Source organism: Tachyglossus aculeatus, chromosome 2, assembly GCF_015852505.1.
Source record: "Tachyglossus aculeatus isolate mTacAcu1 chromosome 2, mTacAcu1.pri, whole genome shotgun sequence".
Classification (NCBI taxonomy): Eukaryota; Metazoa; Chordata; class Mammalia; order Monotremata; family Tachyglossidae; genus Tachyglossus; species Tachyglossus aculeatus.
This window is the reverse complement of record NC_052067.1, coordinates 15,366,418-15,438,506: the sequence shown is the minus strand read 5'-3', so window position 1 is coordinate 15,438,506 and position 72,089 is coordinate 15,366,418. Positions and strand designations below refer to the sequence as shown.

The 72,089-nt window shown below is 43.6% G+C and overlaps 1 protein-coding gene across 1 annotated transcript; it reads right to left on the bottom strand.

The window, feature by feature from the left end:
- Window positions 1-26,004: 26,004 nt before the first annotated feature.
- Window positions 26,005-52,619, bottom strand: NPY (neuropeptide Y). The gene is made up of 4 exons (XM_038741176.1): window positions 52,521-52,619; window positions 46,950-47,137; window positions 37,511-37,591; window positions 26,005-26,217 (listed from the first exon to the last, which is right to left on the bottom strand). The coding sequence occupies exons 2-4, from the start codon at window positions 47,135-47,137 to the stop codon at window positions 26,193-26,195; spliced, it is 294 nt and encodes a 97-aa protein (XP_038597104.1). The 5' UTR covers window positions 52,521-52,619; the 3' UTR covers window positions 26,005-26,192.
- Between the last annotated feature and the right edge of the window lie 19,470 nt (window positions 52,620-72,089).

The following is a 72,089-nucleotide window of genomic DNA, read 5'->3' as shown; positions in this document are numbered from 1 at the left end:
TAGTGATGGAACAGACCTGACATTTGCTTTGAAATGTATCGGAGTAACTCGCAAGTGAGGAAATCAATTCCAGATCTGCTGCTACCAGATCCAGGATGTCACCCACTGGCATACTTCCATGGCACATATTTCCAGGAGCCGATGAGCTGAGTTTAAGAAACAAACAGTCCTCTTTCTGGGAAGACACAATTGCGTGGTGCCACTATGGAGGCCAATTCTTAGATTCAACTTCAGGTGAGTGTTTTAGCGTTCTGTGCAGGAAGAGGGGAGGATGTTTACACATGAAGTTTCTGATCCATACTGAAGAAGAAATGAATATTTTCTGGAGAAGCAGTAAGGTCTAGGGAAAAGAGTACAGGATTGGGATTCAGAAGACATGGGTTCTAATCCTGGCTCTGCCACTTGCCAGCTGTGGGAACTTGGGCAAGTCATTTAACATCTTTTAGACTGTGAGCCCACTGTTGGGTAGGGACTGTCTCTATATGTTGCCAACTTGTACTTCCCAAGAGCTAAGTACAGTGCTCTGCACACAGTAAGCGCTCAATAAATACGATTGATTGATTCTTTGAACCTCAGTTTCCTCATATGTAAAGTGGCAATTCAATACCTGTTCTCCCTCCCCTTTAGACTGTGATCTCAATGTGAAATAGTACTTGTGTCCAGCTTGATTATCTTGTATTTACCTCAAGACTTATATATAGTGTTTGGCACATGGTTGGCACTTAAATACAACCAATTATTATTGTTCTCCATGCTTATTCTGCTCTGAGTCTTATTTTCATTTCTAGATTTCAACTGATTTGGAACTTGGCCTGCTGCTGATTCACAACTTTTCTCAAAGTGTCAGAAGAGATTGGGCTTAAAGCATTCGCGCAGAGATTTGTCACATGGTAAAGGACAGATCCAGTTATAAATTGGTTCTTTTATTTTTCATGCCCTTAAAACTTACATTTGTCCTTTATGTGACTGATGATTAATAGAAGACTAGGATGTTAAAAAAGATTAGTTCTTAAACGTGCATTACTTATCCTTTCTAGATCATCTTGGCCTCCTGCATGATCCTGAAATGATCACAATGCTGAATTCTGGGCACCCCAACTGTTTCCATAGCAGCAAACTATCACCACCTATACAAGATTATATGACTTCACTAGGGGTTTTCACAAGAGAGAATCTGGGCGATGGGGGAGACAAGTTTTCATTCAAATACTTTCAACGATAATACTGAAAATTACTCTATAAACTGATTTTGTATAACTGTTCCTTTTTCCTCAGTTGACAGTTTATTCATATTTTGGTAAGTCATGTAGGGATTTTCTATTGATTTCAGTTAAACACTTTCTGGCTCCTTTGTTCTTTACTGTTTATCCTGGTAATCAGAAATATGTCATTTAATCAGCTTGATGTTCTTCATTTTTCATTAATTTCTTTCGTTATCTAAGATGGAAATATTGCATAATTACTGGCACTTCTGATTGGAATTAGGAAGGCTATGGTCTCACAACTTTCTGAAATATCGATGATTAAGACTAGATTATGTCCAAGAATACCAGGGATAGAAGTTCTAATATGGTTAAGTGGCTCTTCACATCCACATTCTCCATTGTCTAATAATAATGATGGCATTTATTAAGCACTTACTATGTGCAAAGCACTGTCCTAAGCACTGGGGAGGTTACAACGTGATCAGGGTGTCCCACGGGGGGCTCACAGCCTTAATCCCCATTGTACAGATGAGGGAACTGAGGCACAGAGAAGTTAAGTGACTTGCCCAAAGTCACACAGCTAAGTAACAGAGCCAGGATTTGAACCCATGACCTCTGACTCCAAAGCTCAAGCTCTTTCCACTGAGCCATGCTGCTTCTATAGGAGTCAATAAATGCTCACTTATGATTGGGCTTTTTGTATTGATATGATACCAACTCTTTTATTTTGTACTCTCCCAAGCGCTTAGAACAGTCCTCTGAACACAGTAAGTGCTCAATCAATACCATTGATCGGCTGATATCATCCATGAAAATAGCCCAAACCATCTAATCATTTCCACAATAACTATGGTTAGCTGTCAGTTTCTGAACTCAATAACTTTCAGTTAGAAGCAAAACGTTCTTACAAACTTTTGCACCATCAGTCCACTCTCACTACTTTATTATTACTTCTCTCCCATCTCCATTTATATTTTTTCTCTATCTCTATATTGTAGACAAAGAGTAAAGACGGAGACAAAAGGGGTAGAGAAGCAAATTCATAGTCATAAATTTAACAACTTTCCAGCCTCAGAGTTATTATGGATGAATGTTACAAATGTGTTATTACTTTATTTATTTATTTTACTTGTACATATTTATTCTATTTATTTTATTTTGTTAATATGTTTTGTTTTGTTGTCTGTCTCCCCCTTCTAGACTGTGAGCCCGCTGTTGGGTAGGGACTGTCTCTATATGTTGCAAACTTGTACTTCCCAAGCGCTTAGTACAATGCTCTGCACACAGTAAGCGCTCAAAAAATACGATTGAATTGAATTGAATGTCCATAAGGTGATAAAATACTAGGAATTACTAAATGATTTTAATTATTGGTGATCCCAAATTCTGAGTGATGTGGCATTATTTCAGTCAGAAATGTCAAAATATCTACAAATTGTTGAAGTGCTGTACTATACTGTCTTTGTTTAACTCTGGCCCTACTAATTATAAATTCTTTTGAAAAATGAATCACAAAAAGGTGACAGTGTAAGACAGTAATGACATGGTAAGCAACTGTGCTTCATAGAACTACTGTCAGAGCAGAGTGCTATGTCATTCTCCCTTTTTTGAACATTTTTAAATAAATGGTTTTCCTGAAAGGAAATATTTTTTATAGACCCATACTTCACTTCCCTCTTTTGAGTAGACTGGAGTTAATTCTAGAACTTTTCTAAGCAAAAGCTCAGAAACTCAAAAAACTATCTTGACATCTTAATAACTTAATATCTTGATAATTTATGAAGGATGATTTTTAAAGCTGGCTGTCCTCATTGAGAAACTTGTTTTTGCTAAATTTGCTGTCATTTTTAGACAGCATCTAATTTATAACTGATCTTATCAGTCATTTATAGATCATGTAGTTACTTAGTAAATTAAATATTTGGCCAGAATAGGTGGAAGGAAGGAACTGTGTGGCTATGGTACTTCTGGGACATTTATAGATTAGGTTGGTGAATGAAAATGATCAATTTAGAGAAAAGTCCAAAAATGCAATCAAATATATTGAGGGAACTGACATATGCTACTACCAAGGAACTGATGTTCAGTTAATATAAAGACAAATTTCATTCCCTTTAGTGGAAAGGCTAGAGAACCAGAGGACCTGGGTTCTAATCCCAGCTCTACCACTGGTCTGCTGTGTGACCTTGGACAAGTCACTTAACTCCTCTTTGCCTCAGTTACCTCATCTGTAAAATAAGGATTAAGATCATGAGCCCTATATGGGACATGGGCTGTGTCCAACCTGATTATCGTGTACCTACTCCTTAGTGCTTAGTACAGTGCTTGGCATGTAAGAAGTGGTGTGCCACAGGCCTGGGATTCAGAGACTCAAGTTCTAATCCCAGATCTACCACTTGTCTGCTGTGGGACCTTAGGCAAGTCATTTAACTTCTTTGTTCCTCAGTTTCCTCATCTATAAAATAGAGATAAAATACCGGTTCTCCCTCCTGCTTTGATTGTGAGCCCCCTGTGGAAAGGAACTGTGTACAACCAGATTACCTTGATTCTACCCCATCACTTGGAGTAGTACTTGACACATAATAAGTGCTTAATATGTACAATTACTACTGAAGTCATTGAGAAAGTCATCAAGGGGACACTTGAAGTCAATGACTGTGGTCTTGGAGCACACAGGTAAGAAAACATGCAAATAACTGTGAACAGGGACAGTGTCCAATCTGATTAGCTTGTGTCTAACCCAGTGCTTAGTATATAATAAGCAAATACCATAAAAAAAGGATGTCAGCCCTGCTCTATGCCCAGACATCTCTCTAGTCTCCTCGTAGTGTAGTAGTGTCCTTATAATAATAATTATAGTACTTGTTAAGTGCTTACTATGTGCCAAGCACTGTTCTAAGCACTGGAAGCCCTACTGAGAGCTCACCTCCTCCAGGAGGCCTTCCCAGACTGAGCCTTCTCCTTCCTCTCCCCCTCCTCCCCCTCCCCATCCCCCCACCTTACCTCCTTCCCCTCCCTACAGCACCTGTATATATGTTTGTACATATTTATTACTCAATTTATTTTACTTGTACATATTTATTCTATTAATTTTATTTTGTTAATATGTCTTGTTTTGTTGTCTGTCTCCCCCTTCTAGACTGTGAGCCCACTGTTGGGTAGGGACCATCTCCATATGTTGCCAACTTGGACTTCCCAAGCGCTTAGTACAGTGCTCTGCACACAGTAAGCACTCAATAAATATGATTGAATGAATGAATGAATGAATGACAGGGACTGTGTCCAACCTGATGTGTTTGTATCCACCACAGTACTTAGTACAGTGTTTGGCATGTAGTAAGCGCTTAACAAATACTATTTTTATTATCCAACTATGGCCAGTGCAAGCCAGGACATTACAGGCATGGAAAAATGAGTTCTACAAGGCAAAGATAAGGGAGTTGGGATGCTTCAGCCTGGAGAAGAGAAGCCAGTTATCCTTGAAGGCCTTTGCTGGGAGGAAGTTGACCAGTTGATCTCCAAGACTCCAGAGCAGCATGGCCTCATGAATATAGTACTGGCCTTAGAGTCAGAAGGACTTGGGTTCTAATCCTAGCTCTGCCCCCTTGCATTTGTGACCTTGGCAAGTCACTTAACTTCTCTGTATCTCAGTTACCTCATCTGTAAAATAGGAATTAAGGCTATCCCACGGGGGGCATGGGCTGTGTCCAACCTGATGAATTTGTATCTACTCCAGAGCTTAGTACAGTGCCTGGCACATAACAAGCACTTAAATTCCATAAAGAAAACTGAGGCAATGGGGATTTCAGATGATCAGAAGGAAACCCTTCTTGATTCTCAGGGGCATAGGGCACTGGAATGGACTTCTAAGGGTGCCTGTGGGCTTCCCATACCTGGAGCACTGTGGGAGAAACAAGCTCACATGTCCTGGGTGATCAGTCAGTCACCTGCCTCAAGGGAGTGGGCAGGATCCTAGTAAAAATAATAACAACAACTGTGGTACTTGTTAAGCACTTACTATGTGCTAAGCTCTCTTCTAAGCACTGGGATAGATACAGGTTGATCAGGTTGGACACATGGGGCTTGTCCCACATGGGGCTCCCAGTCTTAATCCCCTTTATGTACAGATGAGGTAACAAAGGCCCAGAGAAGTTAAGTGACTTGTCCAAGGTCAAACAGCAGACATACAAGGAGCTGGGTTTAGAACACAGGCCCTTCTGACTCTGACCCGTGCTCTATCCTCTAAGCCACGCTGCTTTGAGGTTTCTTCCGGCAATATGATTCCGGGATGGGTCACACGTCTAAACCCGGCGTTTTTCCATCTGCGTTACTTCCTAGCGGATTAGAGGCATGCCGCTACATCACGTGCCTACTTTGCACAACAGATAATAGTCCCTTTCGTGACTTGTAACGGCACTTCTGCGGCTGAAGTGTGATTATACCTCCTACTGAAGCAGTCACTGAGCTGCTTTGGCTGAATGCCTCCAAAACACCAAACTGCGTTGAATGCAATAGTTTCAAAAGCTTAAACTGGATTGGGGAGTTGAGGGGGGACAGTAGGAGGAGGGAGGGAAGGAGAAGGGGGACTGCTCTTCAAGTAAACAGAACGTTTGATGACCCCCTGAACAAACCATTCGTAGCTTACATCTTCCGTCAGGCAGAGAGAGTAGCTGATACAACCAATCAGGTGACTTAATGAGGCCAAATGACACTAAAAACCCAAAGCCTGATATTTCTTTTCAGGCTTTTACTGAACAAAATTAAAACAAATGGTCTCATCAAGCTCTTTTTGAGTGAGACTGAAAAGGTGAGAAAAAACAAACTGGAAGGAAGCTGCAATTCACTGATTACTGGAGCCAGGAAATAAGAAGGGCGGCTGATGCTACTTGTTATATCTGTAGAAAATATTCTGGGGCAAAGACTATAGATGCGATCTGGGAAAGAAATAATAAAAAAAAACCATGGCCCACCTGAATGGCTTCTATGGTTTTGTTTCTTACCTGCAGAGTTCTTAAAAAAAAAAAAAGTTGTTTTTAAGAGGCACAGATGAACACTTGACCTCAGCTGAAATCAGGGTTGTCTCCAGGTGGAAGAGCATTTTAGCAGCCTCTCATTCATTCATATTTATTGAGTGCTTACTTTGTGCAGAGCGCTGTACTAAGTGCTTGGAAGAGTACACTATAACAATAAAGAGACATTCCCTGCTCTTAGATGGTTGCCCCTGAACCCCGGAACCAGAATGCCCTGTACAGTGTTTGGCATATAGTGGATGCTCACTAAATACTGTTGACGATAAAGATGACAGTGATGGATCAGGCCCTGTCTAGGTTGGACACTAGAAGCAGAATGTCTTGCTCCATCAGGTTGATTACCCACGGCAGTACTGTGAGTCAAGCATGTACCAATCAGAGGTATTTACTGAGCGCTTACTGTTTGCAGAGCACTGTAGTATGTGCTTGGGAAAGTACAATACACAACAGAGTTGGTAGACAGTCCCTGTCCACAAAAAGCAAATAGTCAACAGGGGGAGAAAGGCATTAAAATAAATTACAGATGGGAGAAATAATAGAGCATAAGGATATGCACATAAGTGCTGTGGGGCTGGGGTGAGTATTAAAGCACCTAAGGGGTATACAGTCAAGTGCATAGTGACAGGGAAGGGAGGGTGGACAGGGGAAATAGAGCTCAGTCAGGGAAAAATCAGATATCTTGAAGATAGAATCGTGATCTAATATTCCACCCATAACATGCTCAATCTGTGGAATGATATTCCAGAAGGATATCTTTTTAAAACTGCATTGAAAGTTTCCAAGGAAACTCCCTAAATTTGAGTAGAGATTTATTTCACGATAGCTCAGTTTGATAACACAAAATCAGTAGTACCAAATTGTTTTTTTTTCATGCTCTGCTATTGTTTATTTTAAAAAAGCTCAGTTTTTGAATATTTACATTGTAAAGTTATTTTCCTGATAGTAAACCACTAGCACCTATGAACATATCTGTAATTTCTTTATATTAATGTCTGTCTCCCCACCTCTAGACTTTAAGCTCGTTGTAAGCAGGGAATATGTCGGTTTATTGCTGAACTGTAGTCTTCCAAGTACTTAGTACAGTGGTCTGCACACAGTAAATGCTTAATAAATATGATTGAATGAATGAATGAATGTGAAAGCCAGATAATTTTTTTTTAACTGTATTTGTTAATCGCTTATTATGTGCTGGGCCCTGTAATGAGTTTGGGGGTAGGTACAAGCTAATCAGGTTGGGCACAGTCCATGTCCCACATGAGACTCAATCTCCATTTTACAGATGAAGTAGAGGAGACCCAGAGAAGTTAAGTGAATTACCCAAAGCCACACAGCAAAGAAAGGAGGAGCTGGGATTAAAACCCAGGTCCTTCTGACTCCCAGGTTCTCCTCTATCCACTAAGTAATGCTGCTTCTCCCTTCCATCTCTCTTTCAAAATCCTTTTTCGCTTGTAAGGTCAGAAATGTCACTTTTCAGAAAGAAATGACAATTTGATTAAAAACTGGCCCTAGAAAAAATTGTGCTACAATTTGTGGTCCCTAAAGCACATGAATAGGACCCAGGTGGTAACCTCAGCCTTACATATGTAAATGCAACTGTTTTCTGTGTGCAAATCTAATTCAGACTCGTATCTTGCTAGGTCAATTTTGGTAAATGATCGCCTCCAATGGAAAACTAAGTGCCTTGAGGTAAAAGGAGAGAGTGATTTGACATTATGAGATAAATAAGTGCTACTAAAACATTCTGTTTTTAAATGGTAGTGTACAATCACATTATGTAAATGAAAAATGGTATTTCCTTCAAAGTCTCATATTGTAGAATAAGACAAATGAAATGGAGCAAAGATGTCACATTCAGAAACAGATCAAGGGATTCTTTGTCTTATTCTTTGTCACCCTCAAACATGACAAAGTGTCCAAATGAATTAAAAGTTTTTGCAAAGTGCTTGATTATTCTTCTTGATTTTGAATAGTCATTTAAGCATTTCTACTCAGGAAGCTGTCTAAGATGTATATGTGGTTCTTACTTTATTTTCTGGATATTTACACCCTCCTCAGAAAGAGCATTTCAAAGGTACCAGAGGAAAAAAAAGTGATTCTGCATTTCTATTTACCTCATAGCCAAGCCATCAAAGGCAACACTTTTTTTCCAAGTTTTCAATTCTGATAAAAAACCAAAAGCAGTGCCTTAATTATTGGCTGATATTGGAAAAAAAAGTTGCTGAAAATTAAAGAGGCAGTAGGAAAGTCATCAGATTGGTTTCGGATGGTGCCACGGTGTTGAGGCAGAAAGTTCTGGTAGCATTTGAATATGTTCAGGCAGTCCTTTAGACTATAAGCTCATTGTGGGTAGGGAACAGGTCTACCAACTCTGTTGTATTGTACTCTAAATACTTAGAAAGCATTCTGCGTACTGTAAGCGCTCAATAAATACCACTGAAGAAGGTGACCTTTAGCTTACCAGCTATAGTAGTAAGTAGTAATAATAATAATAATAATGGCATTTGTTAAGCTCTTACTATGTGCAAAGCACTGTTCTAAGCGCTGGAGGGGGATACAAGGTGATCAGGTTGCCCCACGTGGTGCTCACAGTCTTAATCCCCACTTTACAGATGAGGTAACTGAGGCTCAGAGAAGTTGTGACTTGCCCAAAGTCACACAACTGACAAGTGGCTGAGTCAGGATTAGAACCCATGACCTCTGACTCCCAAGCCCATGCTCTTTCCACTGAGCCACGCTGCTTCTCAAAATACAAATTTGTTAAGCGTTACCATGTGCCAAGCACTGTTCTAAGCACTGGGATAGATACAAGGTGATAAGGTTGTCCCATGTGGGGCTCACAGTTTTAATCCCCATTTTCCAGCTGAGGTGACTGAGGCAAGGAGAAGTGAAGTGACTTGCCCAAAGTCACACAGCTGACAAGTGATGGAGGTGGGATAGTAGTAGCCCTAATAGTGTTCATTAAGTACTGACTTCATGCAAAGCACTTTTTTAATGGCATTTGTTAAGCACTTACTATGTACCGAGCACCGTACTAAATGCTGGGGAAGATACAAGCAGCGTGGCTCAGTGGAAAGAGCATGGGCTTTGGAGTCAGAGGTCTTAGGTTCAAATCCCGGCTCTGCCACTTATCTGCTGTGTGACCTTGGGCAAGTCACATAACTCCTCTGTGCCGCAGTTACCTCATCTGTAAAATGGGGATTAAGCCTGTGAGCCCCCCGTGGGACAACCTGATCACCTTGTAACCTCCCCAGTGCTTAGAACAATGCTTTGCACATAGTAAGTGCTTAATAAATGCCATCGTTATTATTACAAGCTAATCAGGGAGGTCACAGTCCAAGTCCCACATAATAATAATAGTATTTGGTGAGCACTTACTATGTGACAGGCACTGTTCTAAGCGCTGAGGCACTGTTCTAAACACTGTGAGCAGTGTTAATCCTCATTTTACAGATGAGGTAACTGAGCACAGAGTTCTCTCAGCTGGCTGTGCTCTATCCACTGGGCCATGCTGGCTCTCAAAGCTCTTTACTCAACGTTGGAAAAAAAATGCAGGGATAAGAATCAGGCACAGTCCCTGCCCACCATGAGGATCATACCTGTAAGTTCTTTATGGGCAGGAAAAGTGTCACTTGAAGTGAAGAGTCAATTAACATGACTACTATTACAATCCAAGAATAAGGGAGTTGCCAGGAGGATAGGCGACTGATACATGAGAAAAGTAGTAAATAATTCTATTCCTATGGCTTGCTTTTCCATAGCAACCCAAAGAAGTAGTCATCTCCACTACTCACAAGCATTTTCTAATTCCAAGTTTCACTTTGCTCTTCTGACGGTTCTCCTGGTACAATTTTTAGTGTTTTCAATGGACAGCTATTTGCCTATCCTGATCCTGGGAAAGGTTACTCAGTCTACAGCACTTGTGAAAGGATCATCTCGTTCTGTTTGCCGTTTCCCTTTTTTCTGACATCAGATTCATGCTCTTGGCTATGAATTTGGGTCCAAATTTGTTTGTGAGTGAATTTGATAGTGACATGATTTTAAGAGGAAAAACGATTATGTCAAAAAGTCGGCAGCATTTCTAGTAGAATGGTTTCTTTCCCTTTGACCCACTTCAAAGGACAGTAAACCCTCAGGAATGCTCTTCAGTGAAATTGTGGAGTTTATCACATTTCCTCTTGCCTTAATAGAATATATGCACGTAAAATGTTTTTCTGTGTGTTGATTTGGTGGGTTTTGTAGAAAAAAAGATTTAAAAGAATCCACTTTTGAATGTGATAAGCTTTCACATCCATTTAAAAGCAACTTATGCTAACTAGCCACGTCTAACCCACTGCAGGCATAGTACTGTATTCCTAAGCATACACTACAATGCCATGGCATTATAAAGGACGACAATTATCCTGGACTTTGAAGTGCATCTGCCTAGCTCTGTATAGCTGGGTCAGACACATACAAACCTTTGCATGTGTGGAAGAGTAAAACGTACTTCTGGCCTAGGCAGATAAGCCAGTCAATTTAGGCAGTTCTAAATGGGATTTACTTTTTAAAATGGAGATTCCATTTAAACTGCAGGAGTGAAAATTTGAAGCTTGTATGTCTAAAGTCGCAGTAATTTCCACTTCTATCATTCATTTCCCAGTTTGGAATTTGAACGACAGCTAATTTAAATCTGAGTTTTATAGTGGCATGGATTCTCCCTTCCTTCATCACGTTTCTCCTCTGGTCATAGGAACTCACCTGGGTCTTAATCACTCCCTGAGGCTGAGGAGATGGACCTCTACCCTATCTTGAAAGGCATGAAGCCTGAATTGTTAAAATCCTTTTTCTGGGCATTAAACAGCTAGAAATTCCAGGAGAAATACATTCTTATGGCTTGATGAGGAGACTATCCAGACCTTAGAACATTGCTTTGCACATTGTAAGTGCTTAATAAATGCTATTATTATTATTATTATTAAGAGGAACCTAAATGGAGAACCTCAATGAGCCACAATACAAAATCATTTGTCCTCTAGTTTGTTAGTCATTCTCTAATACTCCTTTCGCACTTTCACAATGTCAGAGGTAGAAGTTCTCCAGTGTTAAATATACTAGAATATCCTTAAACCTAGTCCAGTAAATTCTCCATCAGTATTTATACAGCCTGATTTCTCCTGATGCAATTTGGACCTCAGGGATCTTTTTCTGTTCTTTTTCTGTTCTGTTCTTACTAATTCTTTAGTCATTTCCAGTACTCTGCTCTAGATTATTCTCAGTTATAGGACAAGTGAAGAATTGCCCACTAGACTGTAAGCTTGCTACTTTGTTATACTGTACTCTCCCAAGAGCTTAGTACAGTGTTCTGAACACAGTTAACAATCAATAAATATCATGGATTGATTGTGAGGACTTCATTGGAAAGCCAATCCTAGGAAGATTCTGACTAGGGAAGACATAATGTGAGTATGATAATGTGCTACTGTTTATGCATCCTAGTTCAATTATTATTATTAAGCACTTACTATGTGCAAAGCACTGTTCTAAGTGCTGGGGAATACAAAGTGATCAGGTTGTCCCACGTGGGGCTCACAGTCTTAATCCCTATTTTACAGATGAGGGAACTGAGGCTCAGAGAAGTTAAGTGACTTGCCCAAGGTCACACAGCAGACATGTGGTGGAGCCGGGATTTAAACTCACGACCTCTGACTCCAAAGCCCGGACTCTTTCCACTGAGCCACGCTGCTTCTCTAACAGGATTAACTAATTAATTAACAGGATATGGATTCAGGGCGAGGAGAAGATAAAAACAATTCTTATAATTTAAGGATATAATTTAATTGGGTTGTATTTATTAAGTTCAGGGTAAAATTAGGTTCAAGGCTAGAATCTTGCCAGTTCTTCCTACACAACAACTTCTAAATCTGCCCCTTCCTCTCCACATAAACTGCTACCACCCCCAACAAGCTCCCGTCATATCACTGCTACACTACTACATCAGCCTCCTTGAGGGTCTCCCTGCCTCCAGTCTCTTCCTGCTCTGATCTATATTACACACCATGGCATATATCACGTTCTTGAAGTATCACTGTCCACATTTCTCCTCAAAGTTATCTGAAGGCTTCCTGTAGCACACATCAAACAAAAACTCCTCACAATTAATCTCAAGCTTCTCCACTAACTCACCCCACTTTACTTATCTGCTCTCTTCACTTCACTCACTCATTTCACCCTCCCAAATCAACCTTCCTCACTCTCGACTCTCTTGCCTCTGCCCTCCTTGCTCACACTGTTCCCCTGGCTTGGAACTCTCTTGCCAAATCTAAGAGACCAGAGTTCTACCCACATATCTCTCCTAAAAAATCCCACCTCCTCCAAAAAGGCTTCCCAATTTCCAGCAGTCTACATCACATTCATTCAAGTGTATTTATTGAGCCCTTACTGTGTGCAGAACATTGTATTAGGCACTTGGGAAAGTACAATGCATCAATAAAGACTTATTCTCTGCCCACAACAAGATTACACTCTAGAGGGATGTATAAACCCATCATCCAACTCTGGCACAAATGAACTTATTTACACCAGTACTGAGCATGCTTGTATATATGGTTATTCAATTGTACATTTGATGATTTACTTTGACTACTCATGCAAATTATTCTTTTGTTTGTCTCCCCTTGTGAGTAGAGAATGACTCACTTCTTAATTCTGTATTTTCCAAGAGCCTAGTACACTGCAATGCAGTAAACAGGTGCTCAGTAAATACTACCACTATTCCTACTGTTGGTATTCTTTGCATCTACTTGGGCTTGAACAAAAGGAAAAAAGCTTAAAGTGGGAAGGATTCACTTGGATATAAGGAAGAACGTATTAGTTCTCAGGATGTCACAACACAGAAATGGATGTCCAAGAAAGATTGTGGAGTCCCTTTCTTGGGTGATGGTTTTTTAAAAAAAAGAATCACCAACCCTCTGTCCTGGATGGTTTAGTCATTCACTGGCCTGGAGATAGTGGAAATCCCTTGTCCTTTCTAACTCTATTCCATTTAAGCCAGTGGAGGGCAACTGCCTGGACTCTCACAGGGGACACTGAGGGCAGACTACATAAAAGCCTAACATGATCTTGGAGGAAAAAAGTCCAGCCACTGGAGCACACAAGATTCCTCGATAACATCATTTCCCCTCTAATAGAAATAGATGCAAGTGAAAGAGCCATCACGATTTAATGACAAAGGTCAGTTCACCCTTCAAATGAAGCTAGCCTTAGTCATACTATAGAAATCCTGAAAACCAAGTCTGCAACAGCTATGAATCATAGCTGGAGCTGTTTGGAAACCACAAGTATAAATGTTTCAGTAAATTGGCTCCTGGATCATGCAGTGCCAATGAACTCTTGTTTCCTAAGTCTAATTCCCATCTCATTGACACGATTTGCTACCACCTCCACCCCCACCCCCGACAATGGGCTGAAACCCAAGAACTTTATTGAAGAAGGGCCTCCATAAAGCTCTCTAAGACCCTTAATTTTCTACCTTATAAGATAGTTCGGAACACCCACCAGCAGAAAACAAATATCATTTTAAGATTGAATTCCAAGCAGAAATAAGCCCTGCATAGAGTAAATTATCCATGAAATTAAATATTTTCACATTAAGAGCACTCAACTATTTGTAACATTAATGTTTGAAGGAAAATATGATTGGGACGCGTCTCTGTTCTCCATTACCATCAACAGGGGATGTCAACTGCCAAAATATCTCTGTTTGTTGAGGTTTTTCTACTACCATGCCATCAGGTTTAGCAGTTCCAAGAGTTTTTCATAAGCCACACCTCATCAAGCGAATACTAAACTATTGGTGCTGTCATACTTACATAGGTTATGAGGAACATTTGTTAAGTATTTCTATAAAATCAGGAATTCGTCTTGGCACAGCAGACAACTCTTGCGGTTGACTGTGCTCAGAGCCCAGAAGTATAGCTAGAGGGGAATGAGGCTTACTTGGGTGGAATCCACTGGTGAGAGCTCAGCACCCCCTCCCATTGGGAAAGGGTTAAGCATGGTTCAAAATGCTCCTCATGGCAGCAACTCCTAAAGGGACCACATTTTGAGGAGCTCAAAGTAGGCCAGGGAGAAAGAAGGTTTCTAGAATGTTTGAGTAATCATATGTTCAGTTGGGTAGGGACCGTCTCTATATGTTGCCAACTTGTACTTCCCAAGCGCTTAGTACAGTGCTCTGCACACAGTAAGCGCTCAATAAATACGATTGAATGAATGAATGAATGGAATGGGTGTTCCGAGGAGTGGCCTAGTGGATAGAACACAGGCTTGGGAGTCAGAAGGACCTGGGTTCTAATTTCAGCTTCACCACATGTCTGTCATGTGACCTTGGGCAAGTCACTTAACTTCTCTGGAGCTCAGTTACCCCATTTGTAAAATGGAGATTAATACTGCGCACTTCATGGGTCCAATCTGAGAAGCAGAGTGGCTCAGTGGAAAGAGCCTGGGCTTTGGAGTCAGAGGTCATAGGTTCGAATCCAGACTCTGCCAATTGTCAGCTGTGTGACTTTGGGCAAGTCACTTAACTTCTCTGGGCCTCAGTTCCCTCATCTGTAAAATGGGGATTAAAACTGTGAGCTCCCTATGGGACAACCTCATGACCTTGTAACCTCCCCAGCGCTTAGAACAGTGCTCTGCACATAGTAAGTGCTTAATAAATGCCATCATTTTTACATTATTATTATTAGCTTGTATCTACTCTGTACTTAATGCAGTTCCCGGCACCTAGTAAGTGCTTAACATTCACTCATTCATTCAATCATATTTAACAGATACTACCAAAAAAAAAAAATGGTGTCCTCAACTGGGTGGCCTGATGACTCATAGTGTTAAACCTCAATACAGAATTCAATGCCAGAAAAGATTACTTCATTTTCCAAAGGTCAAATACTTATTATGTCATATCATATGCTGTCAAGTTGTCGCCAACCCATAGCAACGCAATGGACACATCTCTCCCAGGACACCCCACCTCCATCTTCAATCATTCTGGGAGTGTATAAGCACAATTTATTTTAGCCAGTTTCAAGTATATCGATGAGCCCAAAGACCAGCCTAGCCATTTACAAAAAATCCTGGGCTAGCATCAACTCATACTTCCCTCCCAGACATTCTGCGGAAATCCCTTGGAGATGTTCAACAAGGAGCACAGGGACTTCAGCATATTGCAGGGGCTGTAGCCAAAAGGAGAGGGATAGCAGAGGAAACAACTGTTTCTTCCACTGAGGGAAAAAGACCTGGGTTCTAGTTCCAGCTCTGCCACTTATCTGCTGCATGACCTCGGGTAAATCACAACTTCTCTGTGCCTCAGTTATCTCGTCTGAGAAGCATCTCATCTCATAAATAAGCAGTGTGGCTCAGTGGAAAGAGCACGGGCTCTGGAGTCAGAGGTCATGGGTTCAAATCCCCGCTCCATGAAATGTCAGCTGACTTTGGACAAGTCACTTAACTTCTCTGTGCCTGTTACCTCATCTGTAAAATGGGGATTAAGACTGTGAGCCCCACATGGGACAATCTGATCACCTTGTATCCCCCCAGTGTTTAGAACAGTGCTTTGCACATAGTAAGTGCTTAACAAATACCATTATTATTATCTCATCTGTCAAATGGAGTTTAAGACTGTGAGCTTCATATTGGATATAGGTCATGTCCAACCTACTCACCTTGTATCTGTGGGACAACCTGATCACCTTGTATCCCCCCCAGTGCTTAGAACAGTGCTTTGCACATAGTAAGTGCTTAACAAATACCATTATTATTATCTCATCTGTCAAATGGAGTTTAAGACTGTGAGCTTCATATTGGATATAGATCATGTCCAACCTACTCACCTTGTATCTACCCCAGCACATAGAACACACATGATAAGCACTTAATAGATACCCTCTAAAAAAAAAAAGAGCGAGCCACCATCAGGGAGACCAAAAAGAAGGCAAGTATCAGTTGAGGTGAGGGAGTGTTTCTGCTACCAAAGTTCAGGCCTCTAGTAGGATCTTGGCAAGAAGCCCCTCTCCTACTTTGGCCTCCTCCTCCTTCTCCAGTCCCAGAGGCTTGAGTTCTGAAGAGGCGGTAGTGGTAGCAGCTGTGGGGCAGTTTCTTGTCTCATCTGCTCCAGGTGCTGCTGTTTGCTGCTCACCTCTGCTCAGGTGAGGGTATGCTTCTGAGGAAGGAGAGGAAACGTCAGGAAGCTTTAAGCCCATAGGGCCAGTACTGAAGTTAAAAACCGCTACACACATCAGTGCCTTTAATATCAATTAATCAGTTGAATTTATTGAGCACTTACAGTGTGCAGGACACTGTGCTAAGCACTTGGGGGAGACCAATACAACAGAGTTGGTAGACATTAAATAATATTTGTTAAGCGCTTACTATGTGCCAGGCACTGTGCTAAGCGCTGGGGTAGATTCAAGATAATTGGGTTGGACACAGTCCCTGTCCCACATAGAACTCACAGTCTTAATCCCCATTTGACAGATAAGGTAACTGAAGCCCAGAGAAGTGAAATGACTTGCTCAAGGTCACCCAGCAGACAAGTGGCAGAGCTGGGATTAGAACTCAGGTCCTTCTGGTTCTCAGGCTTGGGCTCTCTCCACTAGGCCCTGCTGCTTCTCTTAGACATTTCCCTGCCCACAACGAGCTCACTGTCTTGAGGTATGACCCTGTGTTGATAATTCCCTACGTATACCACTGGCCTCCCAACTTGTTTGTGATCCTTCAATTAACGGCTGCCTCACCTCTGAGCCTTCTTGCTCCCAGAGTTGACAAGAAAAAGGAGATTCTTTTTCTCATGACTTGCTATTTGAATGGACATTTTTCTGGATTCATGATCTGGCGTCCCAGTGACCTCTGCATGAGCCATTGACTGACAGCAAAGAATCACACACAAAGGTCTTTTGAATGAACTGTTTCTCTGGCCCCTGCACTTTTAGCCCCCCAAACTTCTATGGCTGGTGGGCCTAGGATTTGGATGGAAGCCACCTTGATTTTAGGAGCATTCACAGCTTTGTACCTTTCTCCTCTCTACCTTCCTAGGAGGCAGTACAGTTTGGGATTTTATTCTCATTTTAAAGAGGAAGAAATTAAGGTCCAGAGGGGGTTGGGGGTAACTTGTCCCCAAGGCCCTCAGTGGGGTCACTTCCATCCCATGCTCCATCCACTGGACTCCTCCATCTCTGAGTCCATAGTGCTCTATGTGCAGTGATGGATCCACTGTGCCCCATTCCTACCTGATTCAATTTTGGAGACAGGGACAGCATGGCCTAGTGGAAAGACCAGGGGCCATGGAGTCAGAAGGTCCTGGGCTCTAATCACGGTTCCGCCACGTGTAATGTGCGACCTTCAGCAAGTCATTTCACTTCTCTGTGCCTCAGTTTCCTCATCTATAAAATGGGAATTAAGACTGTGAGCCCTATATAATAATAATGATGGCATTTGTTAAGCACTTACTATGTGCAAATCACTGTTTTAAGCACTGGGGAGGATACAAGATGATCAGGTTGTCCCCCGTGGGGCTCACAGTCTTAATCCCCATTTTACAGATGAGGTAACTGAGTCACAGAAAAATGAAGTGATTTGCCCAAAGTCACACAGCTGACAATTGACAGAGCCAGGATTAGAACCCATGACCTCTAACTCCCAAGCCCAGGCTCTTTCCACTGAGCCACACTGCTTCTCTATATGGGGCAAGGACTGTGTCCACCTCGCTTATTTTGTACCTACCCCAGTGTTTAGTACAGTGCCTAGCACATAGTAAATGCTTAACAAATACCACTACAGGGACAGGTCTTGAATGAGAAGCAGTGATGGATCAACACTTAAAAATCAGAATCATAGAATTTGTACCAAGATCAGTTTTAAAACTAGCATGTACACAAACATGCCTTGCAGAACCAGCTATAGATTCAATTATCCTTTAGCTGTTTTAATTTGGTCCAATAGTTTAATCTTGAAGGACAGGATGAATATGTTGAACACACTTTCCACCAATATAAATTATTCTCATAAAAATGCAAATACATTTGGCAGTTCCCTATGGTTAGAAAAGTACTTGACATGACAAAGACTGTAGATACCGAATTAAAATAAAACAGAAACCAACATCCTCCACTGAACTGCAATGTCTTTGGAGAATTATAACATTTAAACTCAAATTTCTCCCAAACTTAGCAGAGAGAAAATATCAAAGCAGAAGAGTTTAAATGGAGATTTTATTCTTGAATCTGACATCTAGTTTTAAAAGTCTATAACCTGTTTCATAGCTCTAGACTGTAAACCCATTGGGAGCAGGGAATGAGTCTACCAACTGTTATAATATTATCAACAGTTTGCCTGTCTACTTGTTTTATCTGTCTCCCCCTTCTAGACTGTGAGCCCATTGTTGGGTAGGGATTGTCTATCTGTTGCTGAATTGTACTTTCCAAGTGCTTAGTACAGTGCTCTGTACACAGTAAATGCTCAATAAATATGATTGAATGAATGAATGATGTACTCCAGAGCACTGTACAGTGCTCACAAACAAATGCTCAATAAATATGACTGATTGATATTTGTATCCCTGCAGCCCAAAACAGTGACAAAAATAAAATCTGAAGTATATTCTAGTTCCTTCTCAATAAATATGACTGATTGATATTTGTATCCCTGCAGCCCAAAACAATGACAAAAATCAAATCTGAAGTATATTCTAGTTCCTCTTTTCCAACCTTGATTGCTGGGGATTAAGTTCACCGAATCCAGGGGACAAAATGAATTCGAAAGTGCAAGCTAGAAAGGAGAAGGGTCTTATAAGTTTTAAATTAAAAAGGGTTTTTCCTCACACCATAATACCAAAGATTCAGGATTTACTCCAAATTAAAATCAAAACATCAGTGAATGTGCAGTCTCCCCACAACTTTAATGTTGCAGCCTGGAAGTTCACAATCAGATCAAGGTCCATATACCTACCATACACGTGGCAAAAAGATTCTAGTTACAATATTTGGGGTTGAAGAGAGAAATCCATCTGAGGTGACATTAGCCTCGAGTCCAGAGTAAATCAAAATGAATTCTGCACTCACAGGGAACAATATAATCTAAGAGAAACTTGCTCAGTCACCAGGGAAGTGTCTACTTTGGTGGAAAAGTATTTCTGGGGCACCGAATAACATCTTATTCTCAAGAAAGAGTGAATAAGAGTAATTTCTCCTAGTGTTGGTCTTACCCATTTCCTGTTTCCCCCTTGGATCCAGCCTAAGAACCTCCGTTTTGTTGGCTTTTTAAATAATGGTATTTGCTAATGCTTCCTAAGTGCTTCCATTGTACTAAGCACTGGGGTAGATACAAGATAATCAGGTTGGACACAGTCTGTGTCAGTTTCAATCCCCAGAGGTAACTGAAGCCTAGAGAAATTAAGTGACTTTCCCAAGGTTACACAACAGACAGGCGGCAGAGCTGGGATTAGAACTCATGTCCTTCTTACTCTCAGACCAGTGCTCTATTTATATATAGCACAAAATTGCTTTTCCAGCTGCAAAATATAAAGGATAAAGTACATCCCTATTACAAGTGGATGAATGGGAAATGAATATTAGACCAAAAAAGCCCTAATTATGTTGGTGATCAATTGCACCGCATTTATTGCAGCGTGGCTCAGTGGAAAGACCTCTGGCTCTGGAGTCAGAGGTCAGGCGTTCAAATCCCAGCTCCACCAGTTGTCAGCTGTGTGACTTTGGGCAAGTCACTTAACTTCTCTGTGCCTCAGTTACCTCATCTGCAAAATGGGGATTAAGACTGTGAGCCCCCCGTGGGACAACCTGATCACCTTGTAACCTCCCCAGTGCTTAGAACAATGCTTTGCACATAGTAAGCGCTTTATAAATGCCATCATTATTATTACTATTATTGACTTAGTAACACTTAAAGGAGGAAGAAATTCCTCCAGATAGAAGAAAAGGCAACGTTTTAGGTGAAGGAATATCATAATCATTTTCATTAGCACAAAAAAATGTATTTTACAGAAACTATTCATCCAAAAGGCTAATTTACTCCCTAACAGCTGAAAAGACAAACCTTGATTATGGAGATATTTTAATTCTTTAAATGCTCTGTACCTCCAGCTAATAGTTCCATATCCTCCAGTACTGATTACGGAATCAAATCATCTCATTCTCACATCTGTTCTGAAGCACATGAGCAACAGTGAATTTTATGAGTGTACCTACATACCTGAAGCCGTGATGAGTTGGGATGAAGCGAAATGTCCAATCTCCTCCTCAGGCCTTTCTTCCAAGCCAGGGTTTCTGCAAACAGCTTCCTAATGCAACTCCTGCTAGAATCCAGGCCCCTCCATCGACTCCTCCATCCTTCTGTGCCCTCAGCACTTTCTTTGATTCTGCTGTTTATGGCTGCATTTTTGCCATCTTTATTTGTGTCTTCCCCCACTAGACTGCAACCACAAGGGCTGGGAAGAAGAATCCTTCCAGGATACGTTCAGCAAAGACTGAACTGCATTTCAATCTCTGATCCCACCACCCACCTCAAGGCCCCCCTCTAGCCAAGGTGGCATTAAAGCAAAACCCCTGATAAGCCCTGCCTCCAAGGCAGTGGCTACAAACAGGCTAGTAAAGTCTCAGAGGGGGGCTGCTTCCCCACCCCACACTGGGCAGCTATATCGCTTCCCCACAGACTATCGACTGAGTGGCTGTCAGTCAGTCATATTTATTGAGCGCTTACTGTGTGCAGAGCATCGTACTAAGCTATTGGGAGCAGTCAGACAATAATATAAAGAAATGTCTTGCCTGCAGTCAAATCCCCCCAACCTGAGTCTTCTTCCCTCTGGAAGACCTGCACCTGCTCCCTACCTACCTGTGGTAGGTGAGGAAAGAGTATGACAAAGGTGATGAGGAGATGCTGAAGTAAAGAAGGGATAAAGTTTTCTTCCCATCTTCATTAGGGAAGCAAATTCTCCCTCTGAGTGTACCAAATGACCACACAATCAATCATCTCTATCCAGCTCTTAATAATAATAATGGCATTTATTAAGCACTTACTATGTGCAAAGCACTGTTCTATTAATCTATTCCAAGCACTGTACTAAGCACTTGGGAGAGTACAGCAGAGTTAGCAAACATAACTCCTGCCTTCAAGGAGTTTGCAATCTGGGGGAGGGGATACTACAATAAATTACAGGGAAGGAAAGCATCCAGTACAAAGATATAAGCACTGTGGGGCGGGGTGATTACCATAGTGACTGGAACTGGTCTATTTTGTCCGTGGCTAGACCAGCAGCCTGGAATAAATGGATTCTATTCACAATCATCTGAGATCAGAAAATTGGGTGTGCTTTTCATGCTTATATAGAAAGCTTTGTCGAATGAGGGGATGACTGTCAATTTTAAATTTCCTGTAAGAATAAACTCTCTGAGAGAAACCTCCTAGGGATAATCTTAGACTTTTACTGGCGACTACTTTCAGGTAGAAGGTGAAAACATTTCCAGTTTGAAACTGAAGAAGGGTGCTGGGGTGGTTAGGCTTCCCTTGCCTTTGGTACACTTGGGGACTTTTCCAATCACCTCACCCCTCTGAAAATAAGCAGCATAATTAAACTCAAACAAATGTATGCTCTGAGTGCCTTTGATGCCTGTAGAAGTAGGCATTACCTTTCTGAATGACCCTTCTAAAATTCAGTCAGTATTGCTGCAAATAGAAACGACTCCACGGCCAGAAGCAGATGGCTTGCCTGTTGGCATTGAAAATGATGTTATAATAGGAAAATAAGCCAAACCAAATTTTGGGATTTCTCCCTGTAGAAATTCTCCATGGGGGTCTGGAAGTAAGGGGCTATTCATCCTCGTAGTTCTAGTGACAGTAAACCTGGATCAGTGTAGGACTGAACACATCAAAATCTGACATGTAAATTCCTTTCCCTCTCTCATTCCCACTACCACCGATCAGCAAGGAAGTGAAACTGGTCGGGGAGGAAGTTGGAGGGCTTTGAAGGTCCTGGAGTTGATATCCTTTTCAGTTTGGTTGACCAATGTAGAAGGAGACTTACATTCCTTTATTTTGGAAGTGAATTTTGGGAATCATGGTATTAAAATTAAGCTCATATTTATCCTTAAAGAATAGATCTTCATTGCTTTTAATACATGCATGGGCTAGAGGAAATAGGAAAGGACTCGGAGTCAGAAGGCCTGTGTTCTAATCCCGGCTCTGCCACTTACCTGCAGTTGCTGCTTTTCGATAAGTCACTTAACTTCTCTGCACCTCGGTTTCTTCATCTGAAAAATGGGTTTGAAATACCAATTTCCCTTCTCTTAGACTGCAAGCCTCATGTGGGACAAGGTATGTGATCAATCAGATTATCATGTATCTACCACAGTGCTTAGCACATAAGTGGTTAATAACTACCATTATTATTATTATCGTTATTTCTGGATATGTGAGGTGTAATATTCCTTTTATTCACTTTGTAATGTTAACAATTCTGTAGTATAGATAAATCTGAATGTATTTTTTTTTTTGGTAGGAGTTACTACCAGATGGTGACACTAGAAAAACACTAGCGTGATTGGGAAATATGATCCAACAAGGATTAAAGGGAGAATTTGCATTAATTTAGAGATAAATAAGTACCTTTTTGAGGAACAGAAATTGATCTGAATCTCCAAGACTCAGTCTTTCTGGGTTTTACTAAGTATTGGTTCATTGGTCCATTGGTCCAAGTATGCTTCTTGAGGACTGGGACATAGCTTCTAATAATAATAGTAATAATGATAATAATCAGCACGGCCTAGCAGAAAGAGCATGAGCCTTGGAATCAGAGGACCTTAGTTCTAATTCTAGTTCTGCTACTTAATTATCAGACAGAGAATTGCTCTCCCCCACTTCCAAACCTTATCAAAGGCCCATCTCCTCCAATATAGGCCCATGTCCTCCAAGTACATATTTACTATTCTATTTATTTTGCCAATGATGTGCTTCTAGCTTTCCTTCTATTTATTCTGATGACACCTGACGACATGTTTTGTTTTGTTGTCTTTCTCCCCCTTCTAGACTGTGAGCCCATTGTCGGGTAGGGACTATCTCTATATGTCGCCAATTTGTGCTTCCCAAGCGCTTAGTACAGTGCTCTGCACACGGTAAGCGCTCAATAAATACGATTGAATGAATGAATGAATAATTGCTGTCACCTTGTCAAATCATTTAATTTCTCTGCCTCAGTTTCCTCATCTGTAAAATGGAGATTCAATCCATTCTCTTTCTTACATAGACTGTGAGCCCCATTTGGGACAGGGACTGTGTCTGACCTGATTAACTTGTATTCATTCATTCATTCATTCAATCATATTTATTGAGCCCTTACTGCATGCAGAGGACTGTATTAAGCACTTGGGAAGTACAAATTGGCAACATATAGAGACGGTCCCTACCCAACAACAGGCCCTAAATCTTAAAACAGTGCTTGATGCATGCTTGTTTGTTTTTTTCTATGGCATCTCTTAAGCACTTCCCTATGTGTCAGGCATTGTACTAAGCGCTGGGGTGTAAACACGCTAATCACGTTGGACACAGTTCTTGTCCCACAAGGAGCTCACATTCTCATCTTACAGATGAGGTAACTGAAACCCAGCAAAGTGAAGTGACTTGCCCAAGGTCACACAGCAGATAGTGACAGAGCTGGGATTAGAATCCTAGTCCTTCTGATTTCCAGGCCCTTGTTCTAGCCACTAGTCCATGCTGCTTCTCCAGTAAGTAAGTGCTTAATAAATACCATAATTGTTACTAATGGTGATAGATGATTAGTTAACCACCTGTTTTGTGCCAAGCACTGTCCTAAGCGCTGGGATGGATATAAAATAATCAAATAGCCTGTTGCCTCTGCTATACTTCTGTTGTACTTTCCCAATCACTTAGAACAGTGCATCACACAAAGCAGGTGCTTAATAAATACCATTACTTCTTCCATGGTTGTACATATTTATTACTCTATTTAATTAATTATTTATTTATTTATTTTACTTGTACATTTCTATCCTACTTATTTTATTTTGTTGGTATGTTTGGTTCTGTTCTCTGTCTCCCCCTTTTAGACTGTGAGCCCACTGTTGGGTAGGGACTGTCTCTATGTGATGCCAATTTGTACTTCCCAAGCGCTTAGTACAGTGCTCTGCACATAGTAAGCGCTCAATAAATACGATTGATTGATTGATTCCATGTTTGTGCGTGGTGTTCGTGGGTGTGTGGGTTTATCCTCTTGTTTAGGAGTGTCCCTGTTTGTGTCATTATGTGTCTGGATGGTTGTGTCAGCATCCCTCTGTGCATAGAAGCAGCGTGGCTCAGTGGAAGAAAGAGCACGGGCTTTGGAGCCAAAGGTCATGGATTCAAATCCAAGCTCCACCAACTGTCAGCTGTGTGACTTTGGCAAGTCACTTTACTTCTCTGTTCCTCAGTTACCTCATCTGTAAAATGGGGATTAAAACTATGAGCCCCCCGTGGGACAACCTGATCACCTTGTAACCTCCCCAGCACTTAGAACGGTGGTTTGCACATAGTACGCACTTAACAAATACCATTATTATTATTAGAGCTGGGTAATCAATCAATCAATCAATCAATTGTATTTATTGAGCGCTTACTATGTGCAGAGCACTGTACTAAGCTCTTGGGAAGTACAAATTGGCATCACATAGAGACAGTCCCTACCCAACAGTGGGCTCACAGTCTAAAAGTGGGCTCACAGTCTAAAAGTGGGCTCACAGTCTAATCACTCAAAGGGGTGTGTGTGTACAAATGTGCTAGTATCTCCCTGTGTCTTTTTCTATTTATGTATCCATGTCATTCATCCAGTCATATTTATTAAGCACTTATGGTGTGCAAAGCACTGTACTAAGTGCTTGATTAAGTATGTGGGAAACTATATCTGTGTGTGGTGCGTGTGAGTGATGGCAGTGAGTTTCCACAGCCCCCAGGGTGGGAGAGGAGAGTTCTCCCCACAGGCAGAGTTTATTTTCTTCAGAGCACAGGGGGACATAGGAGGATGGGGAGGGCGGTTACCCATGGCTCAATGGAAAGAGCCCGGGTTTTGGAGTCAGAGGTTGTGAGTTCAAATCCCGGCTCCACCAGTTGTCAACTGTGTGACTTTGGGCAAGTCACTTAACTTCTCTGGGCCTCAGTTACCTCATCTGTAAAATGGGGATGAAGACTGTGAGCCCCCTGTGGCACAACCTGATCACCTTGTAACCTCCCCAGCACTTAGAACAGTGCTTTGCACATAGTAAGTGTTTAACAAATGCCATTATTATTGTACTTCCCAAGCGCTTAGTACAATGCTCTGCACACAGTAAGCGCTCAATAAATACGATTGATGATGTTCACTGGTTCATCTTCCCAAAGGGTCCCTGGGTTGGGAAGAGGGTTTGCCCTCTCTCTGTCAAGTCTGTCAGGGTTGGTATGGTCTGCATCTGCGCAGGGCTGAGGTGTGAGCTGCCAGGCCGACCGCTGATCTGGCGGGCCGAGAGAAGATGTGGGCGTCCAACAAAGTCAGACCCAAGCTGGGCCAAGGCTGGACCAAGGGGGCGGGAGGATCCGGGGGTTGGTCTTGCTAAATGAAAACACCGTTTGACCTTCCACAATCACATTAACACTGGGGAAATGACTGCTGTACATGCTACTTTAGACTTTAGTGAGGTTATAATTCAATTTTAATAGCTTAAAACAACTCTTACTATTCCAATGATAGATTTTTTTCCTCTAGTATGTTACATTTTTGAATGCACAGTCATTTATTTAAATAAACATATATACAAATATAATGAAGGAAAACGCTACAGAGTTCAGTAGGATGGTTTCATGCATTGGTTGTACTGGGAGGACTGGTAAACTGCTCTTACAGCATGAAAAATGGGTCGAAAAATAGGAAAAAATACTGAAGATGTTTCATTTTCCATCACCACATAGAAGGGTCTTCAAACCTGTAAAACATTGGAAATGAAAACCGGGAATAAGTTAGTGAAAAAAATCACAGCTTTCCGAGAGATGGGCAGAGTATCAGCTCCTCTGTTAGATTGTAAGCTCCCTGTGAGCAGGTGGAGAATTGGTATTGTACTTCACAAGCGCTTAGTACAGGACAATGCATTCAGGAAGCATGCAATAAATAGCATTACTACTATTAAAACAGTGAGGCATTGAAGGCTGTGTTCATATTTGACCGTCCTCATTTGCTCCTGGAAACACCTCATTAATTAATTAATTAATTCAATTGTAATTACTGCGTGCTTACCATGTGCAAAGCACTTTACAAAGTGCTTGAGAAAGTACAATACAACAATAAAGAGACATAGTCCCTGCCCGCAATGAGCTTACAGTCTAAGAACCCAGCCAAGAAGGCATTTTCAGTGTGAAAAAAAACTTAGCTGTGAGGCTTTCATCATGTTAGGTGGGAGTTTGAGGCTAAATGTGAATGGTAGAGAATGAAAGTTTGAGGGAGAAAAAAGCTTAGTGCTTATTAATATTTTAGACATCAGAACTGTAGAGTTCAGATAAGGAAGCCAGGGATATTCAATTCAGTCAATGCATCTTGCTGACCCTCTGAAAGACTCTTTTGTTTACAGTCCTATTTAGTAAAGACACAGAAGCACAGTGGCCTAGTGTAAAGAACCCGGGTCTGGGACTCAGAGGACCTGGGTTCTAATCCTGGCACTGCCAGTTGCCTCCTGTGTGACCTTTGGCAAATCATTTAGCTTCTCTGTGTCTCAGTTTCTCATCCGTAAAATGGGGATTCAATGCCTGCTCTCTCTCTGACTTAAACTGTGAGATCCATGTGGGACAGTGACTATGTCCAACCTAATTAATTTGTATCTAACTCAGTGTTTAGAACAGTGCGTGGCACATAGTAAGTGCTTAATAAATACAATAATGATAATAATAATGAGAAACCTCTATTCAAATAGAATTCCAGACTATTCCACAATTTCGCCATTATAGGTGACTGCTTATCAGGATATAAGTACAAATTTCTAGTGTCTGTTTCATGGGCTGGTGACAAGTGGCCTTCAGTAAAACAACTAAAGTCAAGCTGTGAACAAACCCAAATCAACTTAAGGACAACTCAGTTGATAAAATAATTAAATCTAATGTTAAAGTTTAGGGCCCGGGGGTGGCTGATTTTTGGTCAATGCTTTGGTGATAACTAAATAGTCAACATTGAACTATCTGTGTTTAACAGAAGACATTTGTTTTTCATTGATTTTGTATATGATCTATTACAGATTTTATTTCCTGGAAAGAAGTTAACTCTTCATACCTATACTCTAGAATCTGTGATAGCCAAGAGATATGAGATATGAAATTTAAAATGAGATTCAGTCTTCCTTTGATCCTCGTTTAGTTTCCTCTAGACTGTAAGTTCACCCTGGACAGGGAGTGTGTCTACCAACTCTGTTTATTAATTGATTTATTTACTTCAAATGGCATTTGTTAAACAGTTATTAGGGGACAGGCACAGTACTAAACCCTGGGGTAGATACAAGCTAATCAGGTTGGACACAGTCTATGTCCCACAAGGGGCTCACAGTATTAATCCCCATTTTATAGATGAAGTAACTGCTTCTCTGCTGTATTATACTTTCCCAAGGACTTAGTACTGTGCTCTGCACACAGTAAGCGCTCAGTATAATAATGATGGCATTTGTTAAGTGCTTACTATGAGCCAAGCACTGTTCTAAGCGCTGAAATACCATTGACTGATTGATTTCCACTGGAGCCAGGATTATGCCTGGTTTCAACAGAGCAATGTCAAGAGGAACTGGCATTGTGGTGGCAGGCCGGGGCAAAGGAAAGTCGGATGGCAGCAGCTGTGCCCCTGGCAGAATCATTAGGACTGTGGGCCCATTACTACTGATCGAGCCCACAGTAGTGTGCCACCCTCTCAGAGGATGCCATCTTCCACACTTTGGGCTGACCGCAAAGCCACTCCACAGTGTTTCTCTGTGCAGGGTTGCCAGACACCCTGTCCGCCCCCAAAGACGGCAGAAGTAGAGAAGCAGCGTGGCTTAGTGGAAAGAACCCGGGCTTGGGAATCAGAGGTCATGGGTTCTAATCCCAGCTCCGCCACTTATCAGCTGTGTGCCTTTGGGCGAGTCACTTCACTGCTCTGTGCCTCAGTTACCTCATCTACAAAATGGGGATTAAGACTGTGAGCCTACCCATGGGACAACCTCATCACCTCTCCAGCACTTAGAACAGTGCTTTGCACATAGTTAAGCACTTAATAAATGCCATTATTGTTGTTATTATTATTCTCTGTGCCCCAGTTACCTCATCTGTAAAATGGGGATTAAGACTGTGAGCCCCACGTGGGACAACCCGATTACTTTGTATCTACCGCAGTGCTAAGAACAGTGCTTGGCACACAGTAAGTGCTTAACAAATACTATAATAATAATAATAATTATTATTATTAAGTGGGCTCTCTCCTGGTGTTGCTAGCACCAGAACCTTAGTTCAGTGATTCCTTCTAGGTTAATTTGGTACTCACAGTTCTGACTCAGGCTTAGAGTTGGAAATGTGCTCCAACCCTAGGACCCCAAATTTAGAGACTGTAAGATGATCCCAACAACCTGTTTCTCTTTCCTGTGGAAGCTAATAGCTCTATCGACTTAATGTCGGAAGCCAGGTGGTTAGTTATCAGATGTGCTTGTGCCTGTTGTGGGAATTTCTGATCAGGCTATATCTAGCCAACTCCAAGAGGCAGCAAAAATGTGGCGGTTGGGGGGGGCACTGGATTGAGGGAGCTTCAGGGACAATTAGCTGGGCAGCTGGGCCTCTCACTGATCCTCCTCTCTCACCTCCCCCAAGTTCCCCTGGATCAGCTCTAAAAAATTATTCGGCTGCCCCTACACAGAATTCTCCAGTATCCCCTTTCACCTCTCTCAACTCTCCATCTCAATTTTCTTTTATATATATATATATAGAGAGAGAGAGAGAGAGAGCCTTAGCAGGAGGAATAAGGCAAGAAGATAAGAGCTAAAGCAAAGTAACTAGATAAGCTGAGATCAAATCCTAAGGGAAGTAAAATGCAAGACTTTAAAGTGGTCTGGGCAGACAATGTGCCGGCTATTTCTTGCCCTAGAGGCCCTGTTGGGATCTGAACCATGGACCTCCTGTTTACTAGACAGGAACTTGGTTCCTTTTATCTCCATTTATCTTTATCTGGACTATTGCTTGGGAAGAAGCAAGGCCTACTAAAAACTGCAGGGGCCTGGGAATCAGTGGACCTGGGTTCTGCTGTGTGAACCCAGAAATCAATACGATTGAATGAATGAATGAATGAATGAATGAATGAATGAACTGAAGAACGTTTCCCCAACTGTAAAATGGGGATTCAGTCAATACCTTTTCTCTCTCCTACTTAGACTGTGAGCCCCATGTGGGGCAGGAACTGTGTCCGAACTGACTGAATTGTGTCTACCCCAGTGCTTAGAACAGTGCTTGTCACGTAATAAATGCTTAACAAATACCATAATTATTATTATTAAAGACACAGAGCCTCCATGTTGGAAGTCTCTGTTGCTTCAAAATGACTTGATGCCACACAGTGGAACTACTTGAGAGGATTGAGGGCCTGCTGGCCAGCCACGGACCTCAGGTGAATTTCCCACCCAGAGTCGCTGGGCCACATGAAGTCCCACTCCAGAATCCAGGCTGAGCCTCAGACTCAGGGAAAGATGCCTTAGAAGATGCCCTCTCCCCCCAAACTGCTGTTAATCCAAGCACTTGCTCTATACTGTCTTGATGACTGTATCAACTTCCTTGCTGACCTCCCTACCCCCTATTCTTCCCCACTTCAGTCCGAATTTCACCCTGTGGCCCGGATCATTTTACTTCAAAACTGTTCGGCCCATGTCTTCCCACTCCTCAAGAACCTCCAGTGATTGGCCATCTATCTCTGCATCAAACAGAAACTCCTTACCATCCACCTCTGCATCAAACAGAAACTCCTTACCTTCAGCTTTAAAGCACTCAATCACCTTGCCCCCTCTTATCTTAGCTCACTGATTTCCTACTACAGCCAAGGTTTCTCTAATGCCAACCTACTCACTGTACTTCGATCTTGTCTATCTTGCCACCTGTCCCTCACCCACATCCTGCCTCTGTCCTGGAACTCCCTCCTGACTCACTCAGATCCAAGAGACCACCACTCACCCCACCTTCAAAGCTTTATTGAAGGCTCATCTCCTCCAAGAGGCTTCTCTGACTAAGCCCTCATTTCCTCTACTCCCTCCCCCTTCTGCATCACTCTTGCACATGAATTGCTTTGTCAGCCCCTCAGCACTTATGCACATTTCCATAATTTATTTATATTAATGCTCGTCTCACACTCCCCACTGTAAGCCCCATGAGGGCAGGGAACATGTCTACCAACTCTTTATATTGAATTCTTCATTCAATCGTACTTATTGAGCACTTACTGTGTGCAGAGCACTGTACTAAGCAGTGCTCTGCACACAGTAGGCACTCAATAAATATGATTGATTGATTGGCTGGAATTATTCTGTTTTCTTCTCATGGGCCCTTACGTTGTAGCCACTAATTTAGAGAAGCAGTGTGGACTGATGGTTAGAACACAGGCCTGGGAATCAGAAGGACCTGGATTTTAATCCTGCTTCCGCCCACTGCCTGCTGTGTAACCTTGGACAAGTCACATAACTACTCTGTGCTTCAACTACCTCATCTGTAAAATGGGAATTAAGACTGTGAGCCTTAAGAGGGACAGGCACTGTGTCAAACCCGATTACCTTGTAGCTACCCCAGCACTTACTACAATACCTGGCACATACATAGTAAGCACTTAACAGACACTACAGTCATTATTATTATTGTTGTTGTTGTCTTATGCTGTTGAGTCGTGTCTGACCCATAGCGACACCGTGGACACATCTTTCCCCAAATGCCCCACTCTCCATCTGCAATCATTCTGTGAGTGTCTCCATAGAGTTTTCTTGGTAAAAATACAGAAACGGTTTCCCATTGCCTCCTTCCATACAGTAAACCTGAATCTCCACCCTCAATTCTCTCCCATATCGCTGCTGCCCAGCACAGGTGAGTTTTGAAGTGGAGCAGATTGCCTTCCATTCGTCAGCCACAGCCCAAGAGCTAGGAAGGGAATGGATATGCCTCTGCTTGACTCTCCTTCCCATAGTCAAGACTGGTAGAGTACTGGAAACTCTCCAGGTGAGACCCTGAGAGGTGATTATAATTATTACAGAGAGCCTGTGAGGGCAGGATCATGTCTTCTAGGTCTATTGTACTTTCCCCAAAGCTAAGGACAGTGCTGTGTACACAGTCCATGCTCAATAAATATTATTATCAACAATTCAATTGAGAATGAAACCCTCATTCCGACCCCTCTTGAGTCCCTGCCAGTCAACCAATGGGAGATCCGTCGCTGCCACATGGATAACAGTCCAAGGATGTCTGGCAGAGAGAACTGAGGAGGGTATTTGTTCCTTCCCCATCGCTTTACCATGAAAGTCCAAGGCCTCCCAAACTGTACTTTTTGTTGTATTCACTTTTTCATGCTCTGCTTAACATATAACAAGCCAAAAGTTTCTGTATGAACTCTAGCTGCTTTACGATCCCCATTCCCAGGGACCCATTTGGGACTAGTTTGGGGTGGTTCTCATGGTTTTGCGTATTCCACTCTGTCCCCTCTGTGCCAGGATTAGACCCTGGTTCCTCTGACTCTCAGATCTGGGTCCTTTCCACTAGGCCAGACTGCTTCTTACCACTTACCATCACTATTTACTCCAACAGAATATGTTTAGTAATGACCAAATCATTGCTTAGTAATTCAAATGCTAAGGGCTTGAATAAATGTAATATGAATGACTCCCTGAAACCTATAGTTCTCATAGGGTGACTAACAGAATGCTTAGTACAGTGCTCTGCACATAGTACTCTGTAAATATGATTGATTGAGTTTTACCTTTAGATTGTTCAGTCCCAATTTCCTATTTTACTGAATACATTTCAGGTGTAAAACTACTATAGTAAGGCCATACAGGCCACGAGCTTTTACTGTGTGTATGCAGGAATAGAAATGGCTTGCAAGGTTAAGAATGACCCCTAGAGAGTCTGCTCTAAACACTTCAAGACCAGTGGCCTGAAATGCTCATTCACTACTAGAAGCAGCGTGACCCAGTGAAAAGAGCGCGGGTTTGGAAGTCAGAGGCCCTGGGTTCTAATCCTGACACCACCACCTGTCTGCTGTGTGATCTTGGGCAAGTCACTTACTTTCTCTGTGCCTCAGTTCCCTCATGGGCAAAATGGTGATTCGAAATCTGTTCTCCTGCCTACTTAGACTGTGAGCCCCATATGGGACTGGATTATCTGGTAGCTATCCCCGGGGATTGGTACAGTGTTTGACACATTGTAAGCACTCAGCTTGGCTTGGGAAGCAGTGTGACTCAGTGGAAAGAGCCCGGGCTTGGGGGTCAGAGGTCATGGGTTCTAATCCCAGCTCTGCCACTTGTCAGCTGTGTGACTTTGGGCAAGTCACTTTTAACTTCTCTGTGCCTCAGTTACCTCATCTGCAAAATGGGGATTAAGATCGTGAGCCCTAGGTGGGACAACCTGATCAACTTGTATCCCCCCAGTGCTTAGAACAGTGCTTTGCACATAGTAAGTGCTTAACAAATACCATCATTATTATTAACAAATACCACAATGATTATCATTATTAGGCTTTGCGCAGGTAAAGGAAAAAGTGCAGTGTGACCTCCTGACCACCTGTGGTAGGCAACAGTTAGCCGATTCACCCCATCAACATTCATTCAATCATATTTATTGAGCGCCTACTGTGTGCAGAGCACTGTACTAAGCGCTTGACAGAGAAAGAACTACTGGCTGCCCCATGTTCAGACATTGGGCACTATAGTAGCTCCTAATCCCCCGGCTCACCCCCACCTCCACCATGTTAGTTCAACTTTGCCCCTTCTCCTTTCAGATCAGTGATGAGGCCTATGAGTCAGGCTTGGATCCAGGATCCTGGAATCGAGCCAGTGAGAGTGGGGTACATTATGCATAAGAATTAAGTTGTACAACCTATTTGATTTAGGGGCAGAGAGGATGAATCTAATCTAAAATGACTTCTGGTCTTTTTGCTTATACCCCTCCAGATCTGAAAGTTTCACTTGCGGTCTTAAGAAACTAAGAAACCATTTTTCTTTGGTTCTTTGAGATCAGCGCCTGGCTTCTGGGCCCTCTCATTTGGAGGGTTTCAGCTCTCCCGATTCTTGTCCCTCATCTATCGCTTACCACAGTGCTCTGCACAACAGTAAGTGCTCAGTGAATACTATTGATGGTGATCTACCGGATTCCATACTTCTCAACCTGTATCGTACTGGAATCAGACAACCTCTATTGAACCCCTATCCAGACCATATCGATGCTTTTAAAAGATTGTGGGACAGAGACTGTGTCCAACCTGATGAACTTGTACCTATTATCAAGTGCCGTCCAGTTGTTTCCCATTCATAGGGACTTCATGGATTTTTTTTTCCAGAACGTCTTCTCTTTGCCATAATCCATAACCTTTCTAATGGTTCTTTCGTTATCGTTGTTATGGTCTCTATCCATAACCATTTGAATAACCTGTATCCACCCTAGTGCTTAAAACAGTGCTTAGCACACAGTAAGTGCTTAACAAGTACCATAATTATTATTGGCTTTGAGTTCATTAGCAAAATGACCTCTCCTCCCACATTCCCTGCCTCCCGTGTCATCCACCGTGGACAAGGCACCCCTATCAAAGCTACATGGGACAGGAGGGCCTTTTATTCAGAGTAAAGGTACAGAGAGTTGCTAAATATAGGGATACGGCTAGCAAGAAATTTAGCTTCCTATCAGCTTTACATATCATATTTTGAACTTTGTGCCTAAGTATATCTCTTTCATTACTAGGTATCTCACTGGGGTACATTGCATGTGCCCCACAAATCTGGCTCATGGCCTAGTGGATAGAGCACAGGCCTGGGAGTAAGAAGGACCTGTGTTCTAATGCTGGCTTCTCTGCTGTGTGACCTTGGGCAAGTCACATCACTTCTCTGTGCCTCAGTTACCTCATCTGTAATCACATTGTGGACAGGGAATGTGTCTGCTTAATGTTATATTGTACTCTACCAAGTGAGTGCTCAATAAATATGAATGAATGAATGAATGAATGAATGTAAAATGAGGATTCAGACTTTGTGCCCCATGTTGGATAGAGATTGTGTCCAACCCGATTTGCTTGTATCCATCTGCTTAGAAGAGTGTCTGGCACATAGTAAGCACTTAACAAACACCACAATTATTACTGTCTAATTCAGGTTTTCATTAGCCACTTTGGCAGAACATCACTCTAATATTACTATATTACAAATTAAAGTGAAACCTACATCACATCTTATACTATGCCACACAGCTTTCCATCCTTTGTGCAGGGCAACCCAGAATTCTGGACACTGCCTTTTTTTGTTTTCAATGTGTTAGAGTAAGCCTAATGCACAAGCAGCAAAATCCCAGGTGGAGGCTATTTCAGCTGGTGTATTCCCAACCAACAAAAAAAGGGAAGTACTGCTTTGAAATATAAAGATTCAGCATACTGCATTTGGACGGTAAGGCAACATCCGTTATAATTTCTGTCCATATCACTTGGATCCAGGTATACTGTAGGTTTGAGCATATTCCCTGAACTCCCCAAGGCCTGCTCCTGTTTTCTGACCCTGGAGTGGAGTCAGGGATTTCCTTTGTCCTGGAGCTGCCTCCTATCTGTCCTTTGTAGCACTGTATTCTGAGCTGGAGGGGAGGAAGGGGTTGAATTTAGTCAGTTTCTCCCATTTTCTGATCCAGGTTTGGGACCCACTTGTCCCTTGCTGTTCTGTTCCCTGAGGTAGTGGCAGCTCAAAGCCTGGGTCCCACTGTCTAATCTTGATCTCGGGGAGTCCCCCAAAATAACTAACCCAGGACCTTGTAACAATAATAATTAGGGTACTTGTTAAGCGTTTACTCTGTGCCAATTTTATTTATTTATTTATTTATTTATTTATTTTGTTAATATGCTTTGTTGTCTGTCTCCCCCTTCTAGACTGTGAGCCCGCTGTTGGGTAGGGGCCGTCTCTATATGTTGCCAACTTGGACTTCCCAAGCGCTTAGTACAGTGCTCTGCACACAGTAAGCGCTCAATAAATATGATTGAATGAATGAATGAATGCCAAGCACTGTTCTACGTGCTAGGGTAGATAGAAGTTAATCAGGTTGGACCCTGTCCCCATCCCACATGGGGCTCACCCTCATATCCCCATTTTTTACAGGTGAGGTAACTGAGGGACAGAGAAGTGAAGTGACTTGTCCAAGTTCACACAGCAGACATGCGGTGGGGAGCTGGGATTAGAACCCAGGTCCTTCTGACTCCCAAGCCAGTGCTATAGCCACTAAGCCACAGAGGGATAAAAATATCCCATTCCAGCTCAGGAAATGGGGCTGCAAGGACATGCGAGATGTGGCTCTGACGCGGGCTGATGTGTGTCTGTTGGCGGTGTGAGGGTCTTGTCTGTGGTGAGCCCACTGTTGGGTAGGGACCGTCTCTATATGTTGCCAACTTGTACTTCCCAAGTGCTTAGTACAGTGCTCTGCACACAGTAAGCGCTCAGTAAATATGATTGATTGATTGATTGGTGGTGCCAGCGTTCCAGTGAACTCTAGCCCACCGCTCACAGAACCCCAGCAGCCCCAGAGAGGAGGAATGGTCTGCAGCATTGCTCTTAAACCCAAATATGTCTATCAGAGCATCACTGTGATGTGATGGTCTTGACCCGGCCCTGCCATTTGCTTCCTGGCCCCCACGGGATAATAATAATAATAATAATAATAATATTTGTTAAGCGCTTACTCCGTATCAAGCACCATTCTAATCGCTGGAGTAGCTACAAACACATCAGGTTGGACACAGTCCCTGTCCCACATGAGGATCAGAGTCTTAGTCCCCATTTTCCAGGTGAGGTAATTGAGGGACAGAGAAGTGAAGTGACCTGTCCAAGGTCACACAACTGCCAAGTCAGAATTCGAACCCAGGTTCTCTGACTCTCAGGCCTGGGCTCTATCCACTAGGCCATGTTGCTTCCCTACAACAGAAGTAGTGGGTGAGTGGAGGGAGGAGAACCCCAGGAATTTGTACAGTCCAAGGCTGGGCCCAGGGAGACCGCGGGGCCCTATTGCAGGTCAGACCGATGTGGACGGGAATTGTCTACCAACACGATTGCACACTCGTCTTCCAACTGCTTAGTACAGTGCTCTGCACACATTCATTCATTCAATCATATTTATTGAGCGCTTACAGTGTGCAGAGCACTGTACTAAGCGCTTGGGAAGTACAAGTTGGACGGGTAAGAGCTCAATAAATACCATTGATTAATTAATTGAAAGCTCATGGGCAGGGAATGTGTCTGCTAATTCTGTTGTATTTTACTCGCCCAAGTGCTTAATGCATAGTAAGTGCTCAGTAAAGACCACTGATTGATCGATTGGCACCCTATGGAACTCATGCCAGGGTTAGAAATTGGGACCCAAACAACATTTCAGTCTTCAATTCTTTCATAGGCCAGCTAGGCCATAACGAGTCAGGAGATAGGGGGAGTTAGGGTAGAAAGATAATTTTACATGTGCTCAAAACATATGCTATGGTTAGAGTTTAGAATAATGTCCACATTTTCTCTCCGATAAAAATTCACTGCTCTTTGAAGTATTTAAAGTTAGAAGTGGGCTTCTGAAGGTGAACAGATTGCAGCATGGCCTGGTGGATAGGCCTGGGAGTGAAGAGGATCTGGGTTCTAATCCTGACTCTGCCACTTGTCTGCTGTGTGACCTTGGGCAAGTCACTTAACTTCTCTTTACCTCCATTATCTCATCTGCAAATTAAGAATTAAGACCATGAGCCCCATGTAGGACATGGGCTGTGTCTAATCTGATTAGTTCATATTTATCCCAGCATTTAGTACGGTGCCCGGCACATAGTAAGCCTTAGCAAATACCATAAAACAAATTGATTCATTTAACATTCACTATACAGAAACAATTTCTAATTTAGTCAGTTTTTTTTGAATAGATGACAACTGGATTTTGGGTTTTTCAGTGAAATCTAAATACAGGTTCAGATTTTCAGTTCATGAGAAATATCATTAATTAAAGCAGCCAATATCAAGTTTCTATACAATAGCGTATATTTACCTGGTTCTGGGAATGTTTTCTGTGCTTTCTCTCAGCAAGAGATCCGAAATCAGTGTCTCTGGGCTGGACCGCTTTCCATATCTAGAAAAATAGAAAAAAATCTTTAAACCAAATTTGGAATATTCACACAGTCCCTGGTTGCAAACATGCAGTGTGTATAAAGTAAATTGTCCACTTCTGCAAACCTCTAAAATATCAAATTACATGGTTTATACTCTAAAAACATTTTCCAGATAAATTAATTAATCAATGAACTGTATGTATTCAGCGCTTACTGTGTGCAGAGCACTGTACTAAGCACTTGGGAGAGTACAATGTAACAATATAACAGGCACATTCTCTGTCCACAGCAAGCTTACAGTCTAGAGGGGGAGGCAGACATTAATAAAAATGAATAAATTACGGATCTGTAAATGCTGTGAACCTTGCCAGCAACCCCATTTTAACCATCAATCAGAAATTAAATTATTCATCAGTTCATTTGATTCATTCATTCATTCAATCGTATTTATTGAGCACTTGTGTAGAGTATGGTACTAAGCGCTTGAGAAAGGACAATACAACAATAAACAGTGATATTCCCTGCCCACAGTGAGCTTACAGTATAGAGTGGGGGACGCACCCAAGAGCTACTTTGGAGGGTTCTTGAAATTATGACAGCACAGTAGTATTTTGCAATCAAATTCTTATCATGCTAGAGGTCACTAATAGTTGCCATAGAACATACATTCATATCCTAGAGTTTCAGAGCCACAAATGTAAATATAATGTAATCATGTACCAGCTGCTTTAAATGAACCATTTCATTGCTTGTTTCTTTGCTGCCACTGAACTATTCCAGATGTTCCTGATGAGTTTCTAAAGAACCATTTAGGAAACATGAGCATACAGAAAGAAGTCCATCTGTTAACAGAACTTTGCTGAATTAATTCTTGTAGTTCCGACGTTTTATTCATTCTGAAGCTTTTTTAAAAAGCAAAATCCATCCAGGTGACCTGTCCACTTGGACTAGGAAACGGATGGCTATCTTGTGGCTAAATGTTCAAAGAGGGTCTCAGCAAAGAGAGTCTATACCATTATAGTCAGTCAATTGTATTTATTGAGTACTTACTGTGTGCAAAACACTGTATTAAGCGCTTGGGAGGATGCAACAATAAAAAGACACATTTCCTGCCCACAATGAGCTTACAATCTAGAGGTGGGGAGACAGACATCCATACAAATAAATAAATTATAGATAAGTACATAAGTGCTGCAGGGCTGGGAGAGGGGATGAATAAAGGGAGCAAGTCATGGTGATGCAGAAGGGAGTGGGAGAAGAGAGTGGGAGTAACTAGTAACTACACTAGGAAATAGTGTAACTAGGATCAATTAATCCGTGGAGGTAGTGAGGCCTTTCCGAAGGATGTAGAAAGTTCAGGCTTGCTTCCTGGGAGGAAGGGAGGGAGGGAGGAAAGGAGAGAATGAAAGACTGACATGGCCTCCAATCTAAGCAGCATGGTATAGTGGATAGAGCAGGGGCCTGGGGTTCAGAAGATCATGGGTTCTAATCCCGGCTCTACCACTTGTCTGCTGTTTTAGAAATTGGAACCCAAACAACATTTCAGTCTTCAATTCTTTCATAGGCCGGCTAGGCCATAACGGGCAAGTCACTTCACCTAAGTGGGCAAGTCACTTCACCTCTCTCTGCCTCAATGACCCCATCTGTAAAATGGGGATTGAGACTGTGAGCCCCACGTGGGACAGGGAATGTGCCCAACCTGATTAACTTGTACCTTCCCAAGTGCTTAGAACAGTGCCTGGCACATAGGAAGTGCTTAACAAATACCAGAATTATTATTATTATTATTATTATTGTTATTATTATTATTATTATTATTATTATTCACCTCCCCTCAGATAGTCACAGCTGCCAGGAGGTTCTCAGTCCATGCCTTTTCCCTTTACCTGGTGCTCTACACTGCAGATTGAGGACAAAGGATCTTTGCCACTTCAATCAATCAATCAATAAACCTTACTTAGCGTTTACTGTGAGCAGTGCACTGTACTAAGCGTTTGGAAAGAGTACATTTATAACAGAGTTGGTAGACACATTCCCCGACTACAACGAGCTCACAGACTAGAGGATGTATCATTCTGATGGCAAATAGGTGTCTACTATTTTTCCTCCCTACTCAGAGATTCAGTGTTAGTAAAATGAATGAAATCCACATTCTATTCCACTTGCCTGGCATTAAATGACTCGCCTCGTGGAAATTACTAGTGGCTATTTTCTATGCTGATGGCAATCGTGCCTTTATTTTAATCACGATGCTATTACCAAGTCCTTTGCAAGAAGATAAAACCACAGGTAGTGTTTCTCAAAGGACCCCCTCCATGACCAGTGACACTATAACTGGATTTTTTTAAGCAAGTAAGAGGAATAAATGAGTAAACTCTTGTCATTAAAAAAAAGTCACATATTAGCATGCTGGAAAGAGTTCAAACAACTTTTCAAGAAGTTTTCCTAGTTATACTAATCAATCAATCAAGCGATACATTTATTGAGCATTTACTATGTGCCAAGCACTGTGCTAAGTGCTTAGGAGAGTACAATAAAACAGAAAGAGACTTTCGGGAAAGCAGAATCAACAGGACTTTTTGAAATTAGAGACTTTCATCCAGGTGCCATGATATGTGAAGTAGGACACCACACTGTTTTCCTTTGTAAAAGTACATTTGATTCAGGATCACTTCATTGACCTGTTGACTTTAATAACTAATCTTGAAACTCTTTTCCAATCTTTACTCATCCATCTTCACAGCACCCAGTGATGTAGGGAAAATGGCAAATGTTTTCTCTATTTTTAAAAAGGAATTCAGGGCTTTTTACAACTTTGCACTTGAAACTAAGTAATTAAAATCTATGTTAATTCCCAAGCCCCACTAAATCAACTGCATGCTATTGTTTTTAATACAGAATTACAGGGCAGAAAGGGATCTCAAGCCATCCAACTAGTTTAATCCTGTGCTTCCCCACAGGGCAACCCCTTAGCCACTTAAGGCAGTGAAGTACCCAGTTCTCAAAGACTGCTGAGAGAAACGATTGTATAATTTCCTTTAGCAACCCATTCTCCTGCCTATTAACTTAATTGCCAGAAAGTTTTGTTTATGTGGAATCTAACCACCCTGCCCCCTTCTATAACTAAGGCTAATTTTCCCCCCTTTCTAGTTCTTATTGGAGATATTATTGGAGAGAAACTGAGGAAGAGCCTAGCCAACTGAAAAGACCACGGGTGTGGGAATCAGAGGACCTGTGTTCTAATCCCCACTCTGCCACTTACTGCTGGGTGACCTTGGACAAGTTACTTAACTTCTCTTTGCCTCAGTTTCCTCCTCTGTAAAATGGGGATTCAGTACCTCTTCTCCCTCCTACTTCGACTGTGAGCCCCAAGTGGGACAGGGACTGTCTCCGACTTGATTAATCTGTTTCTATCCCAATGCTTAGAACAGTGCTTGATACATAGCAAGTACTTAACAGAGACCACGATAATAATAATAATAATAGCATTTATTAAGCACTTACTATGTGCAAAGCACTGTTCTAAGTGCTGGAGAGGTTACAAGGTGATCAGGTTGTCCCACGGGGGGCTCACAGTCTTAATCCCCATTTTACAGATGAGGTAACTGAGGTACAGAGAAGTTAAGTGACTTGCCCAAAGTCACACAGCTGGCAATTGGCAGAGCAGGGATTTGAACCCATGACCTCTGACTCCAAAGTCCGTGCTCTTTCCACTGAGCCACGCTGCTATTATAGTTGTTAATGCCATCAGCAGGACTTCCATGAATGAATAATGTGGAGATTTGAGAGGCAGCATTCCCAAACTAAGCGGAATGATTTCATCCAATAATTTGTTTCTTTTCACTTTCCATTTTTTAAGAATCTGCCCTGCTGTGCCCTTTCGTGAAAAATAGTAGCTTAATAGAAGGAATTAAGTTTTAGTTAAATACTAAAATAAAATTAAGAGCATAAGAAAAGTTGTTAACAAAAGCTCATCTGGTCCAGTATTTTGTCTCTGAAAATGGCAACAGGATGCTAAGGGGAACTTTCTACACTGTGTGCCATCCTCAACATCCACTATAATGATTAGAGGTGTACATCCCTAACTTTTAGTTTAGTAACAACCTATTTATTTTTGAACAGAAATGGTATAGAATATAGAATGATGGGAGCTCCTGCAGTGACAGTTTAATCATCCTCTGGGTGTCCAGCTTTTAACTCTAGAACCCTTCTAAAGGGATGGGGAAGAATGGGAAGAAAGAGAAGCAGTGTGGCTCAGTGGGAAAGAGCACAGGCTTTGGAGTCAGAGGTCATGGGTTCAAATCCCAGCTCCACCACAGATCAGCTGTGTGACTTTGGGCAAGTCACTTCACTTCTCTGTGCCTCAGTGACCTCATCTGTAAAATGGGGATTAAGACCGTGAGCCCACCGTGGGACAACCTGATCACCTTGTAACCTCCCCAGTGCTTAGAACAGTGCCTTGCACATAGTAAGCACTTAATAAATGCCATTATCAATGGGGAACCCAAAGAAGAGATAAATGGAGATTGACTATCGGCTCACAACACTTATGCAGGGAATGATACAAAAGATGATTAATGATCCTGAGCTGTTTATTAATTCCAGTACGGGCAAAACAAGAAGAAGTGGGTTTAAACTGCAGCAAGAAAGATTCTGGTTAGAGAGTGTCTAACAACTCTGTTGTACTCTCCCAAGCACTTAATACAGTGCTCAGCACTCAGTAAGCACTCAGTACAATTGATTGATTGCTATTCAATAAGGAAATTTCTTGGCTCTAGGGGTACTTAAGTACCCAAAGATGAGTTTTAAAATCAACCTCTGTGGCACTCTTAAAGAGAATGTAAACTCCTTGAGGGCATGGATCTTGCCTATGGGTCTACTTATACTATCCCCTCAAGAGGGTGAGCTCATTGTGGGCAGGGGATGTGTCTGTTGCTGTATTGTACTCTCTCAAGCAGTAAGTACAGTGTTTTGCACACAGTAAGTGCTCAGTAAATACAGTTGAATTGAATTGTGCTCTCACAATCACTTAGTACAACACCTTGCCCCCTCCTACTTCACCTCACTACCCTCCTTCTACAACCCAGCCCACACTCCTTTAGTCCACGCTCCTTTAGTGCTAACCTTCTCACTCAGTCTCTATCTTGCTTATCTGGCCACCCGTCCCTAGCCCACATCCTGCCTCTGGCCTGGAAAGCCCTCTCTCATCAAATCTGACAGAAAATGACTCCCTCACGTCAAAGCCTTATTAACATCACATCTCCAAGAGGCGTTTCCAGACTAAGCACCCCCTTTCCTCATCTCCCACTCTTTTTTGCTTGTCCCTGACTGGCTCCCTTCACTCGTCCCTCCTCCCAGCCCAACAGCACTTATGTACATATCTGTAATTTACTTATTTGTATTGATGTCTGTCTCCCCACATCTAGACTGTAAGCTCACTGTGGGCTGGGAACACGTTTGTTTATTGTTGTATTGTACTCTCCCAAGCTCTTAGCACAGTGCACTGCACATGGTAAGCGCTCAGTAAATATGATTGAATGAATGAATTAGTGCTCTGTAAATGTCACTGAATAATGAGATAGTTAACCAGCCACTTGTTTTTCATGGTTATTCATGGTTTAAGGGAAGCTTGCTTGGAGATTGGGGAATGGATTTTATATCCCTTTCAACCACCTTCATTCTCATGACAGCCTGCTTTTGCAGTGGCAGTGCCGAATGGAAACTAGGCCTGAACCCCAAAGAGAATGGAGAAATTCACCGTATGGACGCATTTCTTCCCCCATTCTCCCATATCCATTAACCCTACAACTGTTCCCCGTGGCATTTTCAGTTTTGAAAATGATAGAATTTTTTTTAACCAAGACAAAAATTTCTGATTAAACATGCCAACTGAGAAAGAGCAGTAAGAAAATCACCCCTGTTAAGCAAGTGTTAGAAGTCTCTGGAATGATTAACAGAGTTAGAAGATCGTGGAATGGTTAATACCACACAGGCAAGAGAAGAACACATCAGCAACACCCCTTAAAATGGGACATTCCAGTTCAGTGTTTTTCAACCTTGGGGGGTATTTCAAAGATTTTGATTAAGAGGTGAATTTTCTAACAATGAAAGAAAGCTTGTAAGTTCAACTTTTGGCCTTTGGCATCACCTTCATCAATACCTCACCGAAGAAAATGTACTTGATGTATCTGCTTACTTCCTCTGTGGAACTCCATCCTTCTAAAACTACACTTTTTGATCAAGTGACTGCCTAACAATCTGGACAGAATTTGCAAAGGAAGATCTCTCTCTGTGCTACATGCATTACTATCACTCATCCTATCCCTCCAGAATTACTGCATCAGCCTCCTTTCTGACCTCCCAAACTCCTGCCTCTCCCCTCCGCTGCCGGGATTATCTTCCTAAAGAAACATTCAGGGCCTGTCACCCCCTTCCTTAAAAATCTCCAATGGTTGCCTATGCACCTCCTTATCCAAAAAAAACTCCTCATTATTGACTCTAAAGCTCTCCATCACCTTGCCCCTCCTACCTCACCTCCCTTCTCTCCTATATCCCAGCCCACAAACTCCATTCCTCTGGTGCCAACCTTCTCACTGTGCCTCAACCTCACCTGTGTCACCAGCAACCCCTGGCCCATGTCCTACCTCTGGCCTGGAATGCCCTCCCTCCTCAAATCCACCAGCTAATCAGTCTTCCTCCCTTCAAAGCCTTACTGAAGGCATACCTCCTCCAAGAGGCCTCCCCAGACTAAGCCCCACTTTTCCTCAGCTCCCCCTCCTTTCAGCATCACCAAAACTCACTCCCTTTGCTCCTCCCCACCTCTCCCCACCCCACAGAACTTATATATATATATATATTATATATATAAAAACATATTTATAATTCTATTTATTGATATTGATGCCCATTTCCTTATATTGATGTCTGTCTCCTTCTGGACTGGGAGTCCTTTGTGAACGTGTATTGTCTTTATTGCTGTATTGTACTTTTCAAGCGCTAAATACAGTGCTTTGCACACAGTAAGTGCTCCATAAATACGATTGAATGAATGAATGAACTAGCAAATACCATCAAGTGTGCATTAACCTGTGTTTTCACTATAAATTTTGGCCAGAACGGTAAGAATTGGGAAATGTTCATCCAACAGTGCAGTTCATTTGGTTAGGGCTTAAAGCAGTGTCAGAAGTCAGAATGGGGGTGAATGCTACAGTATGAGATTTCCCTCATGTGCAGTTCTGCAATATTGTAAAACCAGAGTTTAGGGAGAACTAGGAGGGTATCAGCAGCCTGAGAGTAATTACTGGAAGGAAAATGTGCTTGCAAAGAAATGAGTTTATAAAGAAAAGAAACTTCACACTCCTTTTTGAATCCTAGCTTTGTGTTGTTCCTTACCCTGGAATAGATTATCAACTTTCTGGAAAACCTCTTAAGTGACCTCACACTAATTAAATCTTCAGATTTCAAGAGAACGTAAATTATTATTTAATTATGACATCCACATCTATTTCTGACCCTATATGAACTGGGAAATAAACAAAAGTTTTTCTTAGATTATATCCTGCTTTAAGTTGCACAGTGGCGGAAGAGCTTGATTTTGGCTAATTTCCAGTCAGTCAATCGTATTTATTGAGTGCTTACTTCGTTCAATCGTATTTATTGAGTGCTTACTATGTGCGGAGCATGTTACTAAGTGATTGGGGTAGTACGATACAACAATAAATGGACACATTCCCTGCCTACAATGAGCTTGCAATCTAGAGGGTACCCTCAGAGGGTGCCCCCTCTACTCCCCACTGAGTGGGGAGTCATACACAAAAATTATTATAAAACACCATGCAAATACCAAGTACTCTACAAATATTCAAGGTCTCAGTCTATCTAATGTATCAGGGCTATTTGATCATCATAATTTGTAAATAATAACTTTGGTTATCTGGTTTCTGGCTGTTACAGTTTCTTATTTTGAGTTTTGATGAAAGAGGTGTTTTAAAAAGATAGAGTAAAATTTTTGATGTCATGTAGAACATTAGGGAGGACAAAAATTACTTTTGAATTGCGAGAGCCTGTGTGATATCAAGTTTCACATTTTATTCAGATTGGACAAACTTTTAAAAATCATTCACGGGTTAGTTTCAACTTCTAGAAAATTCACTGAATAATCTCTTACTCTACAACTATTTAATAAAGTATTTAAATCATTAATCAAAATCTACATTTCCATTTAGACCAATAGTCCGTCGTTCTATCCTTGCAAAACTGAATTTCAAACGACTGATCTCAAGCCGGGGGAGCTAAGGCCTGGGAAAATGTGGTTTATTCTTGGGAGGGAAGAAAATAATTTCACGTGTCTTTCCCAATCTACTTCTTTTCAGGTCCAGGAAAGTTGGGGATTCTGTAGGATGGCAGCTGCGCCCACAAATAAACCCACTTAGTGTCTCTCTCTCTCTCTCTCTGCTTATCTCTTTCTCTCCTACTCCTACTGTGCTTCTCTCTAACGCTTACAAAGTTTCTCTCTGACTCCTACAAATGTTTCTAACTCTAACAAAGTTTCTCTCTGACTTTTACAGTGTTTCTCTGTGTCCCTGTCTTTCTCTCTGTCTTTCCTCCAGTCCTGCCCTCTCTCCCATTTTCCAGGCTCCAGAGGCCACCGGTTTCCAAACCCTTGTCAGTCCTACCAAGTCACTTATTTTACCGGAAAGGCTCGAGGGTAACCAGAGCTGTGTTTCTCTCTCTGTCTCTGCTGTCCCTCTCTGTCTCTCCCTGAGGTTTGCCTGGGCCAGAGCAAGGGCAGATGAACACTTGGAGAAGCAGCGTGGCTCAGTGGAAAGAGCCCGGGCTTTGGAGTCAGAGGTCATGGGTTCAAATCCCGGCTCCGCCAATTGTCAGCTGTGTGACTTTGGGCAAGTCACTTTACTTCTCTGTGCCTCAATTACCTCATCTGTAAAATGGGGATTAAGACTATGAGCCCCCCATGAGACAACCTGATCACCTTGTAACCTCCCCAGAGCTTAGAACAGTGCTTTGCACATAGTAAGTGCTTAATAAATGCCATCATTATTACTATTAATACGGGACAGGAACTGTGTCCAGCTCGATTTGCTTGTATCCAAGCCAGCACTTAGAACAGTGCCTGGCACATAGTAAGTACTTAATAAATGCCATCATTATTATTATTAACATGGGACAGGACTGTGTCCAGCTCGATTTGCTTGTATCCAACCTAGCACTTAGAACAGTGCCTGGCACATAGTAGGTGCTTAGCAAATACGAGCATCGTTATTCTGATGATAATGATGATTTCCCTCCCACCCCCCCAGTCTCCCCCCACCCCAGCCCCCCATCCGCCCCCCGCCAGCCTCCCCAAGCCTTGGGGCCTACCTCTGCCTTGTGATGAGGTTGATATAGTGCCTCAGGGCCGAGTAGTACCTGGCCATGTCCTCGGCGGGGGCGTCCTCTCCGGGGTTGTCCGGTTTGGAGGGGTAAGCCTCGCCCAGCGTCCCCAGGCAGATCAGCAAGGACAGGGCGAAGGTCAGCACCGACGGCCACAACCGCAGACTCCCCTGCATCTGCACCCCCAGGAGGAAGGAATCAAGAGGCAGGGTTTGCACACACACACACACACACACACACACACACACACACACACACACACACACACACACACACACACACACACACACACACCTTTTCTCATCCCCCCTAGAAGGCAACTCCTACACAGACACACAAACACACACCCCTTTTCTCATCCCCCCAGAAGGCAACTCTTACACACACACACACCTTTTCTCGTCCACCCTAGAAGGCAACCCCTACACACACACACACACACACACACACACACACACCTTTTCTTGTCCCCCCCAGAAGGCAACTCCTACACACACACACACACACACACACACACCTTTTCTCATCCACCTCAGAAGGCAACCCCTACACACACACACACACACCCCTTTTCTTGTCCCCCCCAAGAAGGCAACTCCTACACAAACACACACACACACACCTTTTCTTGTCCTCCCAGAAGGCAACTCCTACACACACACACACACACACCTTTTCTCATCCACCCCAGAAGGCAACCCCTACACACACACACACACACACACACACACCCCTTTTCTTGTCCCCCCCCCAGAAGGCAACTCCTACACACACACACACTTTTTCTCGTCCCCCCAGAAGGCAACCCCTATACACTCACACACACACACACCCCTTTTCTCGTCCCCCCAGAAGGTGACCCCTCCCCCGACAGCACGCTGTATCCCATCCTTTATCCATCCCCCTCTAAACCGTGACCTCGTTGTGGGCAGGGATTGTCACTCTTTATTGCTGTAATGTACTCTCCCAAACGCTTAGTACAGTGCCCTGCCCACAGTAAGCACTCAATATAATAATGATGTCATCTGTTGAGCGCTTACCATGTGCAAAGCACTGTTCTAAGCGTTGGGGAGGATACAAGGTGATCAGGTTGTCCCACGTGGGGCTCACAGTCTTCATCCCCATTGTACAGATGAGGGAACTGAGGCCCAGAGAGGCGAAGTGACTTGCCCAAAGTCACCCAGCTGACAGGCGGCGGAGCTGGGATTTGAACCCATGACCTCTAACTCCCAAGCCCGGGCTCTTTCCACTGAGCCTTGCTGCTTCTTAGAGCAGTGCTCAGCTCATAGAACAGTGTTTTGCACATAGTAAGCGCTTAATAAATGTCATTATTATTATTGTTGTTCTCTTTAGGATTGTTTCAACGCCCCAAGCGCCACCACCATCCCTTCGGCCTTCCTCCCTCCATCTCTGCCTCCGCGTCTGCCCCCCGACAGGTGCGAGGGAAGAAGTGAGGCCTGGGGCCTGGCAGGGAAGCCAAAGCAGCCGCCACCCACATCCACACCGCGACACCAACATCACAGACACACAGACACCAACACCTTGGGCAGCACAAAGCTTCTTTTCTCGGGAGGTGGGTGAGAGGAACCTCGAGAGGAGCGGGAGAGGAGACTCGGGAGGAGACCTCTGATTCCAAAGCCCGGGCTCTTTCCACTATGTTTATATATATATATATATATATATATATATATACATATATATATATATATATATATATATACGTATATATATATATGTATAAAAAGAGAGAGAAAGAGAGAGAGAGAGAGAGAGAGAGAGAGAGAGAGAGAGAGAGAGAGAGAGAGAGAGAGAGAGAGAGAGAGAGAGAGAGAGAGAGAGAGAGAGAGAGAGAGAGAGAGAGAGAGAGAGAGAGAGAGAGAGAGAGAGAGAGAGAGAAGCAGCGTGGCTCAGTGGAAAGAGCCCGGGCTTTGGAGTCAGAGGTCATGGGTTCGAATCCCAGCTCTGCCACTTGTCAGCTGTGTGACTTTGAGCAAGTCACTTCACTTCTCTGGGCCTCAGTATATATGTTTGTACGTATTCATTACTCTATTTGTACATATTTATTCTATTTATTTTATTTTGTTAATATGCTTTGTTTTGTTCTCTGTCTCCCCCTTCTAGACTGTGAGCCCACTGTTGGGTAGGGACCGTCTCTATATGTTGCCGACTTGTACTTCCCAAGCGCTTAGTCCAGTGCTCTGCACACAGTAAGCGCTCAATAAATACGATTGATTGATTGATTGATTGAGAGTGAGAGGAGCCTCGGGAGGAGGGTGAGAGGAGCCTCGTGAGGAGGGGTGAGAGGAGCCTCGGTAGGAGAGTGAGAGGAGCCTCGGGAGGAGGGTGAGAGGAGCCTTGGGAGGAGGGTGAGAGGAGCCTCGGAAAGAGGGGTGAGAGGAGCCTCGGAAGGAGAGTGAGAGGAGCCTCGGGAGGAGAGTGAGAGGAGCCTCGGGAGGAGGGTGAGAGGAGCCTCGGAAGGAGGGGTGAGAGGAGCTTCGGGAGGAGAGTGAGAGGAGCCTCGAGAGGTCAGGAGGAGGGCTGAGAGGAACCTGGGAAGGAGGGTGAGAGGAGCCTCGGAAGAAGCTGTGAGAGGAGCCTCGGGAGGAGGCTGAAAGGAGCCTCGGAAGGAGGGGTGCGAGGAGCCTCGGGAGGAGGGGGGAGAGGAGCCTCGGAAGGAGAGGTGAGAGGAGCCTCGGAAGGAGAGTGAGAGGAGCTTCGGGAGGAGGATAAGAGGAGCCTCGGAAGGAGGGGTGAGAGGAGCCTCGGGAGGAGGGGTGAGAGGAGCCTCGGAAGAAGAGTGAGAGGAGCTTCGGGAGGAGGGTAAGAGGAGCCTCGGAAGGAGGGGTGAGAGGAGCCTCGGGAGGAGGGGTGAGAGAAGCCTCGGAAGGAGAGTGAGAGGAGCTTCGGGAGGAGGGTAAGAGGAGCCTCGGGAGGTCGGGAGGAGGGCTGAGAGGAACTTGGGAAGGAGGGAGAGAGGAGTCTCGGAAGGAGCGGCGCGAGGAGCCTCGGAAGAAGCTGTGAGAGGAGCCTCGGGAGGAGGGTGAAAGGAGTCTCGGGAGGAGGGGTGAGAGGAGCCTCGGGAGGAGGGGTGAGAGGAGCCTCGGGAGGAGGGGTGAGAGGAGACTCGGGAGGTCGTGAGGAGGGCTGCGAGGAGCCTCGGAAAGTCGGGAGGAGGGCTGCGAGGAGCCTTGGAAAGTCGGGAGGATGGATGCGAGGAGCCTCGGAAGAAGGACGCGAGGAGCCTCGGGAGGTCGGGAGGGGGGGGGCGAAGGTCCTCGGAAGGAGCGGGGAGAGGAGCCTCGGGAGAAGGGGGGCGAGAAGCCTCGGCAGGAGGGTGAGAGGAGCCTCGGAAGGAGAGGTGAGAGCAGTCTCGGGAGAAGGGGTGCGAGGAGCCTCGGCAGGAGGGGGAGAGGAGCCTCGGAAGGAGAGGTGAGAGGAGCCTCGGGAGGTCGTGAGGAGGGCTGCGAGGAGCCTCGGAAGGAGGGGCGAGAGGAGCCTCGGAGAGTCGGGAGGAGGGCTGCGAGGAGCCTCGGGAGGAGGGGCGAAAGGAGCCTCGAAAGGTCGGAAGGATGGGGTGAGGAGCCTCGGGAGCAGGGGCGAGAGGAGCCTCGGGAGGTTGGGAGGAGCGGTGCGAGGAGCTGGTGGGTATCCTTTCTAGACCTTCGGGTCCCAACGCCACGAGCGGGAAGTCGGCTTGGGGGCGGGGGAATCTTCCATTGAACCGGCCCCGACAAATCCCAAACGGAGATGAGGCGAACAGGGCGAGGAAGGCGTCTCCCCATCACCGCCCCCCAACCCCCGCCGGGGAGGGGGCGACCCGACCGCTAACTGCAAACCAGCGGGGCTCAGTGGGAAGTGCCCGGGCTTTGGAGTCAGAGGTCAGGGGTTCAAATCCCGGCTCCTCCAATTGCCAGCTTTGTGACTTTGGGCAAGTCACTTCACTTCTCTGTGCCTCAGTTCCCTCATCTGTAAACTGGGGATTAAGACTGTGAGCCCCCTGTGGGACAACCTGATCACCTTGTATCCTCCCCAGCGCTTAGAACAGTGCTTTGCACATAGTAAGCGCTTAATAGATGCCATCATTATTATTATTATTAAACCCAGCTCTTAGAACAGTGTTTGGCACATAGTAAGCGCTTAACAAATGCCATTATCATTATTATGATGATTGACTGTCCCCAAGTTCCTCCCACCAGGCCGATGAAGGAGGGCGGGAGGAAGAAAGGAAGAGAAGGAGGGAAACCGGACTCTTTGGGAGGGGGCAATAACCTTCTCCAGGGGCAGGGGAGGAGGGGGCTGGGATGGAGGGGTTCAGTCCTGGCTGGGAGTTGGGATCTCCCGCCGGGGGAGAGGGGGACTGGGATCATCATCATCATCATCATCATCATCATCATCATCATCATTATCACCATCATCACCATCATCGCATTTGTTAAGCGCTTACTATGTGCAAAGCACTGTTCTAAGCGCTTGGAGGGGTTCAGTCCTGGCTGGGAGTTGGGATCTCCCGCCGGGGAAGAGGGGGACTGGGATAATAATAATAATAATAATCATCATCATCATCATCATCATCACCATCATCACCATCATCTTATTTGTTAAGCGCTTACTATGTGCAAGGCACTGTTCTAAGCGCTTGGAAGGGTTCAGTCCTGGCTGGGAGTTGGGATCTCCCGCCGGGGGAGAGGGGGACTGGAATAATAATAATCATCATCATCATCATCACCAGCATCACCATCATCGTATTTGTTAAGCGCTTACTATGTGCAAAGCACTGTTCTAAGCGCTTGGAGGGGTTCAGTCCTGGCTGGGACCTGGGATCTCTCACCGGGGGAGGAGGGATTCAGTCCTGGCTGAGAGCTAGGATCTCCCACCAGGGAAGAAGGGGGCTGGGATGGAGGGGGCCAGTCCTGGCTGGGAGCTGGGATCTCCCACGGGGGGAAGAGGGGACTGGGATGGAGGGGTTCAGTCCTGGCTGGGAGCTGGGATCTCCCACTGGGGGAGAAGGAGGCCAGTCCTGGCTAGGAGCTGGGATCTCCCACCAGGGAAGAAGGGGGCTGGGATGGAGGGGGCCAGTACTGGCTGGGACCTGGTATCTCCCACCAGGGGAGAAGGAGGCCAGTCCTGGCTAGGAGCTGGGATCTCCCACCAGGGAAGAAGGGGGCTGGGATGGAGGGGGCTAGTCCTGGCTGGGAGCTGGGATCTCCCACGGGGGGAAGAGGGGACTGGGATGGAGGGATTCAGTCCTGGCTGGGAGCTGGGATCTCCCACGGGGGGAAGAGGGGACTGGGATGGAGGGATTCAGTCCTGGCTGGGAGCTGGGATCTCCCACTGGGGGAGAAGGAGGCCAGTCCTGGCTAGGAGCTGGGATCTCCCACCAGGGAAGAAGGGGGCTGGGATGGAGGGGGCCAGTCCCGGCTGGGAGCTGGCATCTCCCACCGGGGGAGGAAGGGGACTGGGATGGAGCTCGGACTCAACCGGGGAGCCCGGAGGAAGGGGATCAGTTTTGTGGAAGTTTGGCCCGCTCCATCCCCTCCCGGCGGCCTTGGGTGGACTCACGTTGGCTGGACGGTCGAGCGGGTGGGCGATGATCCGGGGCAGGGGGTGGCGTCTCTGCTCGGGGGGAGACAGCCGGAGGATGAGCGGGTCTGGCTGGGTCGGGGCTGGGCCACCACGGGGCTTTTATGGCTTCCCCAGTGCAGGAGGGGCTTCCAACAATCACGTCTAAGTGGCTCCCCCCGCCCTCCCCCCCAAAGCCTCCTTAAGGGGGGCACCCACCCGCCCCGCCCTGAGCCTGGCCCTGCCAGGGTAAGGGAAGGTCTGGGGGCGGGAGCGGGTGTTGGGGGACGGGAGGGGGGCACTTAGGTGCTGCTTGGACGTCCAGCCCCCCGCCTCCTCCCTCCCTTATTGGGTAGGGACTGTCTCTATATGTTGCCAACTTCTACTTCCCAAGCGCTTAGTACAGTGCTCTGCACACAGTAAGCGCTCAATAAATACGATTGATCATGATGATGATGAGCAGCCCATGCCCATGCCCAGCTCGCCCATCCCCTAGGAGGCTTTGCCCAACTTCCCCACCACCAGAAGAGGAGCAGCCCGGCTCTGCCCGCCGCCCAGCCTGGCCTCGGAGGGCTGGAGGCTGGAGAACCTTGGGAATAATAATAATGATGGTGTTTGTTAAGCACTTACTCTGTGCCAGGCACCGTTCTAAGTGCTGGGGTAGATACTAGGTCACCAGGTTGTATCACGCAGGACTCACAGTCTTAATCCCCTTTTTCCAGAGGAGGGAACTGAGGAACAAGGAAATGAAGTGGCTTGCCCAAGATCGCATGGTGGACGAGTGGCAGAGTCGGGATTAGAACCCACGTCCCCTGACTCCTCAGCCCGTGCTCTTTCCACTAAGCCAGAGGCTGACCCTTGGGAAGGAGGAAGGATGGAGGCTGGAGAGGGACCATTGGGAAGAGGAAGGAGCAGAAAGCAGCAGCAGCTCCCATGGCCGGGTCAGTCTTGAGATCCTCCCCATCCCTCCTCCCCATCCATCTTTCCCATCCCTCCTCCCCATCCCTCTTTCCCATCCCTCCTCCCCATCCCTCTTTCCCATCCCTCCTCCCCATCCCTCTTTCCCATCCCTCTCCCCATCCCTCCTCCCCACCCCTTTCCCATCCCTCCTCCCCATCCCTCCTTCCCATCCCCCCTCCCCATCCCTCTTCCCCATCCCTGCTCCCATCCCTACCCACTCCGCACCCTTTTGGATAAAACCAACTTGTGGCCACTTTCTGTTGGCTCGGACCTCCCCGAATTGCAGGGTGGAAGGTGGCTTCCCAGGGTAATAATAATAATGATGATGATGGCATTTGTTAAGTGCTTACTTTGTGTAAAGCACTGTTCTAAGTGCTGGGGAGGATACAAGGTGATCAGGTTGTCCCACATGGGGCTCACAGTCTTAATCCCCATATTAGACACACCTCCTAGATAGCATCCCTTCTCTACCCCAGGGGACCTCCCCCCTCTCCCCCACCCCCGGCCTCCACAACCCCAAGTTGCCCTCAGCTGGTAGAGGGACTTTCCCCAAATCCCTGCTCCTTCCCAGCTCCCCATGCCAAGGGCAGTAGGGTCCGTGGTCCTTCTGACCATCTCCAGTGCTTCCCTAAGGAGGGTCCGAGCTGGAGGTCCTGCTGGTAGCCACCCACTTAACGCTGGTGGGCAAGCCAACGAGCTCCCAAAGAACCTGGAACGTGCACTTTATGTATCCTTTTTAGCACCGAGGTTCGGGTTGAGCCTTGCCAGGCATAATTCTCCAAAGACCTTAATAAACCAACTGCCCTGACCCACAAGAAACCTCAACGCAGGGCTTTGGAGTCTCCATGAAGGACAGAGCGAAAACTTAACCTTCTAACAGTGCAAAGCAATTCCTTTATACATGGGCAGTGACTCCTTTACACATGAGCAGGGGTGCCACATAGAAGCTAGTCAACTGTCATGCACCCAGTGGGCACTTATTTAATGTTAAGCAACTGAAAACAGTTAAAATGATCATCTGTAAACTAAGCAGCTCTGCCACAACTGTTGAATTCAGTGTAAAAGCAGTTGAAATGATAAACACTTTAGAAAGTTTCAGAGCTCTTATAGATTACAGTTCCCCCAATGCTCACAGACTAAATGATCCTCATTGAAGTGATAAAATATGAGATTCTAGTGGCAGATTAACAAATCATCCCATTCCATTATTTTTTCTACATTAGATTCCACATCAGTATTTAACATAATGAAATGATCAAACTATGGGAGACAGGGATGAGCTAGTCCAATTATATCCTGCTGCTTTTATACTCATTACATTTTTGCATTTTGAAGAGCACTTTTGTTTCTCTTAACTGATCTAGGATTTTCCTCTAGCATGACATATGCACATGCTACGAACATTGAACACGATGCCGTTTTGAAGTTACGAGAGAGAAGTAAGAAATATCACCATTAGAAAAATGGCAATGAAACAGCCACAGTATGGGAATGCATTATGAGGATTGGCTCATATTACTTTGATAAATGTTACTCATTGACATGTGAGTATCTGTCATCAGAGAAACAGTGGAGCCAGGGAGATTTCTATTTTCAATGCTGCCATTGACTTCCTGAGCCATATAAGGGAGGTAAATCTATAAAACTGCACTATCTCCTCCAGTCAACCAATTAATTCATCAGTGGTATTTATTGACTGTCTACTTAGTGATTAAGCACTATATTAACCACTTGACAGAGTACAACAGTAGCAAGCAGCAAGTTCCTTGCCTTCAAGGAATGTACAATTTCCTCGGGGATACTGATAAAACCTATTTACAGATAGGGAAGTCAGGAGGAAAGATAGAGCAGGAATAGTATAAATAAATCAAGATGCAATCGAGAAGTGAATAACTAAATATAAATGTATAAATACATGAAATTTGCAAATGTACCTGAGTGCTGAGACTAGGAATTGAATACACAAATTATTTTTAAAGGCTAAGGGTAGGCGATGGGATGAAGTAACAAGTTGCAAACTAACTGGGGAAAGTTTCCTGGAAGAGGTGAAACTTTAGGAGGGCTTCGAAGATGGGGATAATTGTAGTCTGGTGAATATGGTGGATAGGGAGTCTCAGGCTGAGGATACTGTAAGCCTGAGGGGTAGAAGGTGGGAGAGTTGAGAGCAAGGTACAGGTAAGTGCACTTAGTACAGTGCTCTGCACACAGTAAGCGCTCAATAAATATGATTGAATGAAATGCAGAGCTTTGGAGGAGGAAAGAGTCAGTTGGAGACTAGCAGGTGAAAAGAGTACAAGTAAAGGAAGGATAAAGCTAATGAAGAGCCTGGAAGCCAAAGGTAAAGAGTTTCTGCTTCATTTTTTAAAAAATAGTATCATATAAGCACTTACTGTGTGGTAAGCATTGTTCTAAGTTCTGGGATTGATACAAATTAATCAGGTCAAACATAGTCTCTGTCCCATACTGGGTTAACAGGAGGTAGAACAGATATTGAATCTCCATTTTACAGTAGAGGAAACTGAGATATAGAGAAGTTAATTGGCTCGCCCACGTCACACAGCAGGCAAGTGGCAGAGCCAGAATTAGAATCTAGGTAGTCAGACTCCTAGGCCTGTGCTTTTTTCCACTAAGCCACGCTGCTTGACACAAGACTGGAGGTGGCCATTGGAGTTTCGTTTTTTGTTTTAAGGGATGACTGATTTTTATTTATCCTTTACTTAGTGCTTAGTACAGTGCTTTGCCTACAAGTATGTTATTAATAAATATTATTGAGTGAATGAATGGAGAGATGTTTGCCAAGACATGCATCAAGAAGATAATCAGAGAAAGGTACCCCAAAAAGCAATCATCACTGGTTCAACTTCCCTTTCAAAATTCAGTTTGGAAGAATTGCTTTTTGGAATCTTTCGATTCACAGACCTGATAACTTACACACACACACACACACACACACACACACACACACACACACACACACACACACTGTCATTCATTCCCATACCATAAATTTAGTTCTTCCTCTTCAAAACTTTTGAAAGAGCAACAGCCAAGAGTAATAAAAATAATAGCATATCTACAACATTTTTATTTTATTGATCATTGAATATATATAATAACTGAATTTCAAGAGGTGCAATTAACGTAACTGCAAGAGGATCATGAGACAGAGATAAAAGCATAAACAACACCAGGGTGCTACAAATATAGCAACTAAGGATAATCATTTTGTGTACAAAGAGTGCATAGAATGGTTGGTCCTGCACTGGCCTTTTAAGCAATGCTACACCCATCCATCAATCAATCAGTGATATTTATTGAGTACTTATTGAGTGCAGGGCACTGTATCAATCAATCAATGACATTTACTCAAACCTTGCTGAGTGCAGAGCACTGTCCTAAACATTTAGGAAAGTACAATACTGTAAAGTTGGTAGCCATGATCCCTGCTCGCAAGAAACTTACATAGGTAAAAGAGTCACTGGTGTTTGCTTCCAATACCAAGAGACAACAGTACTTCAATATAATTGAACCTCACACATATTAAAGGTGGAAACTTTATCCAAGGAAAAGCAGAGTCAAAACAGAAGTCCTCTTGCTACTACTACTATCAACCAGTAGTATTTATTGAATTATTTATTTTTACTGATGTCTGTCTTCCCCTCCAGACTGAAGCTTGTTGTGGGCAGGAAACTCATCTACCAACTCTCCCAAGTACTTTGTACAGTGCTTTGCGCACAGTGACTGCTCAATAAATGCCACTGGATGATGATGATGCAGTATACTGTACTACAAGCTTGGAAGAGTACAGTAGAGTTAGAAGATATGACCTGTTCCCTCAAGGAGTAAGGGAGAAAGGGAGCAGACACAAATTAATCAGCCTGGACATGAAAGCTTCAGCCATGACCATTGTGGACCAGACGGGGAGGCTTTTGAAAGAAAGTTCTGTGCCTAGTTTATGGGGTACCCAAAAACTTTAGCTGACGAAGAACACTTTTTTTTCCTGGACAACTATTTCTTAGTTCCCTAAATGTGCAAAATTTAGAGTGACACTGCACCCATACGCCTGTAGTTTGAAAAGCATTTAGAATACGGAGATCTGAATGAAAGGTGATGATATCGAGTTAGAACCACCACGGCAGCCTTCCTACTGGCTATTAAAACAATCTGAAGTCAGAAAGATCAGGGTGGGAGTGAGAAAGGGATGCATCTTGCAGCCTTCTCTCTATCAAATCTGGCTCTATGAAGGGAGAAGACAAAGTCAAGATTCCCCAAAGAATAAACTATTTCAAAGATGAATGGCTGGGTGAGCCTAATTTGATTGGAGTCTCAGACCAACAGTTTGACACAGATAAGTTACATATTGTTTATAGTGCCTCTTGTCATAGATGTCTCCCATAGATGTGGAAACCTGTGGCACTACTGGAGCTTTTCTAGAGGGTTTTAAATAAAAATGATTGATATTGCCGCCCACACCATGATGCTTCATTTGCAACTATTCAACGTGGCATGGACCATCTGAACAATCATAGCATGGCTAAAGGAAAGACCCATTTCAGAGTACAGGTTTGAGCCAATTCTCCCTTCTTTTTATTCTTTTGGTCTTTATGAAATGAGGGCAATGCACAACAGAAAGAATGTATTGACATTTATTGACAATGGCAGTTGCTCCAAACCCGGGAATTAAACACGACCAGTATATATGCAGAAAAAATGAATAACTATTGTTCATTACAAACTGCCAACCTAGCCCCATATTCACCTTCAAGCGTTTGCATTTTCAACTCTTTTTTGAGAAATTGATAACTGGGCTGTGAAACTTGGTGACAACTGAGACTGTTTCCTTTCTCATTATCCCCCTCTGGCAGTTTAAAAGAGCACGTGTACATTCATCTGAGTGAAGGGGATGTAATGAGACTTCTAGCAAAAGCTCAACTTCTGGGAACCCAGACGGTGAATTAAAGGCAGGGAGAAAACATGGTTTTAAATCCAAAGTAAGTTTGTCACAGAAAGGAAATCTCCCAGTTCGGGGAAAAGATGATCTTGGAGCACACAGAAAATGAAAATATGGTGTAGGACATATTTCTGAAGACACAATTTTTTATTTGTCCATGATGCCATTTGCTTTAACTTACACCATAACCCTCTTGAGCACGGCTGGGCAAGAGAAAGAGCATAGTCTAGGAGAAAGAGCACAGGCCTTGAAGGGAGAGGACTTGGGTTTTAAACCCACCTCTGCTACTTGCTTGATGTGTGACTTTGAACTAGTCACTTAACTTCTCTGTGCCTCAGTTACCTCATCTGTAAAATGAAGAATGAATCCTTCTTCCAGCTTAGACTGTGAACCCCATGAGGGACAGGGACTGTGTCCAACCCTCGTATCTCCTCCAGAGCTTAGAATAGTGCTTGGTACATAGTAAGTGCTTAGCAAATAAATTTAAAAATAAAGATTTGAGGGGGCTTTGGAATGATAACTATAGTAATAATAATAATAACAGTGGTAGTTGTCAAGCATTTACTGTATGTCAAGCGCAGTTCCAAGTGCTAGGGAAGATACAAGATAATCAGGTCAGACATAGTCTGAGTCCCACAATCTAAGTAGGAAGGAGAACAGGGATCGAATCCCCATTTTACAGGTGAGGTGGCTGAGATTAAGTGACTTGTCCAAGGTCAAAGAGCAGGCATGTGAAAGAGCTGGGATTAGAACCCAGGTCCTCTCACTCCCAGATCTGTGCTCTTTCCACTAGGCCATGCTGCTTCTCAAGCCAAAGAGATTAAAAAGGAACACCTCAAAAATTTACTGAAAAAGATAGAGTTAGCACTACTGCAGTTTCATCAAAACATAGGAAAACTGACATATAATTTTGAAGTTGTATTTATGGTATTTAATAAGCTTTTCAAATTATCTCTGTATACATAGAGTTAACAGTCTAAGACATTCAGAGATCAGCTGAGGAAACAGAGGCAAAGAGAGGTGAAGCGACTTGCCCAACATCACTCAGCAGGCCAATGGCAGGGCTTGGATAAAAACCTGGGCATCCTGACTACTAGGCTCTTGTTCTTTCCACAGGGCCACACTTCAGAAAATAACACCATTCATTCCATCTATTTTAAGGACTTGACTACAGGCCTGCAACTGGTAATTTGGGGTTTCTATTGGGTCATGTTGCATCATGGTTTATATGATCTTGGAGAGGACCAGAAAGAAACAGTAATGGAGGAGGAAGTTAAATTGGATTACCAAATTGGCCTGGATTTCTCTAGTAGTATTGGCTGTATCTAATTCTGAACATACAACCTAGAATAACTCATTTAAAATGTCCTCATTAATGTAAAGTGGGTAAATTCTGAAATATACAGTATGTTCCTGTAAAGTAAATAAATGCTTGATTGTGAAATGGAGTTTCCTTAGTCTTCTTCTTAGATGCTGTCGTCATTTCCGATTCATAACGACTCTATGGTTCTTTCTCCATAGAGCTTTCTTGGTAAAAAATACGGAAGTGGTGTACCATTGCCTTCTTCTGTGCAGTAAAAACTAAAGTCTCTGCCATTGTCTTTGATCGACATTTCGATCACTTGATCATCAGCCTTTGACTCTTTCCCATGCCACTGTTGCGCAGCACAGGTGAGTGAACGTTGTCTGATGCTTTGGCTTAGACTTTTCCATTGTGGGTAAGCCTGACAAAAAAGTATAGTGGTATAGCTCTAAGCTTCGTTAGCATACGCAAACTCTCCTGCCACGGTAAGGCATTACTCATAGAAATTCTTAAGACTTCAGAATTGTAGCAATATTGTCCTCTTTATTCATATCAAACAGTTACTTTCCCCTCACACTTATTTAATGCATTTATGTAACTGCTAAATCGATACTCAAGACTCAGTGGTGTTTATCTCCAAAACTTTCTTGCCATAGACCTCCCTAGGGCATTATTACTTCCAATAAATTCCCCAAATTCTCCAATAGCGAACATCTGAAAATCCCCAAACATGCAACATCCACAGTCTAGCAGAGTGCAAAAATGAAGATATTTTGGTTCTTTCTCCCTTCCGAGTGCCACATAATAATTACAATAGCTGTTATTCTGTATATATTTATGTATGATCTCTAACCTCACCATGTCTCCTCAAACCCCTCTCTCTAATCACCCCATCCCTGTTCTTCTTTCCCATCACCACTGGATATTCCCCACCCCCTGTGTTGTCCCCCATCAGCTCACTTCCATCCAGACCTTCCCTATCCCTCGTGGCCCTCCTTTCTCCTAAACAACCTCAGCCAAGTGCAGCCTATGGAACCTCCACTCCATCATGGGAAAGCTTCCTTTCATTCTTGACCTGTTCCTGGCCCAGACACTTCTCCTCCACACCATCAGTGAAACCTGGCTCTCCCCAGATAAAACCATCACCCATGCCGTGCTCTCCTGAGGGTGCCTCATCCTCTTCCCACTCACTGAGAAATGGGGAGGAGTTGTTCTCCTTATTGCCCCTCAATGCCACTTTCACATCATCCCCTCTATCCCCGTCCCTATCCTTCCTTTCCTTTGAAGCCCATGTCACCACTTCTACTGTTCACTCCAATTACTGGTCACCTTCATTTACCACTTCCCCAGGCCCTACCTCAAATTTTCTATACATTTTCATCCCATTTTCTCATTCTGTCTCTTTTTCTCCATCCCTCTTGGGGACATTGATATCCACGTAGATATTCCCAGCAACCTTCTGACTGCCCGATTCCTCTTACTCCTCAATCCACCAAATTTCTCTCCCACTCCCCCTCAACCATTCACCCAACTTGGACTCTCTAAGTTTCATCATCTCTAGTCACCATGCAATCTTTAACTCATCAATTCTGAAATTCCACTCTCCAACCACAACCTCCTCACCTTCCTTCTCTCCCTCACCACCTCCTCCCAGCAAAACTGTCTTGTTGGTCCCCCACAGAGATCTCTGATATCTCTACCCCCTACAATTTTCCGAAGTCATCATGCCATATTTGGTCTCCAAATCCATACTACCTTCTCTTGATTCGCAAGTCCACATCCTCAGCCCTGTCTTCTCTACTGAACTTAACTCTTTTGCTCTCCTGTCCATCTGTCAAACTTGTACCACCGATCAGCAGCCATGGATCCCCCTCATGGTACCCTTTCTCTTCTCTTATAATTGAGCAGTGCAGAGTTGGTGGCAGAAATTCAGACCACATCGTCTTTGTCCAACTCAAACATCCTCACCTGCTATAACTCTGTTCTACTAGCAACAATACTTCACCATTTCATTCAATCATATTTATTGAGCGCTTACTGTGTGCAGAGCACTGTACTAAGCGCTTAGCACTGTACCATTTCTGTTGACTCCCAAAACCACTGCCCATGCCAGCTGTTTCAGACTCAAACTCCCTCCTCAAATCCCCTGCCCCAACCCCCTCCATCTCTTGCTCATAGTGACCTCGCTACTTATTTCATTGATAAAATGTAAACCATCAAGCATGATCTACCTAAAATCTCCACTGCACCTCTCCCATCTTCTCTCCTGGACTGCCATTTTTGGCTGCTCCTTCAAACATGCCTCGACCCACAGCACTCTCCAGTTATCACCCCATCTCCCTCCTGCTTTTTCTTTCCAAACCCTTTGAGTGAGACATCCACACATGCTGTCTCTAATTCTTCTCTTCTTGACCCCCCCTCCTAAAATCTGGCTTCCTTCCCCTCCGCTCCATGGAAACTGCCTTCTCAAAGGTCACCAATGACTTCCTTCTTGCCAAATTCAAAGACCTCTACTCCATCCTAATCCTCCTAGACTTCTCAATTGCCTTTGACAGTGTAGGCCACCCCCTTCTCCTGGAAAAGCTGTCCAACTTATATTTCACTGACACTGTCTTCCTATCTCTCTGGCCACTTCTATCCCTCTAGACTGTGAGCTCATAGTGGGAAGGGAATGTGTCTGATGTTATATTGTACTCTCCCAAGTGCCTAGTACAGAGCTTTGCTCACAGTAAGTGCTCAATAAATGCAATTAAATAAATAAAATACTACTACTACTATTTGTTAAGGGCTTACTATATGCCAAGCACTGTACTAAGCACTGAGATAGCTATGCTCATTGTGGGCAGGGAATGTCTTTGTTTATTGTTGTATTGCACTCTCCCAAGTGCATATTGAGGTGTTCTGCATATGGTGAGGGTTCAATAAATATGATTGAATGAATATGGAATAATCAGGTCAGACACAGTCCCTGTCCCACATAGGGCTCATAATCTAAGAGCTAAACTCTTAATCCCAAATCTCATGGTTTCTTCACAGTTTCAAAATGAGTGCAGCCATTCAAAATATACATGACGTTCTAATCACCTGTGATGAAACATTTTGAAGAGGCATTTTACTACCCATAAGAATTAGCATGGACCTGCAGTTCCAAAGCCTGGAAGAAAAAAAAATCAAGCCAACCAAAAGTCAAAGCATTAAAGCATGATCCTCTGCCTTGGTATGATACTTTTACAGAAACATTTGCTGTCCCCTTCCATTTGGACAAGTCACTTAACTTCTCTGGGCCTCAGTTACCTCATCTGTAAAATGGGGATTAAGACTGTGAGCCTCCCGTGGGACCACCTGATCACCTTGTAACCTCCCCAGGGCTTAGAACAGTGCTTTGCACATAGCAAACGCTTAATAAATTCCATCATTATTATGATTAATAGGTGTGGGATAAAGATAGAGGGAGCAGGGAGGGAGGTAACGGTCAGAAGCCCTGGCACAACTGGGAATTAGAGATGGAATATGGGCTATGTTTGGCTGCAGGATGTGGTGTGGAGTCCAGGGCCGGCGTTACTTCTTATCTGTCTTCCCCCCAACCCTCCAACCCGGATAAACCCATGTGGTCTAGTGGATAAAGCATGGGCCTGGGAGTAGGAAGGACCTGGGTTCTAATCTTGACTCCACCACTTGTCCGCTGTGTGACCTTAGTCAAGTCACTTAACTTCGCAGTGCCTCAGTTCCCTCATGTATATAATGGGGATAACCGATGGAGAAGTGAGGAAGAGAGGGCTCTGGCCACCCCCACACCCTCCTGACAAAGTTACCACTCCCTGTTGCAAAACTGCAGTCTTTAGGCCTTTTTAGACAGAGCCCAGCATGGCACATGGTGGCACAGGAAGGGGCTATGATCATGCTTTCCCCCTTCTCCCCTGCCTCCTCTGGTTCTGTTAACTGTACGACGACTTACAGACACATAAGGTCAGAGAAAGGAAAGTCTGGAAATCTTTGGCAAACCACGAACTCTGAGCAAATAGAAAGAAAACCCCGGATAGAAGTGTTCATCCTTCATCAGCTTTCTGGCACCTACGCCAACTCTCCAAACAGGGGTTCAAGTACGGGTAGGGTGAGCACTCGTCCGGTTTTATAGCGGAGAGTCACCTTTTCAGCTTGTCTGCCCTCTCTCCGAGGCTGACACAATCAATCATTGGTATTTACTGAGCATTTACTATGTACAGAGCATTGAACTTAGAGCTTGGGAGAGTACAACAGAATTAGCTGACATTATTCCCTGCTCACAACAAGCTTACATTCTAGAGGATATGACACCTTCTGCCCTGTATTTTAATTTTTGAGCCCCCAGTTTCCCTCTTCCTTGACTTCTGCCTTTGAGTTGCGTGGTTCAGAACAGGGGCCTGATTGCGGAGACCAGTCGAAACGGACCAACGAGAGACTTGGGATCAGCCAGGTGACACATTGAGAAACTATAAAATATGTTCTGCAAATTTCTGCAAAGAACCTATGCATGTGCGTGTGTCTTTATGAGGCCGCAGTCATTACAGATCAGGGTTTGGAAAAAGATAAACAAAGCTTTTGAAAGATATGGACACACCTAAACAAAAAGAAAAATAAAGCCGAAATGAAAAAAGTAAAAAAAAAAACCCTCAACCTTACAGCATGAGAAGTACTTTCCGCCTGCTGTAATTTTCATTTTCTGGGTGAGCAAGTTTGTATTCTAGTCACACTAATGTAATAGTTAATGTATGAGTAATTTTAGAATCCCACTCAGCAGTTCTAAGACTACTGAAAAAGACTTCCTGTGGACCAAATAGTATTTTTACCCTTATCAAAACTGCATTTCCACATGGGAGTAAATCTTGGCAATCTAATGGAAAAATTACCATGGAAGATGACATAAACAAATTACAACTCTTTTATAAGCATGCAAGGGGTTGTGAGAATCACACACTACTTGGTTAATATAGTCTGCTTATTTTAAAAAATAGCTGTGTCCCCGATAGTGGGCTGTTCAATAAATAGGGCATTGATCAGTAGGTGAATTTAAATGGAAGGCTGGCAAATTAGTACAGAGAAATTAGTACAATTTTCTAGTCCTGTGATTTACAATAAAGCTGGGTGCCTTGTAATACGTTGTCAGTAGTTGTTTAGATTCTCCATGCAATTTGGTATCCCTGTGAAGGATGGTGAGCAAATTTGCCTTGCTCCAAGTGTAAATTCTTGAAGCTTTCGAGGTTTCATTTCTAAAGTACAAATGAGCTGAATAACTCAAAGTTCAAAATTTCATCTCTAAAATCAGAGGTTCTCAGATGAGGAATTAGGTTTCTGGGCTTTACACAAAACTCCTCATTTAAACAAAGGATACTTGTTCACTTACTTCCCACTTACTTCAGTAGGCTGAAGTAATAATAATAATAATGGTATTTGTTAAGCCTTACTATGTGCCAAGCACTGTTCTAAGCGCTTAGAAACTAGCCTTAGGTTAGAAACTTAAAGAAGAGAAGGAGACTCAAGCCCAACTTCAGTTTCTCCTACTTCACTTACCTCATTGATTTCTTACTACAACCCAGCCAGTACATTTCACTTCTCTAACACCAACTCATTCGCTGCACTTCAATCTTGCCTATCTCACCGCTGACCCCTTGTCCAGGTTGGTTTGGAACTCCCTCTCCCTTCAGCTACAGACCACCATTCTCCCCACTTTCAAAACTTTATTAAAATCACATTCCTCTGAGAGGGTTTCCCTGACTAAGCCCTCATTTCCTCTGTTCACCCTCCCTTCTGCCCCCCTTTTGTTATTTTTTGATGGCTTTTATTAAGCACTTACTATGTGCAAAGTACTGTTCTAAGCACTGGACTTATGCACTTGGGTCTGTATCCTTTAATATGATATATTCATATTGATATTCACATCAGATTCACACTTGATATTCACCCCACCCTCAGCCCCTCAGCACTTATGATGTATACATGATTTACTTTAATATAATAATAATAATAATAATGTTGGTATTTGTTAAGCGCTTACTATGTGCTGGTGGGGATACAAGGTAATCAATGTTGTCCCAAGTGGGGCTTCCAGTCTTAATCCCCATTTTACAGATGAAGGAACTGAGGCCCAGAGAAGTGAAGTGACTTGCCCAAAGTCACTCAGCTGAGAAGTGGCGGAGCCAGGATTCGAACCCATGACCTCTGACTCCCAAGCCCGTGCGCTTTCCACTGAGCCACGCTGTTTCTCTAATATCTCTCTCCCCCTCTAGATTGCAAGCTCCTTGTGGGCAGAGAATGTGTCTACCAACTCTGTTATATGGTACCCTCTTCACACAGTAAGTGCTCAATAAATGCCACTAATTGATTGATTGATTGATTGATTGATTGAGGCAGTGTCCAGCAGAGATTGAAGACAAACTGTGATTGGGTGAAGAAGGGTTTGCCTAATTGAAAAATGCCTCTAAATGGTCAGAAAAGCTCTCCAACTAATGGAAGACATCAGATCAATCAATCACATTTATTGAGTGCTTACTGTGTGCAGAGCACGGTTCCCCCTTTTAGCCTGTGAGCTCCCCCTTTTAGACTGTGAGCCCACTGTTGGGTAGGGACTGTCTCTATATGTTGCCAACTTGTACTTCCCAAGCGCTTAGTACAGTGCTCTGCACACAGTAAGCGCTCAATAAATATGATTGATTGATTGATTGATTGATTCTAAGTGAAGATTATCAGCTCTTTACATACCAGGCCTGTTCAAACCTCAGAGTACATCCCTCCATCGAATCAAGTAGAATCAGACTTCTCTAGGTACAGAAAAAACTGGGCCCACAATTACAGTGGTCTTCATAAATTGTGCGTCTAAAAGCCATATGCAATTTTTCTCAATTATATTTGCAATAAATCATCATTTTAAAATATCAGAGGAGTTGATTTGATTCTAGAAGGCATTCGAACTCACTAGTGTAGCCACCAGAGATACAACAGCTATTTTCTGCAAAATTAAATTTTCTGATTTGTGGATTTTTTTTTTCTTGGATCTTCTCCTTTTCACCAGAAAATGAAACTGACTGCATTTTGTCCCTTTAAATGAATTTGTGCAATCATCATTGTTTCGATAGTTTCAAGCTGTGGGCTGTTTTTTCCTTTATTTACATTTTATTCTCTAATGAAAATACTCTTTCAATTGCAGCACTAAAGTCAGGGAATGACAATGCAAATTCAGCATTAATTATAATGTTTTAAAATGGATTGTTTCCCATCTGCAAATGATTAAAAATGTCCTGTCATCTCGCTGAGGGCAAACTTTTGATCATTCTGTTCTGCAATTATTCCTTCGCTATTAACTTTTCACATAGGTGAATTCATCAAATAGATTCTCTTCATCAATTAACGGTGTCTTTGGTGTCACTGTTTTACTAGTGTCTACGTTGTTGACAACACATTTTTACTTTCTAGCTTTGCTGAAGGAAATTTAGGCCATCGATGTGATTCAGTTGGATGTGCTCATTCTTCTGTGGGTCCTACATATCATCAATGCAGACAATGAATCTGATATGTTCACTTAAATAAGCAGTCAGTGGTATCTATTGAGCACTTACCGTAAGCAGAGCACTGTGCTAAGCGCTTAGATGAGTACAATACATCAGAGTAGGTAGACACGTCCCCTCCCACTCCCTTCTTGTCATCCTTACACTTTGATCGGCACCCTTTATTCACTCCTCCCTCCGTCCCAGAGCACTTATATACATATCTTCAATTTATTTATTTATATTAATGTTTGTCTCCCCCCCAGACTGTGAGTTTATTGTGCCAACTCTGTTGTCTACATACATACAAATCTATTTCTCCAGCACTGACTTCTCTCCTTCCTCCCAGCCTCACTTGTTACATTAGACTGTTTTTTAAAATTTCAGGGGACAAATATCCTGGGGAAATAATGGACCTTAGGCCTCTTTTCTCCTTAAAATCCAAGTTTCTAAGAGGCCGGAGTCCAGACTGTAAGCTCATCTCTAGACTGTAAGCTCATTGTGGGCAGGGAATTTGTTCATTCATTGTCACACTGTACTCTCCCAAGTGCTTAGTACAGTAGGCACTCGATAAATTATATTGAATGAATCTCCTTCTGCCCTAAGGACATATCTACCTGGATGTCCTTAGTACAGTGCTCTGCACACAGTAAGCGCTCAATAAATACGATTGAATGAATGAATGAATGAATATCTTGATGACATCTCAAGTTAAACATGTCCAAAGCTGAACTCATCTTCCCACTTAAACCCTGTCCTCCCCCTGTCTTTCCCATCACTGTAGACAACACAGCTGTCCTCCCTATCTCACAACCCCATAACCTTGGCTTTGCCCTCTATTCATATCTCTCATTCCACCCACATATTCAATCTGTCCACAATTCCTGTCAGTTCTACCTTCACAACATTGCTAAAATCCACACTTTCCTCTCCACCCAAGCTGTTACCATCCTGATCCGAGCACTTATCCTATACCACCTTGACTACTGCATCTGCCTCCTTGCTGACTTCACTGTCTCCTGTCTCTCCCCACCCTGGTCCACTCTGCCACACAGACCATTTATTAACAAAAGTGCTCAACGTCTCCCCACTCCTCAAGAACCTCCAATGGCTGCCCATCCAGCTTTGCATCAGACAGAAACTCCTCACCATCAGCTTTAATGCACTCAGTCAGCTCACCCATCCTACGCCACTTCACTGATCTCCTACTACGGTCCAGCTCTCACAGTCTGCTCCTCTAGTGCCAGCTTACTCACTGTATTCCAGTCTCATCTCTTTCTCCCTGCTGACTCCTTTCCCACATCCTCCCTCTAGCCTGGAATTCCATCCCCCTCCTTATACCCCAGACCACCACTTCCTCCACCTTCAAAGCCACTTTTGAGGTCACATCTCCTCCAAGAGGCCTTCCCCAATTAATCCCTTTTTTTCCCTGGCTCGCTATCCCTTCTGCCTCATCTCTGCACTTGGATCTATGACCTTTGGATATTTAATATTCACACCACTCCCAGCCCCACAGCATTTATGTACATATTTCTAAATTATATATTATAAATTACTTATTCATTCATATTACAATCTGACTCCTCCTCTAGACTGTAAGCTCATTATGGGCAGGGAATGTGTCTGCCAATTCTGTTTTATTGCATTCTCCCAACAGCTTAATACAGTGCTCTGCCCCTAGTAAGCACTCGGTAAATACCACTGACTGATTGATTGATTGTTGCATTGTAGTCTCTGAAGTGCTTAATACAGCGCTCTGCACATAGTAAACGCTCAACAAATGCAATTGATTGATTGAAGGAGCATACAGTAGGGATCAGAGTGGCTTAGTGGGAAGAGCACGGGCTTGGGAGCCAGAGGACATGGGCTCTAATGCCCGCTCTGCCACTTGGTCTGCTGTGTGACCTTGGGCAATCCACCTAACTTCTCTGTGCCTCAGTTACTTCATCTGGAAAATGGGGATTAAAACTGTGAGCTCCATGTGGGACAACCTGATTACTCTGTATCTATCTCAGAGCTTAGAACAGTGCTTGGCACATAGTAAGTGCTTAACAAATACCATTATTATTATTAGAGGGGGAAACTCTAGCATCTAAAGGAAGACATCCTTTAGTTCAGGGATCTTTTTGTGTGAAACAGTCATATTAAATGAAACGTTTAAAAATCTGATGCTCAAAGAGCAAGTTGTAGATTTGAAACAGAAGATGGTGGAGAGTAGAAGAGGAAAGAACAAGTTGGGTTGGGGGAGAGATAGAGAGGAGGGAGAGAAACAGAGAGAAAAGAGGGGGAGGGAGAAAAAAGTGGTGGAAGAAGGAAAAGAGAGAGAGAGAGGGAGAGAGAGAGAGCCAACGAATATTCCTGGTTCATTTGGGAAGTGGAGAGAGTCACTTCGTGGGTCACCACAGCCCTCCACTCTTGACCAGACTTTCTGTGGGGATGAATCTTTTCCTCCAGAGCCAGTGGGACGCACAAAGCCTGGTGCTTGGCTCTTCTTGCAATCTACCCAGATTGTAGCTCACTTTGGTTGTGTCTGCTCCCTACCCATGATCCTCAAAAATAGCTATAAGAGTAGCTATAAGTCCTTCTTCCATGCTACTCATAATATTTTTATTAAAGTGAGCAATTATTTTATGACCTGACCTTTTAGAAATTCCACTTGCTTATATGTGCAGGCCATACCATGTTTTACCAACCCCAGAAGGTCCCCCTAGGAAATTATTCAAAAATCCTGTAAATTCTCTGACCTAGTGGAACTAGCACAGGTGCTGGGACTCAGGAAATAAGGAACTCCTACTACCAAGTTTCATATGGGAATTGAAAGAAGGTCCAACCAGCCTTAGATTATTCTCTGTGTCAAGCACCATATCATAGAAATACAAAGGGCAGTTCAGTAAGCATTAACCTGCTTGATGACCAGATTTTAGGAACTTGAGAACCAGAACACTTTCAAAACCAACACTCCTTGGATCAATCAATCAGTGATATTTATCGAGCCCTTTCTGAGTGCAAAGCATTGTACTAAGCACTTGGGAGAATACAATAGTACAGTTGGTTGACATGCTCCCTACCCCACAAGAAGCTTACAGTCTAGAGGGAAAGACAGATATTAAAATAAATTACGGCCATGTACGTAAAGTGCTGTGGGGCAGAGAGTGGGGTGAATATCAAGTGCTTAAAGGGTACAGAATAATTCATTGATTCAATCGTATTTACTGAGCACTTACTGTGCACAGAACACTGTACTAAGCTCTTGAAAAGTACAATTGGGCAACAAATAGAGACAATCCATACCCAACAACGGGATCACAGACTGCACTGGTGACACAAGGGACAAGGAGCAGGGGGAAAAAGGGCTTAATTAGGGAAAGCCTCTTGGAGGAGAAGTGATTTTAACAGTGTGGCTTTGAAGGGGGGGAGAGTGGGTATTCATCATATATGGAGCAGGAGAATGTTCCAGATCAGAGGGAGGATGTAGGCAAGGAGTCAGCGGCAAGCTAGATGAGATCAAGGAAGAGTGAGTAAGTTGGCATTAGAGGAGCGAAGTGTGCCTATTGGGTAGCAGTAGGAATCGGCAAGGCAAAGTAGGAGGGAGTAAGTAATTGAGTGCTTTAAAGCCTATGGTCAGGAGTTTATGTTTGATGTGGAGGTGGATGGGCAACCCCTGGAAGTTCTTTAGAAGTGGGGAAACATGAACTGCACTTTACTTTTAGGGAATGGATCCAGGCAGCAGAGAGGTCTGGAGTTGGGAGAGACAGGAGGCAGGGATTTCAGGATGGCAGGTTGGATTGTAGGCGTTGCTTCAAGTGTGAAAACTGTAGCAGAAAATTCAAGCACAACAAAACAGGTGGGTGAATTTTTTGACCCAAGTGCTGCTTACCAAATATGTGGCGTTGTTGTGGGCTACACACACCCCTGGGGAACAGGTATTGGGTTTTATGTGTGGAAGTGTAGTACTATGCCCGCAATAACATATTCCTCACTCAGATCCAGTCAGGGATATAAATATGGTATTTGTTAAGTGCTTACTAAGTGTCAACCACCATTCTAAGTGCGGGGTTGATGCAAAGTTAATCAGGTTGGACACAGCCCATGGCCCAAATGGGGCTCACGCTCTAAGAAGATGGGAGAACAGCTATTTAATCCCCATTTTACAGATGAAGAAACCGGGGCACAGAGCACTTGTGACTCGCTCACAGTCACACAGCAGGCAATTGGTGGAGCCAGGATTGTATCCAGGTCTTCTAGAGCCTAGGGTTGTACTCTTTCCATTGGGCCATGTGCTAAGATGACCCTGCCACTGTTTCCCACAGGTGGACTGCACCTGAGAAAGCTGGTTAGAGATATGTCAGATGCAGCCCCGACTGAAGTCAAGTAGCTCTTGCCCTTCTACCTATCATCTCTCTGCTCCCAGTACACCCCAGCTTGCCTCCTTTGTTCCTCTCAAGCCCACCTACGCACTGAGCCATGTTCTGCTCTTTCTCATCTCTAGTGCCTTGTTTCCGTGCCTTGTTTGCCTTGTTTCTTCTTCCATAGAGAAGCAGCGTGGCTCAGTGGAAAAAGCACGGGCTTTGGAGTCAGAGGCCATGGGTTCAAATCCCGGCTCCACCAATTGTCAGCTGTGTGACCTTGGGCAAGTCATTTAACTTCTCTGTGCCTCAGTTGACTCATCTGTAAAATGGCGATTAAGAACGTGAGCCCCCTGTGGGAAAACCTGATAACCCTGTAACCTCCCCAGCGCTTAGAACAGTGCTTTGCACACAGTAAGTGCTTAATAAATGCTATTATTATTATTATTATTATTATTATTATTATTCCCCCCCCCCCCCGCTGCCTGAAAC

Coding starts and splice junctions, on each gene's coding strand:
- NPY (XM_038741176.1), bottom strand. CDS start 47,137: ATGCAGGGGAGTCTGCGGTTGTGGCCGTCGGTGCTGACCTTCGCCCTG. Junction 37,592..46,949: donor AACCTCATCACAAGGCAGAG/GTAGGCCCCAAG, acceptor CTATTTTTCTAG/ATATGGAAAGCGGTCCAGCC. Junction 26,218..37,510: donor GAAAACATTCCCAGAACCAG/GTAAATATACGC, acceptor AATGTTTTACAG/GTTTGAAGACCCTTCTATGT.